Genomic DNA, 72,089 nt, shown 5'->3' on the forward strand with positions numbered 1-72,089 from the left:
CAACATTAGTATCACCGTTGTGGTTCATGTTCGTAGGTAGATTAGATCTCTCTCGAAAACCCTAAACCACGTAAAATATGCAAACCAAATTAGAGACGTCTAACTTGTTTTTGCAGGGTTTGGTGATGTGATATGGCCATAATGTGATGATGAATATGTATGAGATGATCATTATTGTATTGTGGCAACCGGCAGGAGCCTTATGGTTGTCTTTGATTTTCATGTTGAGTAGTATTTCAAAGTAGTTGTAATAGTTGCTACATGAGGTGAACAACCATGAAGACGGCGCCATGGACCTTGACGCTACGCCGACGATGATGGAGATCATGCCCGAAGATGATGGAGATCATGTCCGTGCTTTGGAGATGAAGATCAAAGGCGCAAAGACAAAAGGGCCATATCATATCACATATGAACTGCATGTGATGTTAATCCTTTATGCATCTTATTTTGCTTAGATTGCGACGGTAGCATTATAAGATGATCCCTCACATTAATATCAAGATAATAAAGTGTTCTCCCCTCGTATGCACCGTTGTACAGTTAAATCGTTTGAAGCATCTCGTGATGATCGGATGTGATAGACTCAACGTTCACATACAACGGGTGTAAGCCATGTTGCACACGCGGAATACTTGGGTTTGCTTGACGAGCCTAGCATGTACAGACATGGCCTCGGGACAACGGAAACCGAAAGGTTGAACACGAGTCATATGGATGATATGATCAACATGTTGATGTTCACCATTGAAGCTACATCATCTCACGTGATGATCGGTTTTGGTGTAGTGGATGTGGATCGTGTACCACTTAACAACTATGAGGGATGTTGTATTAAGTGGGAGTTCATTAGTAATTAGATTAAAACATGAACTAATTATCATAAACATAGTCTGAGTAGTATTTTGAATTAATTTTGTAGTGTTGGCATCCGTTTTCTACCATGCGTTAGTCTTGTAATTGAGATAGAAATACTGTTAAAATCTGATAAGAAACTTTACGGATTGGTACCGTATTGTTAAAGAATCAAGAATTGATTAAGTCCTATTGCAAACTTTTAGTGAACCTCATATTGTTGATTCAATAAGCTATGGTTTCAATTAGTACCTAAAGTTATCTTGTCTCCGTGAAACTTGAAAGTTCAAATATGTTTGAAAAGTAAGGAGCTGAAAATTTAGTTTTCAGAAATAATCAAGGTATGAGATATATGTGATATCTAAGACCTTATTGCAAGATGATAGAATACAATTTGGTGAGACTACATAAACTCATAAGTTTTATGGGAATGTATGAAGGTTGAAGACGCCAGGCGTCACAATCCTCCAACTATTGGGGCACTAATAATATTCGCATATCCATGAAGTTATCATTCTTAGTATGCACCGTTGCTAAGACTCGTCGTTTCGAAGCATCACGTGATGATCGGGTGTGATAGATTCTACGTGTGCATACAACGGGTGCAAGCCAGATTTGCACATGCGAATACCAAGGTTAAAACTTTACGAGCCTAGCATGTACAGACATGGTCTCAGAAAGTCATCATGATACAATGGATAAAATTATGAGTGAAATTGTTCATCATATTACAAAGTTACTAATAGTGAAATCTGAAACACTTGTCATATGATGATCAACTTCAAAGTAAGAACCTCAAGGTTATTGGTATTAGACCAACAAACCTAGAAGTTATTAATGTTGAAGTGTTTTTCTGAATAATGAGGAAAGCTAAAAGAGAAACTGCAAAAGATATTTTGGCAAAAAGAAAGAAAAGACTAGAAAGTCTAGCTCAGGTGTATATAAATGATATACATGTTATGGTTGTATTCCTAGTTAAGTCACACAATGAAATTCTTGGGTATTAGTACTATACTAGTTGAATGCCCGTGCGTTGCTACGGGCTATTAATTTTGTCATATAAAACATAAAATACATATAAAAATCCACTTCTATATATGAGTTATTGCCATGTAAGTATCCTTCTTTTGTGATGTAAGGCCCGATTTGTTTTTCTAAAAACATCCACTTAGTACCTCTGTCACGAAAATATCCCTCGCATACTAACTACATAATTATCATAATTTTTAAAATATGTGAAACATGAATCTATTTAAAAAAATTATGGCCCCAAAAAGATGAATCAATAAATAGACAAATAAATATCTAAATATATTTAATTGATGCAAATATTATGAAAGTTATATGTCGCATGGACAAATCAAATGTCTGAGAAAACCTACGCGACTCGGAAATGCACTTTGAACAATGTGCATATGCTGCCCCCACTGCAATTTTTTTTAATATCAATAAAAGATAAATAAATGTCACATGGAGAGTTCTTTTTAGCACATTTTTTTACCTAAGATGCAATTCGAGAGCAGAGCGTAACCGAACCGTCCCCGCGCCCCCCAGGGGGCGGCTCGGGTGAACCAAACCCTAGCTCAGCCGCCACCCCTCCTCCCCCTCCACCTCCTCTCGCCGCCGCCGGAGGACGCCGTTGGGCGAAGGTCGCGCGGCTGACGGTGGCGGTGGGCCTTCCTCCTCTCGCGGGGGTGGTGTTGGGCAGGGGCCCTCTCCCCATCGAGCGATTGGAGCTCCGGTCGGAGCGGCGTGGCGACCCTGGATGGCGCGGCGTTTCCAGCGGAGTTGGGCGCCGGGGCGGCGGACCCGGGATCCTCGGCGGTGCAGCGGCCGCGTGGGCGGCGCGGCGGCCGGTCCTGGGAGCTCATGTCTGTGGGCATCGGTGTTCGTCCTCGAGCCCCTGTGTCGGTGTTGGTCGGCGCCCCCTCTATGTGGCGTTCCGGCGGCGCCCACGGTGCTCTTCGGCGGTGCTCCGTCGGCTACAGGCTGTGCAGCCTGGTCTCTCATCTCCGCGAGGTGCGGTGGGTGGCGGTCGTGCTCGCGAAGCTCTCCGTTCTGGTTTGTTGGTGGTGGTGGCTGTTGCGCGGCGTCGGCGCGCGAGGTGGAGGATGGTGGTGGCTGCGATGCTACGGGTGGCGCGCGGCGGCTCTGCCGGCGTCGAGTTTGCCGCAGCGTTGTGTCGAGAGGCCACGTCGGAGCCTCTGGCGCCGATGGTCGTCGGCGCCATGGGCAGGTCCCGATGGATCTATTTGGGCCGCATGGCCGTTGTGGGCGATGTGGCGGCGTGACGTGGTGCTGGCCGTGGCGCCTGGGGCCGGCGTGGTAGTTGGAGCGGTGGCTCCGGTCTTTCGCCCCTGCCTGTTGCGTTCAAGTGCGGTGTCGACCTGGTTGGTCGTCGACCCGTGTGGAGCACAGCCTCGGGGCTGACATGTGGTGTTGTGTTGTAACGGTTTTTCAGACAATTTTTCTCATAAACGGGGCCAATTCTTTTCTCCTATATAGCAAAGCTTTTGCCTCATTTCAAAAAAAAATATTTGTTTTTCACGAAACGACTTTACGAGCACTCGTAGAATGTTGAGATGTATGTGCTACATTTTTTGTCGGAATTTTCTAAATCAGGAGCATATGCTGTATAGTGCAAAAACGGCTTGTCCTACACGACTGATATTCTAAATAAAATCCTAGCACTTATTCGATCAGCAACACTGAACTGGCCAAAAAAGGCAAGCCTTCGTCTTCCCCTAAATCACGCACTGTCCCATTTCCTTTCCGTTTCTGCTCAGATGTGCGGCCGCTCCAGCTCCCGCTGCGGTGCCCGTCCTGAATCTTGGCTTGGTCCTCTTCCATGTCCCCTCCCTCCATAGACCACTCCGGCGAATCCTCCGACAACTCACTGCGGACCTCGATGTCACCATGCCGTGCGCGCCGACGGCCGCCTCCGGTCGATCCCGCTGCCATATCCACGAGGCAGAGCAGCTGCGCTCCTCTCCCGGCTCCGGCCACCAGCGCCGGCCCTGCAGCGCGCTGCCGTCCTCTTCTCTGCGGCCATATGTTTATCTGATTGGTTGTGCCAGGCGGGGAAGGAGCAGGTTTTGGAAGGGGAAAAGCATGCGGCTGGTCTGGGATAATGTGAGTCAAGCATTTTGCTCCTTCAATTGTTGTAGTGTTTGTTTATATAGCTTGATTTACGAACTTTGGTACTGTACAACTTGAATTGTATGATGCTCTTGTAGTTAAAATTGCATCAGCACAATTTAATCTCCAGACATATTATCCATATGATTGAACAAAACACTTTTTTTTTTGCCCAGGACACTCTAATGGACAGGTTTTCAACTAACCGTTGCATCTGAAGTTATGAATTCTGACACAACTTAGGCAGTCTTGAACAACACTTGCTTACTCTTCTGGTACCAAGAACATGGTTTTGATTTTGGAGTGGAACACTTGCTTAATGAAAACAAGGTATGTTTTATATCTGCTAATTTTCCCTGTTTTGACTTATCATATTTCTTCTTTAGATGAATAATTTTCTGAGACATTTTTAACATAAGTAAATTATCAGTAAGAACAAAAATGTTGCGGGATAAGGAGCTGTGGCATGACAACAAAAATATTTAGTATATAGCAACACTTTAAAATTCCCACATATCAAATACTTTTACAACCATTATAACTTCAAATCTGCTCGAATCTGGTCCAGCGAGTTCAAGTGCTAAGAACTTCCTTGTAGACTATATTCAGCGTGGTTGTTACTAAGGACTCGGTTCTTTTTCTTTTCTTTGAATTATTGGTCTTGTCCTTTCCATTGTCCTTGATGGCGAGGATCTTGATGTTACTTTTAGCGGTTGCTCTGGACAACGCGACATACAGCTGGCCATGAGAGAATACCGGCTCCGGTAGGTACACGCCCACAGTCGGGATGGTCTGCCCTTGCGCCTTGTTGATCGTCATGGCAAAACTGAGCCTGATCGGGAACTGCTTTCTCTTGAATCTAAACGGGAACATGTCGTCGTCGGATGGGCATAGAGGTATCCGAGGAAGAAACACCCTCTCCCCTGCGTGCTGTCCCACGACGATCTCTGCGTCGATGGCGTTACTCTGGAACCCACGGACCACAAGCCTCGTGCCGTTACATAGCCCGTTAGCTGGGTCGATATTCCTCAACAATATAACTGGGCAATTTATCTTCAGTTTAAGCGCGTGCGGGGGAAGCCCATTAGGAGTTAGGTCATTCAGGAACTCTTGAGGATAGTAGCCGTGTGGATCGTCCTCGGCGCTATCGAAGCTATAGTAGATCGTCTCCTCGCCCTGAAAACGCTCAATCATGTGCATGTTTATTCCATCGACACTGTCGTTCCTTGTGGAGAGGATCGCTCGAGAAGTCATGTAATGAGGATTTTCCATGTTGTGGTCTAGGGCAGGAAACACGTGGTCGATCAGCTTCTTTATATCTGCTGTGTCATTGCCTGTAGACGACACACATATATCTTCGGGAAGCCGGATGTTTCCGTCATCGTCGGTTTCCTCGGTGCCGTTACCCACCCTCAGGAGGTAATCCGCGAACCATCGGTCGTTTTGCGCCCTCATGTTCTTGACGAGCTTTAGCTGGCGCATGCCCATCCAGAGTTTCGAGCTCCGCAGACTTGCGTCTATTATCTGACCTCGTGACCCTTTCCTCACTACAGGAAGCACCTGCCTGAAGTCCCCACCGAACACAATAGTCTTTCCCCCAAAAGGTCGGTCTGGGCATTCCATGATGTCTCGCATGCTTCTGTCTAACGCCTCAATTGCCTGCCGTTTTGTCATGGTTGCCTCGTCCCATAGAATGAGTGAAGCCATCCTCAGGAGCTTGGCTGTCCCACTCTGCTTAGTGAAGCTGCATGATTTTCCTTCTTCAAGGTTTAGTGGGATCTTGAACCTTGAGTGGGCTGTCCTGCCTCCTGGCATGATGGAAGCGGCGACTCCTGACGTCGCTGTGGCCAACGCGATCTTTCTCTCGCCTCGAACCCTAGCGAGCAGTGCCCTGTAAAGGTAGGTCTTCCCTGTGCCTCCTGGGCCATCCACGAAGAATACACCCCCATTTCCGCCATCAACCGCCGCTAGTATTTCGTCGTAGGCAAGCCTCTGCTCGTGGTTTAGTGATGTTGCTAGAGAAGCATCTTCCTTGTCTACTTGGATATTGGTTTCCTCAATGACCTCCCTGGCCTCGCCATCTGTGTTGTCATAGGTCTCGTCGATGTCTGGTAGAGGGAACGATTTTATGTCTTTGCCCATGGACTGCAACATGCCCCTGATATCAAGCAACACCTTTTGTTCCACTGTTTTTGGGCATGTGTGTTTGCGCCGATAGTCATCAGACATCGCCTCAAGGTGCCTATCCCAAAGGCCGCGCACATCTCCAGGCTCGCAGAATACCAAGATCGTTGCGAATAGCCTCCTTAGTGAGGCTGGCATGGCGAACTGCTCTGACTCAGTAAGACACTCGTCGAGCGTGTTGTCGGCCTCGATGAGACCCCTCCTCTCGGCGGCCTCACGAAAGCTATCACATAGCACACCGCCCACTGTTTTGAGATCTTCGAAGGACCTTGATCCTGGTACGTGATTTAGAAGCACCCTTAGAAAGTATCTGTCTCCCTCGGCAGGATGGGCTGATACAATTCGGCCTACTTGTTGACCCTTGTCCCTTTCTTTCCAGTACTTTGCTTTTTGCCATGTGAACCTTCTCGGAAAATCTTTGTAAAGAATATCTCTAGCCCACGCGTGCTTCTCATTAGCCACGAAATACTCCGTCAGCATGGATGGGTTTTGTCTGGCGGCGACGTCTTTTAGGTTGTCTCCCGCTTTGAACGTGACCATTTGCATATTTTCGAGATGAAGCGGCAGCGGTAGGACCGACGGGTGGTTCTCACAGAGCTTGAAGCCGAATATCCTCCACATGGCCTCTGGTGGAGTAACCCACCTTGCGTCAACGAATCTCTTGATCTCGTCTATGTTACCATCGGCATCAGGCTTCTCGATATTGAACGAAGTTTGATCGTGGCCCTTGTACACGTACTTATATAGGTACTTGACGGCCTTTATGCTGGAGCACACCTCCACGTTGATGTGGCAGTCAAACATCCGCAAGAGGTACGGGTTGTAAGGCACAACCCATCTATTTTCTAGCGTCTGGCCTCGGACCTTTGCACAATGGCCATCCTTCCGTCTCCGATAAATGGGATATGAGTCTTTCCCCTGTACGGTGGTCTCGTTGAAAGCCCGCGGGTACCTACACTTGCACGACCCATCTTGCATGCACACGTTTTTTGGCTTGAGGACACCACATGGGCCGTGCATCATATGCTTCACGACTATGGCGTATAGCTCCGGGTACTTATTCTTGTCCGGTAGCTCGGCGGATATGACGCGGTCGTACTGCTCTGGCACAATGAGCTTATATTTTGAATCCATGATCAACAGAAAATGGGCGTGTGGGAGGCCCCTCTTCTGGAACTCGACCACATAGACGTAGGCCTTCACAACGCCCAGGATATGCTTCTTGGTCAGCATCTCTTTCATCGTCTCCAGCTTGGACCTAAACACTCGGACCACAATGTCTGGTCGGTCCTGCGGGGTTTGTCCTGGAAGCAGTGCATCCTGTATCTCTTGCCAATTTGGGTTGCAGGTCATCGTTAGGAAGATGTCAGGCTTGCCATACGTTTGCACCAACGCCATGGCGTCCATATGCCTGCGTTTCATGTCTCGGAAGCCCCCCTGGAACTTCCACGGGAGAACAATCCTTGTCCCAACAGCGCTTGCACGAGTCTCTCCTGCTGTGATGCTATCCACAATTCCTTTATATAGATCGGCACGTATCTCTGGCTGGTGCTCCCTGACCCAATTCAACCTGCAACCCTCAATCTTTATGTACATGTCGACTGCAAACTGTTGGAAGAGACGCCCTCCATGTAATATGGGGTTGAATATAGCCGGACGCGTTTGTAGTCGGTAACAGTAGTAGTCCCTCACGGAGACGCATATATTTGCACCTCCATCTGCGTGAATGACAATTAAAAGAAGGTTAGGTGAAGTACAAAAAGGGTAGACAAAAAATGCAGAACTATCTTGAACAACCGAACCTTCATCCCCGCGTTTCTCTCTTGATAGCTGCGCAACGTGCCAAGGCGTATCACGTTTAGGGAGATTCGGATGCCAACCGAGCTCCCCCTTGGGGAAGAAGAGGGGGTACGAGAGCGGGTCATAGCATCCTTGTGTGGCCTGTATACTATGCCTCTCGTTGTTATTTCCGTATAGGGTAATGCTGCGCTTGAACCTATTTGCCAGGTCGCTGCCCTCGACCCAGATCGCAGCCACCTCGGATGACACCGGTAAATTGTATCTCCGTTGGTCTAGCTTCTTGTCGGTGTTCAGTTCTATACAGTAGTCCTGGAGGTTGTCCTTGTGGGCGCCCAAAGTCCTAAACTTCTCAGAGTAGGGGTTTCCTTTTAGTATGTCCACTACCTTCCGTACGACCTCTTGGTCCAAGTCTTTGGTGGCTTCCTTGCGATGTACCAGACTTGGATCATCGTCGTAGAAGTAAAGTTGTAGATGTTCCGGGCGAGAGTTTGGCCCGAATGAATGCATGTTGTGGTACAACTTGCCTTGAGCTCGGAATGTGTACACCCCGGACCTCATGTTCGTGCAGTCGTTGTCTAGGCTGACACCAAGAGTTGTGAATGAGAAGTGGCCGTTGAAGAATCGTATGCTCTCCCGAAAATGTCGAGAGTCCGCATCCGCGCTAGACCATAACCTCATTAGCTCTGGGATAGGCTCTGGTTCAGCTAGCTTTATAGTTCCGTTTCGACAACAAAAACCATCGGACTCACGCTCAAACTTCTTGGCATGGCAGTGTTCGCAGTTTGGTTCTTGCTTTAGGATGTGTGTGCTTTTTGGGAGGTTCGAGTACACAAAGTCAAAAGGATCGATAGATTCCGCGCCGGATGAGTGTTTTGGTGTATCAATGTCAATGCCATCAGCGTCGTAACCTACATATGCATAGAATGTCATATCAATATGTTCATATTAACTCGTATAACGGAGAGGACTGATGGAAAGGTTGACATAAATACCTTCACGGCTATATGTGTAGTACTCCTGATCCATGATGTCGTCAGGGGTGGCATTCTCATCCATGATACTGCTTAGGAAGGTCTCCATGTCATCTACAACATTCTCGATTCTGTAAGTATAACACTTTAATGCTCCAAGACGTAAGTACTAAATGTAGTAAAGAGGGTACGTTACCGTCAGTCCTGAGGGTATACGCTGGCGTGCTCGTTGAAGGGGAGTCTGGAGCTGCATTATTTTCCTCTATGGTGGGTAATTTGTGTGTGCTCGATGGCATGTTAATCGTTCGCAAAGTTGCTGCACTTGGACATGGCATCGCGATTGATTCAGCGCATGGGGTGTTCCTTCTAGCTTGAGCAGTTGATCTGCGCTGAGTTAGCAATGCCACCCTCTCCTCTTTAGTTTTGCTTTGCCTTGATGTGCGTCGTTTTGCATTCTCCTGCTGCTGTTCTTCCGTGGATTTATTTTTCCTGCTAGCTCTCATATGTATGTTCCTCTCATCAAGCGATTTGTTTTGCCGGGCTGCTCTTCTACGTTGATTAATCTCCTCGTTTTTATCTGCCGTCAAACTATTTCTCCGAGCTCTATTATTATTACGTCTTGCTTCATTTATAAACTCTGAAATATTTATATTTGGTTGATGTTTAATTGTTCATACTGTATATTTTTCTGAAATGTACGAGCATTGTAGAAAAAATAGAGTTTTACCTTTAATGCTGACTTCTGGCTGCTCTAGAGTTTGTATGTCACCGTTGCCCTTTTTCATCATGGATAACACGAGATCGATAGCCTTGCCATGTTCATCATCATTGCTGAATGGCTGTGCTTCTGCATCTACGTCTTTGTTGGGTTGACACAATGGATAGTAGATGCCTGTTCATGAAACTATGTTAGTTTTATATACTGCATGTTGTTTATTTGAATATGTCGGTATTGTATGAAATTTAAAGTATTACCGTTAATCATAACTTCTGGGTGCTTTAACGGTTCTATGCCAGTGTGGTCGCTGTTCATCACGGATTTTTCTTTCCTCTGTTTTGTTGAGAACTCTTCGTTTCGACGATGTAGCAATGTTTGTCTTTCTCCTGGCGTCACAGGCTTTATTTGTCTCAAATTTATGGTAGATGTACCACCTTCTTGCTCTGTTGCGATGTATGTTGGGGTCACCATCGCAATTGATTCTTTGCTTGTCATAGTCTGCTTCTTGACCTCTTTAATTGCTTTGTTTTGCTGATAGGCCTCACGACGTTTTTTCAGTTTTTCCTGCTTTTGTTCATCTGTCATCCGTGCATAGCGCTCTTTATCCTTTTTCCGTCTTTCTTCCTTGACATCCATGACTTCAGATTGCGGCCAAAATGGCTTGCCTGCATTAGCATTTTGTGAAATGGCTGAGCAGTTATGAAGCAGTGCTTATTTTGATAGTAATGGATCAGTGGAGACCAGTTACTACATTTTATTTCATGGATGTTTATATCTTGCTGCAGTAAATCTATGGCAGATGCTATCCAGGATCATACAACTTAATAGCGTAACATTACAAGTAACCAACTATTAATGCGGCAAGAAAATCCAAGTAAGTACCATCCTTCTACAGCCCCAAATTTTTTCTTCTTGGCATTCTGGAATGCTTGTCGTGGTTAAATATCTGATTACTACACGATACAAACTTTCATCTGAGTTCATATTGTTAACCTATACAGAAATTTGAATTGTAGTAGAATTTTGAAACTTCAAAAGTAGTATAGAATCCTGAGAAGAACAAAGATGCTGAAATTGAAAGTCTGAAACGTATATCCCCTTTATGCTGATGGTTAATGATGTCGCTATGGAAGGAGATAAATAATATACCTGATAGCTTGTTTTTTTGTGTGAGCCGATACTTGGACGTGCAACGCAGCTAACTTGAACCAAAGCTAGATATAGCAATCACAAGTGGAAAGCTAGCTGTATCAGAAAGGGACGTGCAAAGCTGACTTGCCTAGCAGTTTAATTGAACCAGAGCAGGGACGTGAACAGGTTCTTTATAGCACAGAACAAGGTCTGCACTTTTGAAATCTATGTCTGATTAGGATTCCTCTAGCTAAGTAGGAGTAGGACTCGTACTGTACTCGTTTTGTAACAACGTGTGCACTTTCCATATTTAACTTGGCTTTCCAGATTGAACTGGGTTTTGTAATAATCGTTTGCACTTTTGTGCTTCCACGTCTGTATCTTTTTTATGTATTGATTGAACTCAATTTTGTTTTGATTTTCCAGAGCGCTCTGTCATGTGCCTGTCTGTGGGCCTAACGTTTTCTGCGTGTGGCTTCTGTGGGAAAACAAGAGGCGTAGGTTGGATCGGAGAAGTATTACAATCGAGTTTGATACTTGTCTTTTTGTCGAACACGGTCAATTTTTTTTTGATCGGGAAAGTTTTTTTATCGGGAATCATATGACATGTCGTGTTGCTCAGGGACTCCCTCGATTTCCTTTTTTGGATCGGAAAGGTTTCGTGAACGAAGGAACGACCGGTTTGGGAGCCTCCCTTTTTACGAACGTACGAACGACCGGTTTGGGAGTCCTGGTTTTTTCGATGGACGAAAATTAAACCGGTTTTTTTGACCTACCAACACCACCGATTCGTAACTTATTAGTAGAGATTGGTTGGTATGAAGTGTCATACAAAACAACGCAATACAAGAATACAATGGCCTAAGTGACTGACAAGGAATATGATAGGAATGCACGTCTGGAACAAAATAAAGTGTTATTATGTTCGTCGTTAGCATTCTATCTAGCCCTTAGAATTTATAATAAAGAACTTAATAATTGTTATTTTGCTCTGGTCAAATCAAAACAATGAGTTGTTCAAATTATGACATTACTCCATGTACGATGGATGAGTTATTATAAATCATAATGGTGAAACACACATACATAACACTGACGCTAAAATGCCATAAGGCAAATGATTTGAATTCCACTTATTTGTGGAACCGCCGTTTATGTCATGTTAGAAAGGAACGCATGAAGGAACTCCATGCAAATGGATTTTTGGAGTCATTTGATTTTTGAATCATTTGGCGCTTGCAAATCTTTTCTAAAGAGAATGATTAAAATGTCGTTCATAGGCCAAAAGTTGAACGGGCAACTAACTTAGTGAAAAATACATGATGATGTATGTGGTTCACTGGGCATAGTTGTGTGCGGGAAGATTCTTCTACTTCATGAAAACTTTCAACAATGAATTGAGTATATATATGTGGATATATTCAATAAGGAAAAAGTTTGAAACATTTGAATGGATTCAAATAAATTTCAGCATGAAGTGAAAATCATCGTAATAGAAAAGTCAAATATCTATGATTGGATCATAGTGGAAATATTTGAATTACTAGTTTTAGTGAACATCTAAGAGAGTTATGAAATTGTTCTACAACTCACGTTTCTTGGAGTATCATAGTGATGATGAAGTATCCAAAAGACATATCCAAACCTTGTTGGATCAATGATGAGATAAAATATTGATGCCATTATATTTTGTGGATTATGCTTTAGTGACTACCGCTTTTACACTTAATAGAGCATCATCATGATCCGTTGAAATGACACCATACGAGTTATGGTATGGGTATGAATCCTAATAGTCTTTTCTTAAAATTTTGGTATGCATAGCATAAGTAAATAAGTTTACAACCAAAATCGGATGAATGTCTTTGTTGGTTATCCCAGAGAATTGATTGGGAATTCTTCCCACTATGTAGACAAAGACAAAAGTGTTTGTCAATGTTTCTTATTTCCAAGAAATTGTTTCTAGCGAAGTATTTGAGTGGGAGGACAATAGAACTTGATAAGGTTTATGAACCTGAGCATAATGATCAGAGTAGCGCAGCATCGGAATTGGTTTCGGAAGCGGCCACAACGATCATGGCTCCCATGACTACAAAGTGTTTTAGCCATGGAGATCGAAGTACATATTGAACCTTGTAGGTATGGTTTACTTTGTGATCAAATAAATGATTTGTGGACAAAGGATTGATTTTGAACAATGATAAACCAACTACAAACAAAGAAGTTATGATGGGCCACGACTCGTTAAAATGGCTATACGCCATGAAATCCAAGATAGATGAATACTTTTTGAAAGTAAATGAATCTATAAAATTGATGGACTTGGATGAAATATCCTTGAAGAAGCTTGACTTGTCGAAAAGTTGTTTACGACAAAGTTCAAATAGTTGACTACAACAAGATTAGATCTTCCGTAGCAATGCTTATAGTCTATGTGGATTATTCTAGTAATCACTACATATTTCTGTTATGAGATATGTTAGTAGGATGGCAAAATACATTACTTATCAGAAGTGTGTATTAAAGGTGTATACAAGATACAACCAAGAGTTTTGCTGGTCCGTGGAATACTAGATAGGTATACGAACTTCAATTGGATGAAGTGAGTATCACGGAGTTGAATCTTCACCAGATGAAATAGTCAAAGAGTTTTTGATTTCATCAGAGACGATGAAGAGGCTTGCATTTGCAAGAAATTAAGTGGGAGCGCTGAGACATATTTATAATACTTATGTAGATGACATATAGTTGGTTATAAATGATGTAATTATATACTTGATTAAAAGGTTTCATTGAGAAATTAATTTCAATGAAAGGATATGGACTGAAACATATCTAGTGTCAAGATCTATGAAGATAGATTGAAACACAAAATAAGTTTAAGTCAAAGTACATAGAATGGATATTGAAATAATTCAATATAGAAATATTAAGAAAATGTTCTTGTCATGTGAAGTTTTAACAAGACTTGAGTGTATCTGACACTCAATGAGTAAAAACACATGAGTGATTATAGATCACGAATAATATGTACACAATCAGATATCATGTGCTATAAAGTGTTATGAGCATATACCAGAATGATTCATATGATGATCATTGGACGACAGTAAGAATATCCTTGAGTACTTTAGAAGAACTAAGGATATATATATATTTTTGTATGAAGAAATGACAAACAAATCGCTGTAAGGTGTTACACCGATATTGGTTTTATCACATATAAAATATAATTTCAATCTCAAATTAGACTAAGTGTTGTTTAAAATGTAGCACAATGAGCTAGAAGTTGTCTATGCTAGATTTAGAAGAGTTCTAAATATTGTGACGGAATCTACAAAAGAAGGCAGAGTATGTCATTGTTTTGACAATGACAAAGGATGTTAAGTCAAGAGGTTCTTTGAGAACTTGGTGTATTTCCGACAGAGTCAGAACTTTGAAGCTATATTGTGTGTGACAATATTAGTGACATATTTCAGACCGCGGAATTAAGGTTCCACCAAACATATTTAATGCCGACTCATTTGGAAATGAGTGATGCGATTGAGACGCAAATGAATTACAAAATACATACGTTTCTGAGCGTGTCAGATCCGTTGACTAAAAACCTCTCCCGTGAGCAATACATGATAAAGCACCGGAAGGCCAAGGTGTTATATCTTTACAAATGTAAACTAGATTATTGACTCTAGTGCAAGTGGGAGACTGAAGGAGATATGCCCTAGAGGCAATAATAAAGTCGTTATTATTTATATCTCTATGTTTATGATAAATGTTTATATATCATGCTATAATTGTATTAACCGAAACATTAGTACATGTGTGATATATAGACAACAAAGAAGTCCCTAGTATGCCTCTTAAACTAGCTTGTTGATTAATGGATGATTAGTTTCATAATCATGAACATTGGATGTTATTAATAACAAGGTTATATCATTGTATGAATGATGTAATGGACACACCCAATTAAGCGTAGCATAAGATCTCGTCATTAAGTTATTTGCTATAAGCTTTCGATACATAGTTACCTAATCCTTATGACCATGAGATCATGTAAATCACTTATACCGGAAAGGTACTTTGATTACACCAAACGCCACTGCGTAAATGGGTGGTTATAAAGGTGGGATTAAGTATCCGGAAAGTATGAGTTGAGGCATATGGATCAACAGTGGGATTTGTCCATCCCGATGACGGATAGATATACTCTGGGCCCTCTCGGTGGAATGTCGTCTAATGTCTTGCAAGCATATGAATAAGTTCATAAGAGACCACATACCACGGTACGAGTAAAGAGTACTTGTCAGGAGACGAGGTTGAACAAGGTATAGAGTGATACCGATGATCGAACCTCGGACAAGTAAAATATCGCGTGACAAAGGGAATTGGTATCGTATGTGAATGGTTCATTCGATCACTGAAGTCATCGTTGAATATGTGGGAGCCATTATGGATCTCCTTATCCCGCTATTGGTTATTGGTCGGAGTGAGTACTCAACCATGTCCGCATAGTTCGCGAACCGTAGGGTGACACACTTAAGGTTTGATGTTGAAATGGTAGAACTTGAATATGGAATGGAGTTCGAATATTTGTTCGGAGTCCCGGATGAGATCCCGGACATCACGAGGAGTTCCGGAATGGTCCGGAGAATAAGATTCATATATAGGAAGTCATATTCCAAGTTTGGAAATGATCCGGTGCATTTATGGCAGGTTCTAGAAGGTTCTAGAAAATTCCGGAAGAATGGCACTTTGGAAAGTGGAGTCCCGAAGAGACTCCACTAGCATGGCCGGCCAGCCCTAAAGGGAAGAGTCCTAGGTGGGCTCCACCTAAAGGTGGCCGGCCACCCCACCTCAAGGAAAGGTGGGAGTCCCACCTTGGGTAGGACTCCCTCCTTGAGTAGGTTTCCCACATATGGGAGGTTTTAGTGTTGGGGTCTTATTCGAAGACTTGGACTAGAACTCTTGGGGCTTCCACCTATATAATGAGGGGCATAGAGAGGGGGCTGACCACTTCAAGCCTCAGCCTTGGCCGCACCCCTTAGAGGGCCGGCGCCCAACCCCCCTCTCTCCCCAAACCCTAGCGGTCTCTCTCCTCCACCACATCCCGCACGCTTAAGCGAAGCTCCGCCGGATTTCTCCACCACCACCGACACCACGCCGTCGTGCTGTCGGATTCAAGAAGAGCTACTACTTCCGCTGCCCGCTGGAACGGGGAGGTGGACGTCGTCTTCATCAACAACCGAACGTGTGACCGAGTACGGAGGTGCTGCCCGTTCGTGGCGCCGGAAGCGATCGTGATCAAGATCTTCTACGCGCTTTTGCAAGCGGCAAGTGATCGTCTACCGCAGCAATAAGAGCCTACTCTTATAGGCTTTGGAATCTCTTCAAGGGTTAGTCTTGATCATCCCCTCGTTGCTACCGTCTTCTAGATTGCATCTTGGCTTGGATTGCGTGTTCGCGGTAGGAAAATTTTTGTTTTCTATGCAACGTTATCCTACAAAGGGCCACCACACCATGCCTAGGCGCGGCCAGGGGGTGGCCCGCACCTAGGGGTGGTGTGGGCCCCTCATGGCCCACTTTAGGCTCTCCTTTTGGCTTCCTTCGGAATCTTGCAAAATAGGATCTTCTGGGTATTTTCTGGGCATTGATGTTCTTCGGAAATATGGTATCTTGACGGTTCTTTTTCCAGCAGAATTCTGACTCCGGTAGTTAATTCTCCAATAATCATCAAACATGCAAAAATAGATGAAATAACATAAGTATCACCTTTAAATATGAAATATATCAATGAATAACCGTAAATTATGATACAAAATAGTGATGCAATTTGGACGTATCACTCCTCTACAAACAATGAAGAACGGACTACATTCAACAAACAAATGACAATGCTAAAATTAAAAGGGTGGGAGGGTGGGTCGACGTCACGCCATACCTTCAAGCACCTTGTGCGGGGGTGGGGGCATCAGCGGCAGCGAATCGACCTCAGCTTTGTGACAACAAGGTCGATTTCAAATGGGCGAGCGGTGGCGATTTATCTGTGACATATCATTGGCGTCTGTGAATGGACCTCGACGCAGTGTTAGCGGCGGGGTTCAGCGCAGCGGGGTTGGCGGAGGTGAGGGGCAGAGGAAGCATCGACGGTGAGAGCGCACGAGAGAGGAACATGTTAGCAGTTGTGTTTCTCAAGCGACAAGTCGGTTTGCCGATCGATGGATTGAGCGAAAGCTTCAAATGTGTAGCGAGTAATACCGTTTTATCATGCACGAGGGCAATTTTTTTACCGCGCACTGATTTTGCACGCCTGCTGAAGCGCCGATTTCCACCTCCCGCGTGCTAAAAAGTTGATTTTAGCGGGGATAGGCTTGTTGAGCACCCGGTGGAGATTCTCTTACGCTTGTCTATTTTTCCATCAATTTCTCTTTTTTTCATTTATTACTACTATGATAAGTTACGTAATTTTTCTAAATACGGATGTATGATGTATCTACACACTATAAACATATTCAAATATAACCCTATTAAGATAAACTTGAGCAACTTATTTGGGATCGAGGGACTAGAAAAACGGTTTGACTGAAAACAAGAGAACAAAACACGTCAGATATGGACTTCACCGGAGGCCTCGTAGCAAAAATATATGTGCTATTGTTGCAGAATTAACCTCATGGGTGACATCGCTAGAGACCTACTATAAGATGTGCAGGGAAGTTCTTAGTGCAACAACTCACATCATGCAACATACAAAAATCTCAAGTCATATGGTTAAGGTGTTAAGCAAGGTTTGAATTCTTTTTTTCCTTCTTGGGTTGAGCAATAGTTATTATGAACATCACATATTTCTTTATAATATATAGACGGAGAGTTTTTAGCAAATCCCTTCATAGCAAGAGTTTTAAAAATATTTTATATTTTAAAATTTTATGGGTTTTTGGTAAGGTAAGAGAAGTGTTACAACCAAGCCAACTTAGAGTGTACATCCCCAAGCTTAGATGATTACAAGGTATATATGCCACAAACTAAAAATAAAACTAATGTCTATTTCAAACAAGAATAAAATCTTAAGGGCTACGCTCCCACGCGAGAAAAGTACTTGAGAAGCTCCAATAGCACGGGATCACTGTAGCACTGATACGTCTCCGACGTATCGATAATTTCTTATGTTCCATGCTTGTTTTATGACATTACCTACATGTTTTGTTCACACTTTACATCGTTTTGATGTGTTTTCCGGAACTAACCTATTGACGAGATGCCGAAGTGCCAGTTCCTGTTTTCTGCTGTTTTTGGTTTCAGAAATCCTAGTAAGGAAATATTCTCGGAATTGGACGAAATCAACGCCCAGCATCTTATAATTGGACGAAGCTTCCAGAACACCCGAGAGCCACCAGAGGGGAGCCCTGGGGGCCCCACACACCAGCCTGGCACGGCCCAGGGGGGCGCGCTCCCTATGGTGTCACCGCCTCGTCAGCCCTCCGACTCCGTCTCTTCGCCTATTTAAATGTCCCTGACCTAAATCTTCGATACGGAAAAGCCACGGTATGAGAAACCTTCCAGAGCCGCCGCCATCGTGAAGCCAAGATCTGGGGGACAGGAGTCTCTGTTCCGGCACGCCGCCGGGACGGGGAAGTGCCCCCGGAAGGCTTCTCCATCGACACCACCGCCATCTCCATCACCGCTGCTGTCTCCCATGAGGAGGGAGTAGTTCTCCATCGAGGCTAAGGGCTATACCGGTAGCTATGTGGTTAATCTCTCTCCTATGTACTTCAATACAATGATCTCATGAGCTACCTTACATGATTGAGATTCATATGAGTTTTGTATCACTATTCATCTATGTGCTACTCTAGTGATGTTATTAAAGTAGTCTATTCCTCCTCCATGATGTAATGTTGACAGTGTGTGCATCATGAAGTACTTGGTATATGCTATGATTGTGATCTCTTGTAGATTATGAAGTTAACTATTACTATGATGGTATTGATGTGATCTATTCCTCCTTTCATAGTCTGTCGGTGACGGTGTGCATGCTATGTTAGTACTTGGTATAGTTGTGTTGATCTATCATGCACTCTAAGGTTATTTAAACATGAATATCGAATATTGTGGAGCTTGTTAACTCCGGCATTGAGGGTTCTAGTAGCCCTACGCAATTAGTGGTGTTCATCATCCAACAAGAGAGTGTAGAGTATAGCATTTATCTATTTATTCTGTTATGTGATCAATGTTGAGAGTGTCCACTAGTGAAAGTATAATCCCTAGGCCTTGTTCCCAAATACTGCAATCATCACTTGTTTACTGTTCTACTGCATCTGTACTGCCTGCAATATTACCACCATCAACCACACGCCAGTTGTAGCATCAAGCTATTTTCTGGTGCCGTTACTACTGCTCATATACATTCATACCACTTGCATCTCACTATCTCTTCGCCGAACTAGTGCACCTATACATCTGAAAAGTGTATTAGGTGTGTTGGGGACACAAGAGACTTCTTGCATTGTGATCGCAGGGTTGCTTGAGAGGGATATCTTTGACCTCTTCCTCCCTGAGTTCGATAAACCTTGGGTGATCCACTTAAGGGAAAACTTGCTGCTGTTCTACAAACCTCTGCTCTTGGAGGCCCAACATTTTCTACAGGAAAAGGAGTGTGCGTAGACATCAAGCTATTTTCTGGCACCGTTGCCGGGGAGGAAAGGTAAAAGGTACTCACACTCCGGATCTCGGCTACTAAGCTATTTTCCGGCGCCGTTGTAAGTGCTCGAAGCTATTTCCTTTAGATCCTGCAATTGCATCTTTTTGTTTCTTGTTTTACACTAGTTTGGCATAATGGAAAGCAACAGTGAGCTTTTAAAATTATTTCCTGAGTTAAGACATGGATGTTTTGATGTGAAAATTAAAAAACCCATGGAACATATTAGTATGAATACTTTGAACACCATTGTTGCTAATGATATGGAAAATTCTAAGCTTGGGGACGCTGGTTTTGATGAGCATGATATTTTTGGTCCCCCAAGCATTGAGGAGAAAATTTACTTTGATGATACTTTGCCTCCTATTTATGATGATTATAATGATAGTAGTCTTTTGGTACCGCCTGTTATGGAGGATAAATTTGATTATGATTACAATATGCCTCCTATATTTGATGATGAGAATAATAATGATAGCTACTTTGTTGAATTTGCTCCCACTACAACTAATAAAATTGATTATGCTTATGTTGGGAGTAGTAATAATTTTATGCATGTGACTCATGATAAGAATGTTTCACTTGATAGTTATATTGTTGAGTTTGCTCATGATGCCACTAGATATTATTATGAGAGAGGAAAATATGGTTGTGGAAATTTTCATGTTACTAAAACACCTCTCTATGTGCTGAAATTTTTGAAGCTACACTTGTTCTATCTTCCTATGCTTGTTACTTTGCTCTTCATGAACTTGTTTATTTACAAGATTCCTATGCATAGGAAGCATGTTAGACTTAAATTTGTTTTGAATTTGCCTCTTGATGCTCTCTTTTGCTTCAAATACTATTTCTTGCGAGTGCATCATTAAAATTGCTGAGCCCATCTTAATGGCTATAAAGAAAGCACTTCTTGGGAGATAACCCATGTGTTTATTTTACTACAGCAATTTTGTTTTATATTTGTGTCTTGGAAGTTGATACTACTGTAGCAACATCTCCTAATCTTAATTTTGTTGCATTGTTGTGCCAAGTAAAGTCTTTGATAAAAAGGTTGATACTAGATTTGGATTACTGCGCAGAAACAGATTTCTGTCTGTCACGAATCTGGGTTGAATTCTCTGTAGGTAACTCAGAAAATTCTGCCAATTTACGTAAGCGATCCTCAGATATGTACGCAACTTTCATTCAATTTGAGCATTTTCATTTGAGCAAGTCTGGTGCCTCTTAGAAATTCGTCTTTACGGACTGTTCTGTTTTGATAGATTCTGCCTTTTATTTCGCATTGCCTCTTTTGCTATGTTGGATGGATTTCTTTGTTCCATTAACTTTCAGAAGCTTTGTGCAATGTCCATAAGTGTTAAGAATGATTGTGTCACCTCTGAACATGTGAATTTTTATTATGCACTAACCCTCTAATGAGTTTGTTTTGAGTTTGGTGTGGAGGAAGTTTTCAAGGGTCAAGAGAGGAGGATGATACAATATGATCAAGAAGAGTGAAAGCTCTAAGCTTGGGGATGCCCCGGTGGTTCATCCCTGCATATTTCAAGAAGACTCAAGCATCTAAGCTTGGGGATGCCCAAGGCATCCCCTTCTTCATCAACAACTTATCAGGTTTCTTCTCTTGAAACTATATTTTTATTCGGTCACATCTTATGTACTTTACTTGGAGCGTCTGTTTGTTTTTATTTTTGTTTTGTTTGAATAAATTCATGCTTGTGTGGGAGAGAGACACGCTCCGCTGGTTCATATGAACACATGTGTTCTTAGCTTTACTTTTAATGTTCATGGCGAAGGTTGAAACTGCTTCGTTAAATTGTTATATGGTTGGAAATAGAAAATGCTACATGTGGTAATTGGTATGATGTCTTGAATAAGTTGATACTTGGAAATTGTTGTGCTCATGATTAAGCTCTTGCATCATATACTTTGCACCTATTAGTGAAGAAATACATAGAGCTTGCTAAAATTTGATTTGCATGATTGGTCTCTCTAAGGTCTAGATATTTTCTAGTAAGGGTCGAACAACAAGGAAGACGGTGTAGAGTCTTATAATTCTTGCAATATGTTCTTATGTAAGTTTTGCTGTACTAGTTCATACCTGTGTTTGCTTCAAACAACCTTGCTAGCCTAAGCCTTGTATTGAGAGGGATTACTTCTCATGCATCCAAAATCCTTGAGCCAAAAACTATGCCACTTGTGTCCACCATACCTACCTACTACATGGTATTTCTCCGCCATTCCAAAGTAAATTGCTTGAGTGCTACCTTTAAACAATTCAAAATTTATCATCCCTTATTTGTGTCAATGTTTTATAGCTCATGAGGAAGTATGTGGTGTTTATCTTTCAATCTTGTTGGGCAACTTTCACCAATGGACTAGTGGCTTCATCCGCTTATCCAATAATTATGCAAAAAGAGCTGGCAATGGGATTCCCAGTCCCAAATTAATTAAACTTCATAATTTTACAAAAATAGACACTCCTCCATGGTATGTGATTGTTGGACGGCACCCGAGGATTCGGTTAGCCATGGCTTGAGAAAGCAACGGTGGGGAGGAGTGTCATCTAAATAAAACTAAAATAAAAAGGCACTCCTTCATGGTATGAGATTGTTGGCAGGCACCCGAGGATTCGGTTAGCCATGGTTTGTGAAAGTAAAGGTTGGGAGGAGTGCCCCCCAAAAATAAAAATGTTTCATGGGAGCCGCTTTTTAAAGGTTTGTCTGGCAAGGGGGTTAGAGTACCCGCTACCATTCGTTGACAACAACAAACACCTCTCAAAATTTACCTTATTGCTCTCTTTATGTTTTCAAAATAAAAGCTCTAGCACAAATATAGCAATCGATGCTTCCCTCTGCGAAGGGCCTTTCTTTTACTTTTATGTTGAGTCAGTTCACCTATTTCTCTCCATCTCAAGAAGCAAACACTTGTGTGAACTGTGCATTGATTCCTACATACTTGCATATTGCACTTGTTATATTACTTTATGTTGACAATATCCATGAGATATACATGTTACAAGTTGAAAGCAACTGCTGAAACTTATATCTTCCTTTGTGTTGCTTCAATGCCTTTACTATGAATCTATTGCTTGATGAGTTAACTCTTATGCAAGACTTATTGATGCTTGTCTTGAAAGTACTATTCATGAAAAGTCTTTGCTATATGATTCAGTTGTTTAATCATTGTCTTTATCATTGCTTTGAATCGCTGCATTCATCTCATATGCTTTACAATAGTATGATCATGATTATGTTGGTAGCATGTCACTTCAGAAATTATCTTTGTTATCGTTTACCTACTCGGGACGAGTAGGAACTAAGCTTGGGGATGCTGATACGTCTCCGACGTATCGATAATTTCTTATGTTCCATGATTGTTTTATGACATTACCTACATGTTTTGTTCACACTTTATATCGTTTTGATGCGTTTTCTGGAACTAACCTATTGACGAGATGCCGAAGTGCCAGTTCCTGTTTTCTGCTGTTTTTGGTTTCAGAAATCCTAGTAAGGAAATATTCTCGGAATTGGACGAAATCAACGCCCAGCATCTTATAATTGGACGAAGCTTCTAGAACACCCGAAAGCCACCAGAGGGGAGCCCTGGGGGCCCCACACACCATCCTGGCGCGGCCCAGGGGGCGCGCCCCCTTATGGTGTCACCGCCTCGTCAACCCTCCGACTCCGCCTATTCGCCTATTTAAAGGTCCCTGACCTAAATCTTCGATACGGAAAAGCCACGGTACGAGAAACCTTCCAGAGCCGCCGCCATCGCGAAGCCAAGATCTGGGGGACAGGAGTCTCTGTTCCGGCACGCCGCCGGGACGGGGAAGTGCCCCCGGAAGGCTTCCCCATCGACACCACCGCCATCTCCATCACCGCTGCTATCTCCCATGAGGAGGGAGTAGTTCTCCATCGAGGCTAAGGGCTATACCGGTAGCTATGTGGTTAATCTCTCTCCTATGTACTTCAATACAATGATCTCATGAGCTTCCTTACATGATTGAGATTCATATGAGTTTTGTATCACTATTCATCTATGTGCTACTCTAGTGATTTTATTAAATTAGTCTATTCCTCCTCCATGATGTAATGTTGACAGTGTGTGCATCATGAAGTACTTGGTATATGCTATGATTCTGATCTCTTGTAGATTATGAAGTTAACTATTACTATGATGGTATTGATGTGATCTATTCCTCCTTTCATAGTCTGTCGGTGACGGTGTGCATGCTATGTTAGTACTTGGTATAGTTGTGTTGATCTATCATGCACTCTAAGGTTATTTAAACATGAATATCGAATATTGTGGAGCTTGTTAACTCCGGCATTGAGGGTTCTAGTAGCCCTACGCAATTAGTGGTGTTCATCATCCAACAAGAGAGTGTAGAGTATAGCATTTATCTATTTATTCTGTTATGTGATCAATGTTGAGAGTGTCCACTAGTGAAAGTATAATCCTTAGGCCTTGTTCCCAAATACTGCAATCATCACTTGTTTACTGTTCTACTGCATCTGTACTGCCTGCAATATTACCACCATCAACCACACGCCAGTTGTAGCATCAAGCTATTTTCTGGTGCCGTTACTACTGCTCATATACATTCATACCACTTGCATCTCACCATCTCTTCGCCGAACTAGTGCACCTATACATCTGACAAGTGTATTAGGTGTGTTGGGGACACAAGAGACTTCTTGCATTGTGATCGCAGGGTTGCTTGAGAGGGATATCTTTGACCTCTTCCTCCCTGAGTTCGATAAACCTTGGGTGATCAACTTAAGGGAAAACTTGCTGCTGTTCTACAAACCTCTGCTCTTGGAGGCCCAACACTGTCTACAAGAAAAGGAGTGTGCGTAGACATCAAGCACCACTTAATGTGAATGTATGGGTATTCGAACTGCAGTAGCAAGAAGGAAAATATATTTACTCTCTCCAACTAGAGTGTCATAATTCTAGTTGTCTCTGCACTAAACAAAACAAAATAACTATGGGGTTTAACTTGATGCTTGAAAGTAAAAAAAACATGAAATATAAGTATCACAATCTTCCAATATTCAGGAGGACATAATGGATGTTTAACTCTTATGAAAAAACAAAATATGAAATATAAGTGTCGCAAATCCTCTAATATTTAGGAGGACAAAATAGATGTTTAACTCTTATGGAAACAATAGACCTGGTTCATAGTTTCGCTTGATCCCTCTCTCTCAACAATGATAGTGATCATGTTGTAAGATGATAAAAGTTACACACAATTGTCATGCTTTAATGGTTAACGTTTATAATGGATACACATGTGCTAAAAGGCATAGTTAAGAAGAAGTACCCATATGTATGTTGCGTCACTTCAGCATGTGGTTTCTATCACTCCGCCATGTCATACTCCTTTCCTTTTTTAAACCTAGATAAAGGATGTTGGTGGTACCATTTTTATAGACATCATACTCCTTTATCTACATACTACCTCCATCCCAAAGGTTAAGGTTTATGTTTTTTTTTAAGTCAAATCAAGTTAAGTTTGATCAAACTTTTAGAAGAATGTATCAACAAATATAATATTTTGTAGATAACATATGAAAATATATTTCATTATATATATATATATATCTAATGATATTGATTTTTTATTTTGCATGTTAATGATTTTTGGTAAAAACTTAGTCAAACTTGACATAGTTTGACTTCGTAAAAATAATATAAGCCTTAAGCTTTGGGATGATGGTAGTACATCATACTGTTTTGTCACTCGGCTACACCCTTTATAAACATACATTGTACTCCTTTATATAAAAGCACACTACATCAACAAAAGTTGTGTTTGATGTCGCATGCCACATCTCTCTCATCTACTTGCATTCAGTGTTGTAAAATACCCCGTGATGTGGGAAAACAAGGCATTACCACTAGCATTACTGTGAAAACCGGAACTTTACTTTCCGACCCTCCTGTGTTACTCGTCAATCCCAAGATCAATGTTGACGATACAACGAAATGTATATCATTACAAACGTACAAAAAATAATATTACAAAGTTTGAATAGCCACATAGTGTGGCATTCATTACAATCAGAAATCACATCGCATAACTAAAACGCGAAGCAACTCCATCTCAGCCACACGCAGTTGATGTAGTCCATGAGGCATCACTCTTCAATGTCGTTGTAGTTATCGTAGGTCTTCCTTGTCTTTGTAGTACTCTGGATATCAACAAAAGTATTTCCATGAGTACATAGAGTACTCAACACACCCCCTCGATGTAAGACCTAATATATCTACATGAGGCTTCAACGAAAGGCTGTTTGGTTCTTTTGCATAAAAGCTAATTTTATTTGCAATATATTTGATAAAGGTGTTTTAGACGAAAACATGTTTTATAATGAGTGTAATATTTCTCATCAATGTAATTGTCCTTGACAACTCACATATTTAATAGGATTTGGATTCCAGGGAAAGAAGGAAAGGATAGAGGCAAAGAGGGAAATAGCAATACAGGTTCATGTATGTCAAGAAAGATTCATGTGCCCTCCATGACCATGGACACGACTATTAGAATAGTTTTAACTCTACAGAGGTTGTACACTTTGCCTACATGACACAATCCCGTCTTGTTGCCCACCAACCGTCGCTGATTTAATACACACCAATTGGTGTACCGGCAGAGGGATCGTGACAAGGTCTTTTAGCTAGATCCCCCAAAGATGTGACATGCCCACCGGGTATGGCGCACGGTACTGAGAGTATGTCCCCAAACCAGTCCCCCCATCTATGCCGAAGGTTCTCCCGTAGGCAGCCACCTCATCTGTGGCACGACGACATCAACACCTAAGGCTGACTAACTATATTATTAACTACCGCATTTTTCCAAAAACTTGAAACATAAATATATATTTTTTGTTTTTTTTACCGAAAGGAGTGATGTCCACGAGCACCAAATCTCTATTCGTTGGATATAAGAGTCAATCAACTACACTTTGATGATTTTTTCAGGGGATTTATTTTTCTTTTTTGAGAACGGCTACACGTGTCTTGTTTATGGCATCGTTGCAGTTTGCAGGCTTGTGCATTCCCAGAATGAAACCAGCCCATCGCATATGGCTGACAGGCCCATCGGAGCCCAGCTAGCTCCTACAGTATATGTACATGGCTGGCTGCCCCTTCTCCCTTCCCGTCCCCTCTCCTCCTTCACCCCGCGCCTTCTCGCCTCCTAAAATCAGCCACCGCCACCTCGCCGGGAATCGAGAAATTCCCCCCCGGCCACTGTCACGGCACACCTCGCCAGAACCCTACCTCAAGTATCCTCTACAATCCGTTCAGCCGCACCGCCTCGCTGCTCTCCGGAGCTCTTTCCCGCCACGCCCCCAAGCAGCCCCGCGGCCAAGAACCCTTCTTGGTCGGCGGGAATGGCGAAAAAGAAGTTCGACCCGAACATGGCGTCTTCCCCAGCCAAGAGCAAGGATCCCTGCCAGTTCGAGAGCACGGCGTCCTCCCCGCCACGTGCAGTCCCTGCCCTGGCCGAGAGCATGGCGTCGGCCCTGGCCAAGAACGTCGTGCCGTCCTCGTCCAAGGACCATGCGCCGTCCTCGTCCAAGAACAAGGACCCCGTCCTGGCCAAGAGCAAGGCCCTCATCGCGCCGTCCTCGTCCAAGAACAAGGACCCCGTCCTGGGGGCCAAGAGCAAGGCCCTCGTCGCGCCGTCCTCGTCCAAGAACAAGGACCCCGTCCTGGTCAAGAACAAGGACATCATCGCGCCATCCTCGTCCAAGAACAAGCACCCCGTCCTGGCCGACGAGAACAAGGCCCTCATCCCGTTCAGGAACGCCGCCAAAAACAAGTCGTCCCTCTCGGCAAAGAACACGGCCCCCGCACCAGTCAAGAACACGGAGTCCGCCCTGGACGAGAACACAGCGTCCTCCATGGATAAGAACGCAGCACCCAAGTGGTGGCGGTGGCAGTGGAAGAGACTCCTCAACGCCTTCTTGCAACAGCTGCACGGCACAGCCAGAGAGAAAGAGGCGCCCGCTGAAGAGGTGAGGAACCACTGGCTCTGTTCACTTATGTAACACAAGGCTCATTCAAGTGGAACACTAACATTTGAGTTAGCATTGAATAGGGAAATATGGGAACTGAGATGGTATGTCATGACAAATGTGATGACTAATGTTTGTCTGTCGAATTTTGCATCCGATCGAGACATGAATAGTTGGGAAATGAGTGCAAGGCTTGCATTTTGCCAAGCCCACGAGGAGCCTTGCTTATGGTGCCTCAGTCATTCCTTTATGATCAGTAGTCACATCCTTATGTCTGCTTTTGTGTTTCATTCTAGTATGTTATGGTGTCAAGATAAATTCGACCTTCCATATTTTGCTTAATTTTGGCTGCCCGTATCAGCAATGCTTTAGTAATGGAGAACGTGCAAAGAAATGAAGAATGATCTGCCTAGCATTATCTCTGCAGGTTGAGGTTGACGCCGTTGCTTTAATTGATTGATCTTTATGGAGTGGAATAATTAAAACATTGAAATCTCCTTTATGTTTTTGGATTATGTTCAGGAAGAGAAGGAGAAGAGGAAGGAGCAAAGCAATCAGATTTACCTGGAGGATACAAATAAGATCGAGCGGCAGGCTTCGCCTCAACTTCCAGAGGTATATGTTTTATAAGTTGTCAAGGCGAAAAAAAATGCTACATACAATTGCTTTGGTAACGTTATACTCCCTGATTTTGGTAATGACATGGGGAATGTGGTCAGTAATGTTTGTCTGTGTAGAATATTGTGTCATACCGTGACATATGAATGGGCGAGAAATGAGCGCAAGGTTATTTAGTCTTTGAATTAATTTCTTACTAATTTGTAACATGTCGATGTTCAAGATTATTTTTTGCATATATTGTCAATTCACACTTTTTATATTCTGAAATGCTTTATTTCCATCTCAACTTTGTTTGCAAATGTTCCGTGGAACAATGCCTCGGATGTGTTAATGTTTAGTTAACTGATCTTTATGAAGTGGAAGCACTATAATGTTCAAAATTCCTCTACATTTTTTGAATATGTTCAGGAGAGCAAATGCCAGAACCATGCTTATATTTATGCTAAGAACGTCCAGCATAGGAATGTGCATGATCATGATGAAACCGGAGCAGACCACGGTGTACTGCAGGACCTTCAACCATCAAGTAAGTGAAGCTGCTTGATTGGTAGCTCTGGGAGTATTTCTGGGAGTAACTGTTAAATGAAGTAGGATGTTAAAGAAAAAAATCATACACTGTAGATTTCTGGTAGCTCTGGGAGTATTTCTGGGAGTAACTTGCGAATTGTACACTTGTAGATTGTTGAGGACAATCCGAAATTTGGCCGGTATTTGAGAAGTGCTATTCACAAGCACTATGTTGAGCTTATGTCAAGATGCACACCTGGTAAGGGGGTGTGCACCATTTGCTACTTTGAGGATGGCGGACGCCATCAGATGCCTCAGTCAAGTGTAAGTTTTAGCCAATGAAATGTTGTCTCGTGTTTAACTTTATGGTGTTGTTGATTTGTGTCCATATATCGTCCGTTCATTTTGATTTTCAATCTGCAGCTGAGTGGGCACATTGAACGCAAGCATGGCTTATCGGCTGGTGTGCAGTGCAACAACTGCGCCGCCATATTTCGTTCGGAGCACCACCGAGACCTGCATGGCAAGCACTGCAATGCCTAGTTCTAAGTTTTGCCTGTTGGGAAGATCCGCAGTGGCTGTAGACTGAAACCAGAAGGACCCTGGAAGAGTTGCAAAGACTGTAATCTGCACTTCTTTGTGTAATCTGCACTCCTGTGGATATGGTAGCATGGATTCTTTTTGAAGTCCTCATTTTCCAGTCTGAGGTTTTAGGAGGCATCTTCAAGTATAGCCTTATTGGGATTGAAGAACTACACAGTGTGCTGATAAAAAGATATGAGATACAGTATGTTCTTCTAGGATGATGTGTGAGAACAATGTCAACCACAGATTGTGAGCCCAGGGCGCTCAGGTTGTTGAGAAAATGATTTTGTTGGCGGATGATATGTTGGAACTACTGTAGAACTTATTGTGTCCATTTCGATTGAGTTGCTCGAAAATTACAAATGGGGAAGATGGTGACAAGCGTCGTCTTGGTCATCTTGACAAGGAAGCATGGCATGTGTAGCTTACTAGCTTCACTTATTTGTTATGAGTTATGCAGGCATAATATCATAGCCTCAGTTTTTAGTGTAGGTTTGACTGTTTCTCGGAAAAGTTTTGAGCATAAGTAATTCTGGTAAAGTTCAGCTTGGGAACCCAAACTTGGATGAAAGTCTTTCATATTTAGCTGAACATGTTCACCATCTTGTAGTTTTGAGTTTTGACAAAAGGACTGAAGTCCTTACATTGCAACAGAGCTAATGGAAGATGTACCATACAGATATAGAGGATCAGAAGGTACCTAATGCATTGAGGGATACAGTTGTTGTTGCAAGCTTTACTGCCTGTGAAAAAGAACAACTAGTTTATGATGACAAGTTGAGCGTAAGAGGTTCTTTTAGATCAATAGGACATTACACCACAATCTCATTTTCAGTGAAGTTTATGTGGTTTTCGAAACTACAGGGTTCACAAGCTAAAGCCGGAGTTGTGGTATGGGAGATTTTGTTGAGGCATGGACTAAGAATCTCTGTTGCCAAAGGTAAATAAGTATTTTCTGTGGGGAAGATTAGCAGTATCCGGTGATCATGGTAGCATGTTTTGAGGACAATAATATACCAAATTATATTTCATTGTGAAGGCAAGTTTGGAGATTCTCAGTTTCTAGCATTGCTTGATGTCCATTAAAACAGCCTTTTGCCAAGTTTTGAACTAAAAATGTTGAGAATGGAATAAGAAGATTTATAGTAGGTAAAGATTTTGTTAAGGCAGTGAGTAAGAGTCCCTGTTGCCAAAGGTAAATAATTATTTTCTATGGGAAATATTAGCAGCTATAGATTTTATAAGGGGCACTATCCTAATGTATTAGAGCAATCTTGGCGATCCTCTAAAACCATGGGGATACAGCTAAGAGGAAAGGTGGGGGACACGACCATGTAGTGATTTAAATACTAATAATTGGTTGAGGAATCGCAGGAGTTGATGTCAATTTTGCGCCAGACTGTGAGGCACTGAACCAACAGAAAACTATTCATCTGCGAGGTTGGGTTCAGAAACACGGCGTGTTGATGGTGATAAGCATCAGCTTGGTCATGGTGACAAGGAAGCATGACCACTATAGCTTTACTTGCTGATTATTAGTTTTACAGGCGTATCATGTGATTAGAGTTTATTATAGTTTTACTGCTTCTAGGAATAGTGAGGATGGTTAATTCTGTTTATGGTAAGTTTGGGAATCCAAATTCAGATGGAAGCCTATCATTTCTAGTTGAACATGTTCACGAGGTTGCAGTTTTGAGATTTGACAATAGGACTGATGTTCTTACATTGCAACTGAATTCGTACCAAGGATAACTTTGTGGAAAGGTGATGGCATGGTAATGTAGGTTGTCCTTTTTTGCTTCAGAATCAGAAGATGCAGTGTCAAATGGCGCGATATGTGGTAGCATGGGATTCTGTTTAAATCATCTACATTCCAGCCTGAAATCCCAGGAGGGGCCTTCTCCCCGGTTTCACTTGGAATGTGACTGTTCATTTGAAGATCAAGTGCTCATCGATTTTTTTAGTACTCAAAACCTGAATTTGTACCAAGGATAACTTTGTGGAAAGGTGGTGGTATGGTAATCGGAAGATGCAAACCAGTCATGTCTTTGAGAATTTGTTCAGGCACTGGGTGAACGGTTTCAGCAATAAAACTCGAAAGCTGGTAGTGGCTATGGAAGTGGAATATCTGATATACGTCTTATATATTGTCAGAATATTTTTCTAATTATTCTCTCACTGTCATTCATTCTATTTTCAGATTGATTCGTGATTTGTCTGGGTTTCAAAAGATGAAAAGATGGTAAAGCTGGGCTCCAGTGGCAAGGAGCAGACTTGGAATTGGAGAAGCAGAATTTTTAGAGTTCCCAGATCCCTGCCTCGTTTTGTTTATTAATCAATGTTTTACATCTAACATGAACCTTGTCACATCTTTTGTAGGTCGTCTGTTTGATGCCTTCATGTTGCTGCGAACCGGACCTTGTTATTTTTATGACAAGAAAACAAGAAAATATGTTGAGGAAGCCATTTGGATTTGCTCCAGAGATTTCAGTGTTAGCCTTGCAAGGGCAATTTCTTCCCCGAAAAAGCGGCTACTAGGAAGAGAAATGTTTATTTGCTCCAGATTTCAGAAGTATTATCTTACTGTAATGATACTTGGGATTCTCTTACTGTAAATATATTTGACCCTGGACGCCTTCTTTGTTGTACAACTTGTGCATAAATTTGAGGAAGAGCCATCAATTCTGGAGGTAAGACTAATGATGGCAAATCAACCTCTATCTTTTGGACATGATAAATGCAGACAAAGTGCACATAATTTTCAAGGGATACAGGAACATCGCCTAAATACATGAAAAGATCTACTGTCAAGGAAATACGAACGTTGGTATTGAATCTTGACGGCGAAAAGTCATGGACAGATTTGTTTCTTGAAGAGAACTGGGTCATCTCGCAGCTTGTCTCTCCACCCTCCAGTGGACATGATCTTGCTAAACTCTACAAATTTGATGAATTTCAAAACAACAGCAACGAATAAACCTGTTAGCCATTGTCAAAACATAAGCTATTTCCAGCTTAGTAACAGCTGACCTCATCAAAACCGACACAAGCTTTCTGGCATGTGGCATTAATTCGTCAAGAGTGGTCATATAGGTGCAATAGATTAACAAAAATCTTTCTACTTTTAAATTCTCTCCAGTAGAATATAAATAAGCAAAGCCACATGTGCATTGCACTAACAAGTTTACAGCATAACTTCTCAATTTCAACCGAGGGACAAACATCCCATGTGTTTAACAGATTATAGTGCCCCTACAGATCAGGTAAGCACAGATAATTAATATAAGAAGCAAATATAAGTGGCTCGCAGGCACTCTCCTTACAAGAACTCAAACATGAAACTTGTACTGAGTCACTCAAACAAAGGAAGGTTCATCCTTTACAGTCTTGTAAGACTTGGTGTTATCCATACGGGTGTAGGCCAATTGGACCAAAGCTGAGGGGACACAAGTTCCTCACAAGTGCTATTTGCCAAGTCAAAGATTCCAATATCACGATGGTTATCCTTACATCCATAAAGATATATCTCATCATCATCTGTAAAGTAAACACAGTTTGCCTTCAACTGCAGATACTCTTGAGCACTTAGACATAGTGTTTGGTTGTGCCCAAGAAGGAACACGTGATCATCCAAGCTATTTATTCCCACAAGCTTTTTAGCCCTGGTGTCAACTTTATATATCTTGATATTCGTGGTATTAATCACATATGATGGAGGGCCAGCATCTTCACTGCCCTCCCGGGTTCTCCAGATTTGCAGTAGATCGCCGCACGGAGCCTGGACAATGTACTTATTCGAGCAGTATTCTACCATGTCTAAAATTAACTCCGTTGTGACCATAGGGCCTCTGAGATCGAAGGCGTAAATTTTTCCTTTCAATGTCACTGCATATAACAGACCATCCTTGTAGATGCAGTCCTGAAAATCAGAGTGCGGTGGCAGCCAGGTCCATTTGTTATCCCCTAACCTAGCAAATGAAAGCTGCCAGTATGGACTGTGGATAAGCGCCACAATATGTCCTCCTGCAGATGCATCATAAAATACGAATGCCTTATTATGGAGGTAGTTCCGCAGCGTGGCGAGAGCTAGGGATCTGGGTTCGTCATTAAAGTACTCAGCTGTGTGGGGTGAATAATGGTACATACATAAGGCACCTGCTTCATTGAAAATGGGAGTCACATGCTCGATGGTGATCACCGACGGTAGAGCGATCTGTTCACAGGTGATTGGATTGAGAAGATGCATCTCAGACCTCTCATCAGCAGTAACCAGCCAGCCATTTGAGGAGCCAATCACATACCTAGTGCGAATAGGAGGCTCCGGGAGAGTCAACTTGTATGACCTCTTCTCCGCGAGGCTGTAGAGGAACGCAACACTCTCTCCAGCAGATTTCGAGGTGTAGAAGAGGCACGGCGTCTGGGGCCGCTTGTACAGCCCAAGACTGCATAGGCTGGTATGTATGGAGCGCCAGGAGGAGCAGATGGAGCTGGCACGCATTAGGTCTGGGATCTCGAGAAGAGCAAATATATCCATGAGGACATCCTGCGGCAACTCTGGCAATTTGCCCACTTCAATCTCCAAGTGTGCTGGATGAATATGTTTTCGCTCGAGGGATTTCTTCATTAAACTGGGAGGAAGACCTAGCAGCTTGCGCAAAACTCTCAAGAGCAGAGAGCAGAGATTCCATGGGTGCCATAAGCCAAATATCCTGGCTACGCTACAGGTCTCCATTGGAGCAAAACCGCCTCCACGTGAAGACGACGAATCCCTTCAGCACTACTTGGAAAGTTGCAACCTTTTCTAATTGATACTCGAGAGGTCAGAGGGCCTGGGCATACATATGGGGAGGCGGAGCAACCCGAGGGCTCAGTACCAGTTCGAGTAGGTTTTGTCAATCTGAGTCCAAATTCCGAAAACGTCACTGTGTATCGCCTGAATTCTTCATTGGATCATTGTGGGTTCGGAGTTTGAATCGAACTGGTAGATTCAACAGCTCCGAGTATTCAGTCCTCCCTCTTCTACAAGCGGATTCCGATTCTGAAAGATTGGGGGGGGATTACCCGCGGTGGATCGGATCAGTCCAGTACAGGGCGTGACATAGAGTTTCAGAAGATGTAGGATGGAGAAGAACTATACTCGCAATGGTACAGTGACGATGGCATCATCAAGCACAGTCTCAACTCTCAAGGCAACTTTCTGGGTGGATTGTGCCATTGTGTGGACGACGATTGCATCTGGAACACTTACATTGTGTTTGGATGCACAAAATCTGGGCTTGGAATCGGAATTGAAAATTAGATAGGCCCAATTCGGCTGTTTGGGTGGACACAGAATTTAGGTTTGGAAACTTGACCCAATTCCACGCCCAGCCCCACGCGCGTCCATTGTGTGTAGCGAGATTTCAAGGGGGCGACCTCGGAAACTGCCTTGAATCATCTAGCGAACCGGTATCCTTCTTCTCGTAGAACTCGCAAGCGAGACCTCTCGAGGCTAGGTCCTAGATCGCGGGCAGGACTGGAATGGCGGCGGGAAGTTGAACACCCGCGGCGGCTGACTGGGCAGCGAAAAATTCATATGTGTTTATAACAAGTTAACAACTATGCTATGCACTCAGCCTGTGTAGAAATTTTCTATGGCTTTCTTATGCTTCTATTAAACAACTAGTTGTACCAATTCTCATAGATTTCTTTCCTAAAGAATTCAAGAAATAGGTTATAGCAATCCTCAATTTTTCATATTCTTCCACTTTTCGATCCTATGAATCAAACATGCATGTGTGTGATATGGGGTACACAAACATATGCCACACTGTAGCACCATAGACAATGTGCCGAACACATATCTGCGCGCCCACATTAGCGGTAGGTATACCGTGTTTAGCTATGCCCGGGAGCCAAAACGCCATGTCCTGAAAAATAGCGCATGGAACTGCTGCCAAAGTAGCACTGCTATGCAAATCATGCTGCCCTTGCTCGCGCTTGTGTATACAAAACACCTTTGTAATGTCGCGCTCGTATGCAAAATGATGTGTTTCCTGTTCAACTAATATTTCCTTTTCTCAAGCAAAATTGGACAGGTTATTCATCTTATTTATTTTTTTGCATTTTATTTATTAACAAAACAAGTGAGTGATGTATGTTATTTACTGTATGTGAAAATAAAGGTAAAAATAGGTTGTACTGAAACGTAATAAAAGTTGTGAAATAAACTGGGATTGTAAAAAATAAGGGAGCCCCAGAAGTCAATTGGAAGGCCATAATGTCAGGTATGCAGATCTGATGTAGAAGGTGCTGTTCATAGACACCCGGCTAGCGAAAAAGGTCAGGAACTTCAACACGAGACCATCGACAGGATGGCGAGGTGGTCCGGGGAGAGAGTTCAAATACTAGATCCCTCAACCCACCTACCTGACTAGAGGAGGCTCAAGTAGATGCTCAAGCGGCTCGACCCACCCACAAACAGAAATTCAGCAGTAAGCTAGTGTAATTTTCTGGGACACACAAACACGTGTTCTGAATCTCGCTGGTCACTGACTACAGGTGGACTGTGCAAGAACTCACACCCACACATCAACTGACACAAATATTACCAGGTACATATAGTAGTAAGCAAGGAAACAGTACCAATATCCATGTCCCAACAGCTTCCTTGCATCCAGCAAATACACGTGCAATAGTGAATTACTGTCAGTTTGCTACAAATAGTACCAAATAGATTTGTTCCAGAGGTCACAGAAGTAAGTTAGCATGCATGGTCCTCCGAGGATACGGATGCAACATACTTAGCCTGCATTTGCCACGCCCTAGATGTTCAGGTGCAAAACACAAAACTATATAGAGTTCCACCATGAAATAAATTCCCTCCTGCTGTCTTCACAAAGGTTAAGTCTTAACAGAGTCAATTACCAGGGCCACCCTGCTGTAGAAAAGCGCCAGGAACAGAAGCTGGATCGAGCTCATACAAGTCCTGAAGTCTGCCACCTTTCTCCTTTGTCAGACGAAACGATGGAATTCGATGAGAAAATCTCAGGTTCTCTTTCATAGGTATTTTCAGTACCCCCTTAGTTATGTCAGGCTTGAACACAGCAACGTGGCCATCAAATTTAGTCAGAAAAGAAAACAGTGTGCTTCGTTTACTGCACTTGACGATCTCCCCAATAGCATATTCAAAACAATTATTAGTGTGGTTGTTGCTGGAAGGAACCCGATCAGGTGACCAGTTCTTGTAGATGGCCCAAACCTCACCCATCTTCGGAAGAATATTAACCTGCTAGTTTGTATCAATTTGGCTATTTTCTACCAAATGAGAGAAGGTATGAGTTCCACCATACTTTGTTTTCCAGCTTCGTATTTTAAATTTGCCACAGCTCACAGGTACATCCTGCCCCAACAACAGCTTATCTTGCACCTGTTGACAGCAGGACTCAAGCCAGGTCAAATGCACTTCAAACGGTTGTGTCTCAACTTTGTTCACCCAGCCATAGACGTTAGGGAATGTATCTGTGTCATTGTAGAGAGCCCAAATTTGGCCACTTTCAAACTTCTCACACGAGCGGTCTTTTTCAAAGTTGTGGAATTCAGATTCTGGATATGTATAATAAACATCTACTGAAGGCATGCAAGATTCGAGACTAACCAAAGGAAATGTTCCCAGATCACTTGGAAGAGACGCTATATCCAGTTCCAGTAATCCTTCTGGAACGCCTACCCGTTCATTTCCATTTGTTCTATAGAAGGGGATACTGTGAGAAAATCGGAGTAGCTCACTTGATGGTATCGAAAAAAATGGGTTGTCCTTAGCTTGTGTAAATAGACTAACAAAGCCATCAACCCTCATTAGCAGTGAAACAATGACATCAGCACTAGTTGAGCCAACTGAGAGGACTTCCACAATATCATATCCATAGGACCGATGGTTATCTGCATCAGAGCTCCATTGCATGCTCCATCCTTTGTAAAGAGCCCATACCTCACCCTTGTTAGGATTTATTTCATATGAGTTCCCGTTTTTGCCTTTTGTCGATGAAACTCTGTGAGACAAGTACATGGATGGATCTTGTAATACTTTTGTTTCTCCTCCTAAGCAAAAGTTTCCACAAGATACTGGCAATTCTTTATTAGTCCAGTTGGCCTCTTGTTCATTCCTTGAGTTATGCTCCAGCCACGTCAGCTGAACTCTAAGGTTGGAAGTATCAATATGCTTTACCAAAGCATAAATTCTCGGCATGTCATCAAGGTTGTCATAAAGAGCCCAGATTTGATCAACTGCAACCTTGTTAACATCTCTGAACTTGCCAAAATCAAAGAAGTCAGGATAATGGTAGGTAATCACATGACTGCCAAGGTTCTGATGAGAACTACCTCTTGCTTCCTTGTAACTTTGCTGATTGGTTTCATGTCTTGCAATTCCTCCATCTTGGCTATCCACTCTGCTGAAGGCATGATTCTCAGCAGCAGCGGCGGTGGCAATATCATCAGTTATTTGCTCATAAGAACTAGATGGGGTGTCATGCTTCCGTTGCCTCTTATTATTATAGGAGTCTGTGACGTCATAGCAGTCAGAGCCATTATCTTGCATTCTCTTACCTAATCTCTGAACACTGGAGGACCCTGCAATATTTGGCCCTGGAGGTGCATCTTCACTTCTCAAGTTCTGTGTAGAAATGAAGTTTGGATCAGGACGATCTAATGTCAAATTGCTAACTGATTCCTTGTCTGCGACAGGCGATTTAGGTTGTTTTGTTGCTGAAAACAGAACTACATCGATTTTTGCTTCTGAACAGTTACCTTCCTCATTACCGCCTGCCCTGTCATCCCATTTTCTATGGTCATCAAGTGGAGCAGCATTCATTGTAGGTTCCGGGTCAATGTTCCTCTCTGCAGAATACATGTTAGTATACTGGGCGTGCTGATTAGTGCCTCCATGTAGTTGACCTGAAAACTTTCCATGTAAAACTTGAGCATTATTCCCTGAATCAGATAGGAAACTCGAGGGCACAGCTTGCTCATGCAGCTTGAATGCAAAGAACAATTTACCACAGTCATCGCAGTGGACTAGAAAGTTCCGTTTGTAGTACACAAATCGCTTCCGACAATGTGGGCACATGGTCCAAAACACCGGTACAAAAGCAGGTGGTTGTTTGCGTCCCACGTGACTTCTATTTGCACCAGTCTTACTTGATAGATGTGTAGCATTATTTATCACATGTTTGCAAGCATTCTGCCTTTTGATGTCATACAAAGAACGCTTCGTATGATCACATAATATCTCACTAGCTTCTGAGACCAACTTCAGAGCAACTTCAGCACCAGAGAGAGTGTTTTTATCAGGCTTGAGCCAATTGGCAAGTTTGTCATATTGCTTTCTTATGACTGTGTCATCTGCTGTCGCGTCCACTTGTAGAATACTATACCAGTCTAAGTCTTCATTGATTTTTGCCACTGCTGCACAATGCACTTCACAGACAGTTAACAGCCGGTGTATGTGCTCAAGCTCTAGATTAAGTCTTTGAGCTTTAAGTGCAACCCTTCTGGACCCAACAAAGTCTTTATTTTCCAGCTTTTTTGCAGCAATTTCTATGGCCCTCAAAGCCTCTTCTCTGTTGCACTCCATCAAATTATCTACGAAACTGCCACAAAAGCTTTCACATATATTACTAGCAGACTGACATTAATATGCTCCAAACTAACATGTTTCTGATAACAAACTAGTAAGAGCACAGGTGAACATTGATGTCTTTATGTAACACCAATATGGAAAGAAAAATTGCGGTGCATTACACCCTGCATATATAGAAAAGAATAAGCAACTATTAGTAATAGAACTATAAAACTGACTAAATTTTATTATGACTTCATAATCCCCTGTTACTTAAATTCCACAACAAGGATTGTATCACATTGCAGATGAAGTAACATAACACATATATGTCAGCATGCATGTTAGGATGAATGGAATAGAACTGTAGATGATTTAGCACATGTAAATTTACTGCTAGTAGAAATTTAACAAGATACGATAGACCTAAGCACAATGCATGCTCAGCAATTCAGTTGCCCACACTTGTAACAACAGGTAGATACGATTATATTGAAGCAGAAATAACCACAAGGTAATCAATCTATAACTGTTCTCACAATTAATTGTATTTTATGAGGGTTTCATATCCATAGGAAAGGCCTATCACAACCCTCCTCTTTCTTCTTGTTTTGGTTCTCTTTTCTGTTGGGTTTCATATCTAGCCTACCCCAACTTGCTTGGGAAAAAGGCTTTGATGTTGTTGTTGTAATTGTATTTCATGAGGATTTTACCCAAATTCCTTTATGATTTAAAACTACCATAGCTAATGCTCTCAACCAGTGACCAACATGTATGCACCTTATTTTGGCTAACCAAGTACCGGATCTCCCTGAAGGCAGTGTTAAGTAGGACGAGTTGCATGATGAACACACAAGTATAGAATATGCCTACAAAAGCTAAAAATATATCAATCATGATGCATGCAGATCTTAAATACAATGCATAAGCATAAATAACAATGAGAAGAAAATTGGACAAATTTAGAGGGAGCAAGTGAACAAAAAAGAAAGAAACCAAATCACTGGAATCTGACAAAGCAGGCTTCTTAGCAGTTACTTGTTTTGTGCAGGTGAGCAGTTGCTTTTAGACACTCTTTGGAAAATTGGGTTGTATGGACTCTGGAGTACCCCCTCCTGGTGATTGTATGTTCTCTGGAGTACCCCCACCTGGTGAAATAATCAGTCTTGTCTCATCACTCTCCACTTACATACAAAGCAAATGATATGCTAAGTCCACTGTTACTTAACCTTGTGGATGGGAACATGATGCGGACCAAACATATAATTTGATGTGTATATTTTGGTGTCGTCTTTCACGGTAGATGAACAGTAGTGATGTTTAAATATGATATATTCAATTGCCACGACACACACAAAACATAATGGGGTTTATCTCTTCCACTTAGTGAAAACTGAATTTGGATTATAAAAATGTCGCGCATGGCTCAATACACATGCCTTTACGTTTTGCCATCTACTGTGGTTAAAATAACACAAATAAATAAAACCGAATTAAATTATAACCTTTGGATTCTGCTGTGGATAGTATAGTAGCATGTGGTAGGAATTAGTCCAGCATACTACTATCACATTCATGAATCAACAGGATGGAAACTGGAACCACACCCATGCTTAGAGTAAATTTAATAACCACCTTAGTTTCAGGTTTAGAACAGATTATGCTAAAACCACCTCCAACACAATAGGTTAGCTTAGATTGAAAAAGAAGCTTTTGGAGTTTCCTAACAAGACTTAGTTGAATATGTTACTTTCCTTGACATCGTCCCCGAGATAATTGCGTGCATGTACAATTGTAGTGTTTTAACTTGTGCATACATAGATCTTAATGACAAAAGTGAATGTGGAAAATATATCCCTCCGTTTCTACAGAACCATAGTGCCAGCAAGGTAATCAATGTAGCTATGCATGATGATTGGGGGACCATTCCAAGCCCCAAATTCTATACAAAAAATTGTAGTCCCCTCACACCTTATGTACATTGTATGGAGGATATCATCAGAAAAGAAAATCAAAAATAGCAGGCGGTATATACCAAATAAATAAAGGAAATACACAATAGGACCTTACTGTTTTCCTGTCAAATAAACAGGTGGTGCTGAAGAACTTGCTAATCCATTTAAGTAATTGCGAAATTGATTACAGAAAAATAACCACAAACAATTGATATGTATTTCTCTGCTCAGTGTGCGAGAGACACAAGAGAAATGGCATGTATACGAGAAAGGCAAGTGTTTGAAGAACTGCCTTGACCATCAGACCATAAAACTAGCAGTTCAGCGTAGTATTACCATCTTTGCATTCCTGTAGCATGCAAACCACCCTACTTAATTAAGCAACCTAATCCTGAACGAGGAAGCTCACGCGGAACGCATTGGAGAACCGAGCAGATAATCATGGCAGCACCCATCGACCCAGATTAGACGCAATTCAAAAGGCAAGAAGAGGAATAGCAAAATTGAAATGCAGCACATGTAAGGTGGGGGAAGCAGAGGATGGGTAGTAGAGATAACCTGAGCTTGGACTGGGAGTGGAGTGGCCGGAAGCCGGCGATCCTAGCGCAGCGGCGAGGTAGCGGGAGCGATCGACGGGGTGGGGTGGGTTGGGGTTTGGTTGGGGGCAGTGGAGAGCGGCGACTGGCGTGTTGTACTCTGCGGGTAGTACGGCGGGGAGTGGGAGCGTCAGAAAACAGGGGGCTCGTCTAATCTAACTTTACAAGCGGCCGCCGCGAGTATCCACAATGGATAGAGAAAGTGAGGGTAGAAGGGTAATGTATGATACATTTGTCGAGTACTAAGTATTCAAAAGGTGTCACACCCGAAATCTGTTTCACTTTCCATTTTATTGCCTCCTCGCATTTTATTTTTCTCGCCTTCTATTTCTCCCACCCATCGCTCACCTATTCACGCCCATCTCACCGACGGGCACAGTTCGCGGCTGGGAATGTCGGTGACGTCAGTGAAGTCGAAGGGGCCGCTAAAGCCGAAGGCGGTGAGGCCCTACACCAAGCCACGCACAAGGTCAGCGCCGAAGGATAAGCCAATGGATGTGACGCCGGAGGTGTGGGAGAGGAACTGCATCCGGTGGGAATACGCGACAGCGGAGCGCTGAGAGTGGTTGCAAAAGTCGGAGCTAAAATGGATATGGCGCTCCATGCATCCGCTAGCCAAGGGTTCATCCCGGGCATTGTCGTAGGAGGGAGCTCCTTGTCAATGAGTTCGTCCTCGTCCCTCCACTCGAGGGGCTCATCCCCGTCTACCCCGGGCTACTTCCAGGAAGGGTGTGGCTCCACGCACAAGATTCTCCCGCAACTACTCCACCCCCATCCCCCCTCCGACTTCAGCAAGTTCAATCTGGACTGTTTTCGCCGAGCAGCACCAATTGTCGTCATGTTGTGGCCGGCGGGGTTGTGCAAGGGGCAAACCTCGACCTCAATAGTCCATACGACGACCTGGTGGCACCCCCGCCGGCTCAAAGGAGGGGCGCTCTCGCTCGGTATTCCTGGCGAGCTTGGCGCTGGCAACATGTTCAACGGTTGGTGGATTCGACACCTATGAGGAGGAGAAAGAACCCATCGCTCCCGCCGTTGATGGGATGGAGAGGAAGAAGGCCAAGGGCGGAGGAAGCCGAGGACTAACATGGAAGTCATTGGAGGACATGTGCTTGTGCGATTCTTGGAAGGTCGTGTGCATGGATGATGGATACCATCACTCGCGCCAATCAAATAAGCGCGGCTATTGGAAGAGGATCAAGGCCGAATTTGATGAACTCCGCTACATCAACAAGGAGTGCAGCAATATGCACATGGGATCAAACCCAAATTGTGATATCGCATAGGTGAAGCATCATCCAAGCCGTGGTGAACAAATACCAATGCTACCTTGAGGGCATTCGCAAGCGACATGTGAGTGAAAAGAATGTGACATATCACTTGATCATGACCGACGACTTGTTCAAGCGGCTCAACAAACACATTGCGTTCACCTTGATGCATTGCTTCTCGAAGCTCCAATACTGCAAAAATGGAGGATCTTTCGGAGGTTGCTCAAAGAGAAAGGCAAAAAAGAGCCGGCCAAGGTGGCGGCGGCCGCATCAGAGGGACACCTCACTGGGAACAAGACGCCAAAGGCGACTGTTGTTGCGATGACACGGTTAAAGAGGGTGCAATGGAAGGTTGACAAATACCTCGTCGAAGTCATGTCGCGAAAAGGCGTCCCGATCGCCCAACTCGACAATGCTGCCTCAGGGCGTATGGGAGAGATGCTCAGTGCACAATGCCCGTACCGGCCCTTACATTTTGTAGCGTCAGCGTGTGTGTGGATTCTGCTAAGTGCCAAGGGTCAGGCACCTCCCGATCAGGTGATAGATTTCTCCTCGCTAATCAGTTACCACCGCCGGAGGTGCATCGTGCTCCGATCGGAAAGGAAAGGTCGATAAAGCTGCGTCGCGAAGGGAAAGGAGGGTGCGAAAAAACGCACTTGCCAACTCTCTAACATTTTCTGCTGTATTAATTTCAGCTGCGTTGCTTCCAGAAAAGGCATAGTCATTTGCAAAGCAACCCCTAACACCAACTAATGTTAGTACTCCGATTGTAGGGCGAGGTACTTTTAACGAATAATAATAATAAGGGCTGTGCTACATCGAGGTCGACCTCGATTCCTGCTAAAACAAGGTCAGTCCGACCAGGTGAACTTTCCTTTTCTGGCCCATCGTGGGGACCACGCACTTTCCTTTTTCGGCCCACCGTGGGGACCCCGTAGCATACGATCATCTCCCACGTGAAAGCCACTTTTTTGGGGACCACATCATAAAGCTACATCTACATCGGATCCCATCTTCTTCTTACCTGGTACATGTGCGCTGGATCCCCATCTTCTTCTCCAGCACGCCAAGAACAAGGATGAACCAGGCAAGAACAGTCACATCCAGATTCTTCTCTCCTCTCGTCCAGTTCCTGCCACCAGCTAAACCTGCTACATCGATTCAACCTACTTGACGAATAGATCTGCATACTTGCTTGTTTCAGATCTGCTACATACATATAGGGAGAGATCTGCTACATTGAGAGGAGGGATCTGCTACATCTGACGACTAGCAGGTCCAGGAAAATCACCTCCAACCCATCCCCCTGCTACATCGTCTAACCCTCTGCAAAATCAGTTGCCTGGAGGTACTATCTTGCCCAGATTCAGTTACATGCACCTTTCCACTTGCTACATCTAGTGAAAAAATATGGCAGCATCAAGTCTTTAGACAGCTATAGCTGCCACTGAATGTATGTTACATGTAACTACTTTTGTCTGAAATAACTTACTGCTATGTTACATGTGCCACTAATTTAACTGTAGGACAAACAAAAAGTAACAAGTCTAAAGAAAAGAGCATAGAACACAAAGATAGCATGTAGAACACAGGATATAACACAAAAAGATGGAACACAAAAAGTAGATAGCATGTAACTGGTAGAACACAAAGGTAGGACAACCATGCAGAACACAAGAAAAAGCATGTAACTGGTAGAACAACTAGGTAGAACACAAAGTTAGGGCAGAGCTACAAAGAACACTAGACTGCAGCTGGTATGTTACATGCTCATACTGGTTATCAGTTCATACTGGTTTGCCATTAGTAAAAGTAGTACTGCATGAAATTTGCCCATACTGGTTGCCATGTCAGTCACATGATCTCTCCTGGTATTGCCTTGGTTTTCTGCGGAACATATTTACAACTTGCACCTGTAAAACAGGGAAAAAAATAAAAAAGGAGAATGTTATTTAACTGAAGATGGTAAAAAACAGATGTAAATTTACTTTAAAAAATGTTGTGCAACCAAAAAATCTTAATGATTCATGTCATTGATTCCATGCAGATATTTGTTTTTTGAAGAAGAATGCCAAGGGCTCGCGGATTTGAATACTGGTTTGGTGGCATTGATCTCAATGCAACTCCTGAAGCTAGTACATCAACTGATCAACATGCTGGGCAGCCGCCAGAAGTCGGAGGCCATCGTGTCGATCCCCAAGGAGATGAAGCAGGTCCTTCAAACAATGATCAGCAAGCTGATTCGCGTGCACGGACTGGTGTTACACTTTCCAGTGAGGAAAGCGATGGTGAAGCTGAGGTTGAGTCAACGCCTGAAGGATATGTTCCAAAGGTTCCATTTGTTGGCATGATGTTTGACACACCTGAACTAGCTTTGCAGCACTACAACAGATATGCTCACCACATTGGTTTTTCAGTGAAGATAGAATCATCTAGGAGATGTGCTAAAGATGGTGAGCTAGATAAATTTGTAAGCCTAGAGAAGAAGAAGCAGTCCCAGTTAAGCAGAGGAACCGTAAGCTAACTGTGTTGACCGACTGCAAAGCAAAGCTTCGAGTAAAACGTGATGGTGCTAGATGGAAAGTTACTCAGTTTGTTGAGGTGCATACACATGAGGTGATTGACAAGTTTGCGCTTAAGAAGTACTTGAGATCACACAACAAGATCCCTGCAGAAGAGAAAAAGTTCATTGACTTGTTGCATGAAGTCAACCTTACTTCAGGAAGAATCATGGAAATCATGGGGGAGCTATATGGGAGCAAGCAGAATGTCCCATACAACAGCAAAACAGTTAGTAACTACACTGCAAAACTAGGGAACTATGACAGGATTAAAGATATCCCAGAGCTGCTAGAGTACTTTGAAGAAATCAAGAAAGATGATCCCAGATTTTTCTACAGGTTCAAGCTAGATGCAGAAAATAAAGTGGAGAACCTGTTCTGGGTGGATAGCAAAGCAAGAGATGTCTACCCCCTGTACAATGATTGTATTTCTTTTGATACAACATTCATGACAAACCAGTACAGCATGCCATGTGCTCCTTTCATTGGAATAAATAGATATGGTCAATCCATCCAGCTTGGTTGTGGTTTTGTGAGGAATGAATCTTCTGTGAACTTTGTGTGGTTGTTTGAGCGGTTTTTAGAGGCAATGGATGGACTACATCCATTGAACATCATTACAGATCAAGATGCAGCTATCAGAACTGCTATCCTCATTGTGTTCATTGGCATCATAGGTTCTGCAGGTGGCATATAATGCAAAAAGTACAGGAAAAACTTGGTACTTTTGTTGCTCAGAGAGAAGACTTACGTTTAGAGTTCAATGATGTGATTGACTACAGCATGACACCGGAAGAGTTTGAACAGCGGTGGGCAAATATGGTGGAAACGCATGGGGTTGCAGATAACACACATTTTCTTGACCTCTATGATTTGCGTGAGTATTTTGTGCCAGCATATTTCCGCCACCGGTTTTTCCCATTCCTTCAAACTACATCTAGAAGTGAAGGGTTTAATGCTGTTCTTAAGCAGTATGTTCATCCACATGATAGCCTTGTTCGTTTCTTCAAGCAGTACATGAAACTACAGGAAATAATTGATGTAACAGAAGATGCTCATGAGTTTGATGGTGATGAGAAGACAGTCAGGCTTTGGGGGGACTTTCCCATGGAGAAGCAGATCCTTCAGACATACACCATGCCCATCTACCACCGCTTTCAGCTTGAGCTTCGAAAGATTACATCCTATAATGTTTTTGACATTGGTGTTACTGAACAAGGGAGCATTCATGAGGTTTTCCCAATACAAGGATCCGTGCGCGGGTACGGTAGGAGGAGTTATCGTGTCGATGCTGATGTAGCTAATGGAATCTACAATTGTGAATGTTGCAAAATTAACAGGGATGGTATCTTGTGCTGCCATGCATTGAAAGTTATGACACATCTAGGGATGGTTACAAAATACCCAGAGCACTACATCCTACCCAGGTGGTGTCTACCCCCTCCCGACATAGTTGCACCGCGGGATGAGAGGCAAGAAAAGCCTGTTGGCCAGAAGCTATCTAGAAAAGATATGAGATTGCTTAGATATGGTAACCTCTGCAGTGATTTTGCTAAGCTTGCTGTTGGTTTAGCGGCCTCAGAAAAAACTAATGAAATAGCTGAACGGCACATGAGAGCAATGGAGAAAGAGATGGCAGATTTGAAAAAGGCTAATGCTGATGCACTCAAAAAAAGGAAGAGCGCCAAGCATGCAGTAAACACCAACACTGCTAATGATTCACAAGAAAGTGTACCTATGGAAGAAGATGCTGCTACTGTGGAGAATCGGAAAGCTAGGAACCCACCAATGTCAGCGACAAAAGGGCGCCCAGGTTCAAAAAGAAAGAAAGGTGGTCTACAGTTACAGAAACCAAAACAAGGTCTTTGTGGTGTGTGCAAGCAACCAGGTCACGATGCTCGTACTACTATCACATTCATGAATCAACAGGATGGAAACTGGAACCACACCCATGCCTAGAGTAAATTTAATAACCACCTTAGTTTCAGGTTTAGAACAGATTATGCTAAAACCACCTCCAACACAATAGGTTAGCTTAGATTGAAAAAGAAGCTTTTGGAGTTTCCTAACAAGACTTAGTTGAATATGTTACTTTCCTTGACATCGTCCCCGAGATAATTGCGTGCATGTACAATTGTAGTGTTTTAACTTGTGCATACATAGATCTTAATGACAAAAGTGAATGTGGAAAATATATCCCTCCGTTTCTACAGAACCATAGTGCCAGCAAGGTAATCAATGTAGCTATGCATGATGATTGGGGGACCATTCCAAGCCCCAAATTCTATACAAAAAATTGTAGTCCCCTCACACCTTATGTACATTGTATGGAGGATATCATCAGAAAAGAAAATCAAAAATAGCAGGCGGTATATACCAAATAAATAAAGGAAATACACAATAGGACCTTACTGTTTTCCTGTCAAATAAACAGGTGGTGCTGAAGAACTTGCTAATCCATTTAAGTAATTGCGAAATTGATTACAGAAAAATAACCACAAACAATTGATATGTATTTCTCTGCTCAGTGTGCGAGAGACACAAGAGAAATGGCATGTATACGAGAAAGGCAAGTGTTTGAAGAACTGCCTTGACCATCAGACCATAAAACTAGCAGTTCAGCGTAGTATTACCATCTTTGCATTCCTGTAGCATGCAAACCACCCTACTTAATTAAGCAACCTAATCCTGAACGAGGAAGCTCACGCGGAACGCATTGGAGAACCGAGCAGATAATCATGGCAGCACCCATCGACCCAGATTAGACGCAATCCAAAAGGCAAGAAGAGGAATAGCAAAATTGGAATGCAGCACATGTAAGGTGGGGGAAGCAGAGGATGGGTAGTAGAGATAACCTGAGCTTGGACTGGGAGTGGAGTGGCCGGAAGCCGGCGATCCTAGCGCAGCGGCGAGGTAGCGGGAGCGATCGACGGGGTGGGGTGGGTTGGGGTTTGGTTGGGGGCAGTGGAGAGCGGCGACTGGCGTGTTGTACTCTGCGGGTAGTACGGCGGGGAGTGGGAGCGTCAGAAAACAGGGGGCTCGTCTAATCTAACTTTACAAGCGGCCACCGCGAGTATCCACAATGGATAGAGAAAGTGAGGGTAGAAGGGTAATGTATGATACATTTGTCGAGTACTAAGTATTCAAAAGGTGTCACACCCGAAATCTGTTTCACTTTCCATTTTATTGCCTCCTCGCATTTTATTTTTCTCGCCTTCTGTTTCTCCCACCCATCGCTCACCTATTCACGCCCATCTCACCGACGGGCACAGTTCGCGGCTGGGAATGTCGGTGACGTCAGTGAAGTCGAAGGGGCCGCTAAAGCCAAAGGCGGTGAGGCCCTACACCAAGCCACGCACAAGGTCAGCGCCGAAGGATAAGCCAATGGATGTGACGCCGGAGGTGTGGGAGAGGAACTGCATCCGGTGGGAATACGCGACAGCGGAGCGCTGAGAGTGGTTGCAAAAGTCGGAGCTAAAATGGATATGGCGCTCCATGCATCCGCTAGCCAAGGGTTCATCCCGGGCATTGTCGTAGGAGGGAGCTCCTTGTCAATGAGTTCGTCCTCGTCCCTCCACTCGAGGGGCTCATCCCCGTCTACCCCGGGCTACTTCCAGGAAGGGTGTGGCTCCACGCACAAGATTCTCCCGCAACTACTCCACCCCCATCCCCCCTCCGACTTCAGCAAGTTCAATCTGGACTGTTTTCGCCGAGCAGCACCAATTGTCGTCATGTTGTGGCCGGCGGGGTTGTGCAAGGGGCAAACCTCGACCTCAATAGTCCATACGACGACCTGGTGGCACCCCCGCCGGCTCAAAGGAGGGGCGCTCTCGCTCGGTATTCCTGGCGAGCTTGGCGCTGGCAACATGTTCAACGGTTGGTGGATTCGACACCTATGAGGAGGAGAAAGAACCCATCGCTCCCGCCGTTGATGGGATGGAGAGGAAGAAGGCCAAGGGCGGAGGAAGCCGAGGACTAACATGGAAGTCATTGGAGGACATGTGCTTGTGCGATTCTTGGAAGGTCGTGTGCATGGATGATGGATACCATCACTCGCGCCAATCAAATAAGCGCGGCTATTGGAAGAGGATCAAGGCCGAATTTGATGAACTCCGCTACATCAACAAGGAGTGCAGCAATATGCACATGGGATCAAACCCAAATTGTGATATCGCATAGGTGAAGCATCATCCAAGCCGTGGTGAACAAATACCAATGCTACCTTGAGGGCATTCGCAAGCGACATGTGAGTGAAAAGAATGTGACATATCACTTGATCATGACCGACGACTTGTTCAAGCGGCTCAACAAACACATTGCGTTCACCTTGATGCATTGCTTCTCGAAGCTCCAATACTGCAAAAATGGAGGATCTTTCGGAGGTTGCTCAAAGAGAAAGGCAAAAAAGAGCCGGCCAAGGTGGCGGCGGCCGCATCAGAGGGACACCTCACTGGGAACAAGACGCCAAAGGCGACTGTTGTTGCGATGACACGGTTAAAGAGGGTGCAATGGAAGGTTGACAAATACCTCGTCGAAGTCATGTCGCGAAAAGGCGTCCCCGGTACGCCCAACTCGACAATGCTGCCTCAGGGCGTATGGGAGAGATGCTCAGTGCACAATGCCCGTACCGGCCCTTACATTTTGTAGCGTCAGCGTGTGTGTGGATTCTGCTAAGTGCCAAGGGTCAGGCACCTCCCGATCAGGTGATAGATTTCTCCTCGCTAATCAGTTACCACCGCCGGAGGTGCATCGTGCTCCGATCGGAAAGGAAAGGTCGATAAAGCTGCGTCGCGAAGGGAAAGGAGGGTGCGAAAAAACGCACTTGCCAACTCTCTAACATTTTCTGCTGTATTAATTTCAGCTGCGTTGCTTCCAGAAAAGGCATAGTCATTTGCAAAGCAACCCCTAACACCAACTAATGTTAGTACTCCGATTGTAGGGCGAGGTACTTTTAACGAATAATAATAATAAGGGCTGTGCTACATCGAGGTCGACCTCGATTCCTGCTAAAACAAGGTCAGTCCGACCAGGTGAACTTTCCTTTTCTGGCCCATCGTGGGGACCACGCACTTTCCTTTTTCGGCCCACCGTGGGGACCCCGTAGCATACGATCATCTCCCACGTGAAAGCCACTTTTTTGGGGACCACATCATAAAGCTACATCTACATCGGATCCCATCTTCTTCTTACCTGGTACATGTGCGCTGGATCCCCATCTTCTTCTCCAGCACGCCAAGAACAAGGATGAACCAGGCAAGAACAGTCACATCCAGATTCTTCTCTCCTCTCGTCCAGTTCCTGCCACCAGCTAAACCTGCTACATCGATTCAACCTACTTGACGAATAGATCTGCATACTTGCTTGTTTCAGATCTGCTACATACATATAGGGAGAGATCTGCTACATTGAGAGGAGGGATCTGCTACATCTGACGACTAGCAGGTCCAGGGAAATCACCTCCAACCCATCCCCTGCTACATCGTCTAACCCTCTGCAAAATCAGTTGCCTGGAGGTACTATCTTGCCCAGATTCAGTTACATGCACCTTTCCACTTGCTACATCTAGTGAAAAAATATGGCAGCATCAAGTCTTTAGACAGCTATAGCTGCCACTGAATGTATGTTACATGTAACTACTTTTGTCTGAAATAACTTACTGCTATGTTACATGTGCCACTAATTTAACTGTAGGACAAACAAAAAGTAACAAGTCTAAAGAAAAGAGCATAGAACACAAAGATAGCATGTAGAACACAGGATATAACACAAAAAGATGGAACACAAAAAGTAGATAGCATGTAACTGGTAGAACACAAAGGTAGGACAACCATGCAGAACACAAGAAAAAGCATGTAACTGGTAGAACAACTAGGTAGAACACAAAGTTAGGGCAGAGCTACAAAGAACACTAGACTGCAGCTGGTATGTTACATGCTCATACTGGTTATCAGTTCATACTGGTTTGCCATTAGTAAAAGTAGTACTGCATGAAATTTGCCCATACTGGTTGCCATGTCAGTCACATGATCTTTCCTGGTATTGCCTTGGTTTTCTGCGGAACATATTTACAACTTGCACCTGTAAAACAGGGAAAAAATAAAAAAAGGAGAATGTTATTTAACTGAAGATGGTAAAAAACAGATGTAAATTTACTTTAAAAAATGTTGTGCAACCAAAAAATCTTAATGATTCATGTCATTGATTCCATGCAGATATTTGTTTTTTGAAGAAGAATGCCAAGGGCTCGCGGATTTGAATACTGGTTTGGTGGCATTGATCTCAATGCAACTCCTGAAGCTAGTACATCAACTGATCAACATGTTGGGCAGCCGCCAGAAGTCGGAGGCCATCGTGTCGATCCCCAAGGAGATGAAGCAGGTCCTTCAAACAATGATCAGCAAGCTGATTCGCGTGCACGGACTGGTGTTACACTTTCCAGTGAGGAAAGCGATGGTGAAGCTGAGGTTGAGTCAACGCCTGAAGGATATGTTCCAAAGGTTCCATTTGTTGGCATGATGTTTGACACACCTGAACTAGCTTTGCAGCACTACAACAGATATGCTCACCACATTGGTTTTTCAGTGAAGATAGAATCATCTAGGAGATGTGCTAAAGATGGTGAGCTAGATAAATTTGTAAGCCTAGAGAAGAAGAAGCAGTCCCAGTTAAGCAGAGGAACCGTAAGCTAACTGTGTTGACCGACTGCAAAGCAAAGCTTCGAGTAAAACGTGATGGTGCTAGATGGAAAGTTACTCAGTTTGTTGAGGTGCATACACATGAGGTGATTGACAAGTTTGCGCTTAAGAAGTACTTGAGATCACACAACAAGATCCCTGCAGAAGAGAAAAAGTTCATTGACTTGTTGCATGAAGTCAACCTTACTTCAGGAAGAATCATGGAAATCATGGGGGAGCTATATGGGAGCAAGCAGAATGTCCCATACAACAGCAAAACAGTTAGTAACTACACTGCAAAACTAGGGAACTATGACAGGATTAAAGATATCCCAGAGCTGCTAGAGTACTTTGAAGAAATCAAGAAAGATGATCCCAGATTTTTCTACAGGTTCAAGCTAGATGCAGAAAATAAAGTGGAGAACCTGTTCTGGGTGGATAGCAAAGCAAGAGATGTCTACCCCCTGTACAATGATTGTATTTCTTTTGATACAACATTCATGACAAACCAGTACAAGCATGCCATGTGCTCCTTTCATTGGAATAAATAGATATGGTCAATCCATCCAGCTTGGTTGTGGTTTTGTGAGGAATGAATCTTCTGTGAACTTTGTGTGGTTGTTTGAGCGGTTTTTAGAGGCAATGGATGGACTACATCCATTGAACATCATTACAGATCAAGATGCAGCTATCAGAACTGCTATCCTCATTGTGTTCATTGGCATCATAGGTTCTGCAGGTGGCATATAATGCAAAAAGTACAGGAAAAACTTGGTACTTTTGTTGCTCAGAGAGAAGACTTGCGTTTAGAGTTCAATGATGTGATTGACTACAGCATGACACCGGAAGAGTTTGAACAGCGGTGGGCAAATATGGTGGAAACGCATGGGGTTGCAGATAACACACATTTTCTTGACCTCTATGATTTGTGTGAGTATTTTGTGCCAGCATATTTCCGCCACCGGTTTTTCCCATTCCTTCAAACTACATCTAGAAGTGAAGGGTTTAATGCTGTTCTTAAGCAGTATGTTCATCCACATGATAGCCTTGTTCGTTTCTTCAAGCAGTACATGAAACTACAGGAAATAATTGATGTAACAGAAGATGCTCATGAGTTTGATGGTGATGAGAAGACAGTCAGGCTTTGGGGGGACTTTCCCATGGAGAAGCAGATCCTTCAGACATACACCATGCCCATCTACCACCGCTTTCAGCTTGAGCTTCGAAAGATTACATCCTATAATGTTTTTGACATTGGTGTTACTGAACAAGGGAGCATTCATGAGGTTTTCCCAATACAAGGATCCGTGCGCGGGTACGGTAGGAGGAGTTATCGTGTCGATGCTGATGTAGCTAATGGAATCTACAATTGTGAATGTTGCAAAATTAACAGGGATGGTATCTTGTGCTGCCATGCATTGAAAGTTATGACACATCTAGGGATGGTTACAAAATACCCAGAGCACTACATCCTACCCAGGTGGTGTCTACCCCCTCCCGACATAGTTGCACCGCGGGATGAGAGGCAAGAAAAGCCTGTTGGCCAGAAGCTATCTAGAAAAGATATGAGATTGCTTAGATATGGTAACCTCTGCAGTGATTTTGCTAAGCTTGCTGTTGGTTTAGCGGCCTCAGAAAAAACTAATGAAATAGCTGAACGGCACATGAGAGCAATGGAGAAAGAGATGGCAGATTTGAAAAAGGCTAATGCTGATGCACTCAAAAAAAGGAAGAGCGCCAAGCATGCAGTAAACACCAACACTGCTAATGATTCACAAGAAAGTGTACCTATGGAAGAAGATGCTGCTACTGTGGAGAATCGGAAAGCTAGGAACCCACCAATGTCAGCGACAAAAGGGCGCCCAGGTTCAAAAAGAAAGAAAGGTGGTCTACAGTTACAGAAACCAAAACAAGGTCTTTGTGGTGTGTGCAAGCAACCAGGTCACGATGCTCGTATGTGCGAGGTGCGACTAGCAAACCCAGAGAAGTACAGTTTGTTGGGCCTTTTTCATTGATTTGAAAAAAAAGAAGGAAAATATATAAGAAGTGAAGGACATTGTGTTTGATTTAAAAATTATGTGGCTCATGTTACCTTGTCGAACAAATTTGTACGAGACCTTTTTGCGAATATTTAAATGATTTTTGAGACAGTATGTTTTCTGATGCGAAAAAACGTATCTTATGATTGTCAACTTATAATTTATTGCATTTGCTGAATTCTTTTCGATAGAGTAATAATAAAGTAACTATGTAAAGTCAGTATTGAAACATATGTAACATTAAAAAACTGAAGAAAAAAAGAGCATGGTTCGAGATATGAATTACCACTTGACACATTTGCTAGACAAATAACTGCCAATTTGCTTTCTTCGTGAAACGTAACCATTTGTCTGTGTACAACTTCCTTATGTTTGGAATGTCTTTCTGCGAGTACGTTGCTGGGGTCCTGCTTGGGCATGCTTCAAGATTCTTCAGTGTGAAAAAACCACAGTCATACCTGGAAGATGAAACACAGATAGTGTGTTCAGTCAGACTGTTAGAAACAGCAGAAATGAAAAACCTACAGTAAAATGAAGTTACATTGTTCCAAAAAAAATATAAAAAATGCGTTATACACTTGAATTTAAAAGAATTATGAAGCTTACCCATTGTTTTGGCGCGGGCTATCAATTATCTCTATAGACCAGTCCATGATCTTTATCTTTGAGTTGGAGTACTGTCTGGTCCAGTTAGTCTTTATGCCAGCAATTAGCAAGTGGCAAGCGTGCATGTTTACTGGCCCGGAATTGTTTCCTAGTGAATCATATATCTCGAACCTCTGAGCTTTGATGTTCATGTTAACAAGCCAGTAATGGCCTGATGCATCCTTTGGTGTTCCAGGAAAAGCTTGAAGTGTAGGGAAACAAACCTGTAATGTAACAAAATATAGATGTGGAATTGTGATGAGGAATCAGAAAAGATAGAAAAAAATTCTAGTAATAAAAAGGTTTGATCAGGAAAATGATTAGTAATAAAAAAATTAGGTTAGCACTTACAATGTCTTTGTGATCCAATCTGTTTGATGGACTGTTTTCGAAACATCGGGTTACTTCCTTGAGATTATCACGTCCCTCAATTAGGTATGACTGTTTGAACAGATAAAAAGTAAAACCAATTACTATTGACTTGACAAAAAGAGAAAGAACAATTAGGTGCACATGTGTTCCACTAATTTCAAGTTCTATCTGATTATCCAAAAAAACAGAAAAGAGAACAAATTGGACATAACTTACAGCTATACGCAGAGGCATAATGACCTTTTTGGGGTTTTGATTTTCCCTTTTGATGATGTTGATTCCAATTTCTGCAACAGTGTTGTACAACTTGTTCCTTGGCCTAACAGATTCAGCAAGGTCACCGAGACTAACATATATGTCATCCAGGTCTATAACTATTTCCTTGTTGAAAGGGTCCCTTGGTGCATGTTTCCATCCATGCTGGCAGACCATGCTATACACCTCGTCAACAGACTTGTTGACATAAAATGTTCTACTAGCTTGTGAGTTGACAAAAGGCGATTTCGCATACTGTCCTGGCTTGGAAATCCTCTTTTCATACTCATGAGGCACTGGTGTAATGCTAGATGCTGGTTGTTTCGACTTTGGATTCATGCGATCTTGAGCTACATCTTCCTTCCTGGCTTCAGTTCCATCAATCTTGTTCTGTTTGTTTTCAGTTCCTTCGCTTAGGTCATTGACATCTGGAGGAGTGTCGAGATCAAATAGTGGAGGATCTGCAGCCCGTCTGATTGCTTCTTCCCTTTTTTCCGATTCAGATCTTTCGAAGTCAAGCTTTCTATTCATAGGATCATGTGCAGCGGATTGGGGCACATCTGTCGTCAGTGTCCTTGGTACTGAATTTTCCTCCTCTGATTTGATAGCTGCAGCAACTTGTGACCTAGTCTGCCTGCGCGAATTGCTACTGCTTGGGCTGCCTCCCGATTCAGTTGCTTTTTTCTTTGGTGTTGTGCCTATTCCATCCTTCATAGGACTGTTTTTGAGCTCTTGACGCACAGCAGACCTAGTTCGGTACCTGCCTGGTGATGTTACATTGGTTTCCTCAACTTTGGTTCTCTTGTCTTTTTTGTCAACAAACCTTACATCTTTCCTTTTCTTTGGTATGATTTTAGGCTCCATTTGAGCAAGAATTTGTTGGCACTCAGGCCTGAGAATAGCATCATGCACAGTTTCCAGCCCATCCATTGAAGGTTCCATTTGTGGTATGTTCTTCATTAACTGAAACCTATCTAGAATAGGTGTGCCGATATCAATGAACTCGGGTTCTTCGAACAAAGGAAATTGAGGTTGTTTGTGTATCTCGGTGCCAACATACTTCAAGAACTCCTTCCTCCTATCTTCTTCTAGTTTGGATTCTGATTCTTCACTGCAAGTGCTGTCATCTGCTAACATGTTTGGTGTCTGTACCACATGTTCCTTCTCACTACAAGAAAAGTTGCCATGGCTGACGAAGTTGAAGTCGCGCCGTGGTTGCTGGTGTACCATGGCCGACGATTTTGGGTCTGTCCGTTGTGCATGTCAAAACGTTTTTTTTCTCGTTTTTGAGGCCACGTAGCCCGACGAAAACGGCCAAAACGTCGCGTATGGTAGCCCGGGACGTGGTGCATCTCGAAATCTCGGGTTCGCCGGCCGAGTCAACGCAAATCCGCACCGCCGAGGGATGTAGGGCCCAGATGGCAGCCTCTCTGGCATTGTTTTTTTTCTCGATCGCGCCATCTCGTTCAACGTTCTCCGATCGAGCCGTTTACGATGCAGGATCATGGGTCCCGCATGTCATCCTCTATGAACCAAAATTCTTTCTATTCTTGGATTTTTTTGACCCCCTGATTTCTGGCTACTTCCTTTTTCTTTTGATCCCTTGCCGCCTTGGAAACGTTGAGACCGCTGCTGCTAAATGGGACCCGCATGTCATCCTCTATGTGCAATCAACTTTCTTTTCTTGGAGTTTTTTTTGGCACCTCAAATTTGGTCACTTGCCTTTTTCTTTCGATCCCCTGCCACCTCTCAAACGGTGATACCGCTGCTGCTAACTGGGACCCGCATGTCATCCTCTATGTACTATAAAACTTTCTTTTCTTGAATTATTTTTGGCACCTCATATTTGGTCACTTACCTTTTTCTTTCGATCCCCTGCCGCCTCTCAAACGGTGATACCGCTGCTGCTAAATGGGACCCGCATGTCATCCTCTATGTACTATAAAACTTTCTTTTCTTGAATTATTTTTGGCTCCTCATATTTGGTCACTTACCTTTTTCTTTCGATCCCCTGCCGCCTCTCAAACGGTGATACCGCTGCTGCTAAATGGGACCCGCATGTCATCCTCTATGTACTATAAAACTTTCTTTTCTTGAATTATTTTTGGCTCCTCATATTTTTTCACTTGCCTTTTTTCTTTCGATCCCCTGCCGCCTCTCAAACGGTGATACCGCTGCTGCTAAATGGGACCCGCATGTCATCCTCTATGTACTATAAAACTTTCTTTTCTTGAATTATTTTTGGCTCCTGATATTTTTTCACTTGCCTTTTTCTTTCGATCTCATGCCACGTTTGAAACGTTGAGGAACCTGCAGGCTCATGGGACCCGCATGTCATCCTCTATGTACTATAAAAGTTCATTTTCTTGGTTTTTTTTCACCCTCTGATTTTTGGCAATTTCTTTTTTCTTTTGATCCCCTGCCGCCTCTCAAACGGTGATACATTCTTTGCTAAATGGGACCCGCATGTCATCCTCTATGTACTATAAAACTTTCTTTTCTTGAATTATTTTTGGCTCCTCATATTTGGTCACTTGCCTTTTTCTTTCGATCTCATGCCACGTTTGAAACGTTGAGGAACCTGCTGGCTCATGGGACCCGCATGTCATCCTCTATGTGCTATAAAAGTTTATTTTCTTTAATTTTTTTTCACCCTCTGATTTCTGGCTATTTCCTTTTTCTTTTGATCCCCTGCCGCCTTGGAAACGTTGGGTAAGCTGCTGACTCATGGGACCCGCATGTCATCCTCTATGTACAATCAACTTTCTTTTTCTTTTGATCTCAAGCCGCATTTGAAGCGTTGAGACCGCTGCTGCTAAATGGGACCCGCATCTCATCCTCTATGTACAATCAAGTTTCTTTTCTTGAATTATCTTTGGCTCCTGATATTTTGTCACTTGCCTTTTTCTTTCGATCTCATGCCACGTTTGAAACGTTGCGGAACCTGCTGGCTCATGGGACCCGCATGTCATCCTCTATGTGCTATAAAAAGTTTATTTTCTTGGATTTTTTTTCACCCTTTGATTTTTGGCTATTTCCTTTTTCTTTTGATCCCCTGCCGCCTTGGAAACGTTGAGTAAGCTGCTGACTCATGGGACCCGCATGTCATCCTCTATGTACAATCAAGTTTCTTTTCTTGAATTATTTTTGGATCCTGATATTTGGTCACTTGCCTTTTTCTTTCGATCTCATGCCACGTTTGAAACGTTGAGCAACCTGCTGGCTCATGGGACCCGCATGTCATCCTCTATGTGCTATAAAAGTTTATTTTCTTTATTTTTTTCACCCTCTTATTTTTGGCTATTTCCTTTTTCTTTTGATCCCCTGCCGCCTTGGAAACGTTGGGTAAGCTGCTGACTCATGGGACCCGCATGTCATCCTCTATGTACAATCAACTTTCTTTTTCTTTTGATCTCAAGCCGTATTTGAAACGTTGAGACCGCTGCTGCTAAATGGGACCCGCATGTCATCCTCTACGTACAATAAAATTTCTTTTCTTGGATTATCTTTGGCTCCTGATATTTTGTCACTTGCCTTTTTCTTTCGATCTCATGCCGCCTTTGAAACGTTGAGTAAGCTGCTGGCTCATGGGTCCCGCATGTCATCCTCTAAGAACAATAAAAGTTTTCTTTCTTGGAGTTATTTTTGACCCCTAATTTCTGGCTTTTTTCCTTTTTCTTTTGATCTCCTGCCCCCTTTGAAACGATGAGGACGCTGTTGGCAGGTCGGTCCCACATGTCATCCTCTATGAACATTAAAAGTTTCCTTTGATGGATTTATTTTGAACCCCTAATTAATTTCTGGATATTTCTTTTTTTTCTTTTGATCCCCTGCCGCCTTGGAATCGTTGAGGATGCTGCTGCCTCATGGGTCCCGCATGTCATCCTCTCAGAACGGTAAATGTTTCTTTTCTTGGATTTTGTTTACCAAACGATTTTTGACTTATTTTTTCTTTCGATATCCTGCCGCCTTTAAAACTTTGAGGGCGCTGCTGGCTCACGGGTCCCACATGTCAGCCTCTATGAACAATAAACGCTGAGGATGCTGCTGCCTCATGGGTCCTGCATGTCATCCTCTCAAAACGAAAATGTTTCTTTTCTTGGATTTTTTACCAACAGATTTTTGGTTTATTTTTTCTTTCCATCCCCTGCCGCCTTTAAAACATTGACGACGCTGCTGGCTCATGGGTCCACGATGTCAGCCTCCCCGTACAAGAAACATGTGATATCATGATTATTTTGCAGACAATAAACAGTGTATTGCGCTCTGAGCTATTTCAAACGGATAAATTAAATCTTTATTTTTACATAAACAAACTTATATGTTGAATCTCCTTGTTTTTTGTTTTTGCGAAGCATAGGACTTTCCTGTTTTTTAAGAAAAATCCGAATTTTCCTGCTTTGGAGTGGGCTGAAATTGTACGAGTCAAAACGCCCAGCAGGATAGTTCGAAGGCCCAGATGTCCAGATGGAGCCCAATTGAAATCTTTCTTTTCTTGGTTTTTTTCACCCCCTGATTTCTGGCTACTTCATTTTTCTTTTGGTCCTGTGCCGCCTTGGAAACGTTGAGACCGCTGCTGCAAAATGGGACCCGCATGTCATCTTCTATGTACAATAAAATTTCTTTTCTTGGATTATTTTTGGCTCCTGATATTTGGTCACTTGCCTTTTTCTTTCGATCCCGTGCAGCCTCTCAAACGGTGATACCGCTGCTGCTAAATAGGACCCGCATGTCATACTCTATGTACAATCAAGTTTCTTTTCTTGAATTATTTTTGGATCCTGATATTTGGTCACTTGCCTATTTCTTTCGATCTCATGCCACGTTCGAAACGTTGAGGAACCTGCAGGCTCATGGGACCCGCATGTCATCCTCTATGTACTACAAAAGTTCATTTTCTTGGTTTTTTTTTACCCTCTGATTTTTGGCTATTTCCTTTTTCTTTTGATCCCCTGCCGCCTTTCAAAGTTGAGGACTCTGCTGCCTCATAGGTCCCACATGTCAGCCTGTATGAACGATAAAGCTTTCCTTTCTTGGAGTTTTTTTACCCCCTAATTTCGGGCTACTTTCTTTTTCTTTTGATCTCAAGCCGCATTTGAAACGTTGGGACAGCTGCTGCAAAATGGGACCCGCATGTCATCCTCTATGTACAATAAAAGTTTCTTTTTTTGGATTATGTTTCACCCTCTGATTTTTGGTCACTTGCCTTTTTCTTTCGATCTCATGCCGCCTTTGAAAACGTTGAGGAACCCGCATGTCATCCTCTATGTACTATAAAAGTTTCTTTTCTTGGATTTTTTTCACCCTCTGATTTTTGGCTATTTCTTTTTTCTTTTGATCCCCTGCCGCCTTGGAAACGTTGACTAATCTGCTGGCTCATGGGACCCGCATGCCATCCTCTATGTCCATCAACTTTCTTTTCTTGGAGTTTTTTTTACCCCCTAATTTTTGGCTACTTTCTTTTTCTTTTGATCTCAAGCCGCATTTGAAAACGTTGGGACCGCTGCTGCAAAATGGGACCCGCATGTAATTCTCCATGTACAATAAAAGTTTCTTTTCTTGGATTATTTTTCACCCTCATTTTTGGTCACTTGCCTTTTTCTTTTGATCCCCTACCGCCTTGGAAACGTTGAGTAAGCTGCTGACTCATGGGACCCGCATGTCATCCTCTATGTCCAATCAACTTTCTTTTTCTTTTGATCTCAAGCCGCATTTGAAACGTTGAGACCGCTGCTGCTAAATGGGACCCGCATGTCATCCTCTATGCACAATAAACTTTCTTTTCTTGGATTATCTTTGGCTCCTGATATTTTGTCACTTGCCTTTTTCTTTCGATCGCATGCCGCCTTTGAAACGTTGAGTAAGCTGCTGGCTCATGGGTCCCGCATGTCATCATCTACGAACAATAAAAGTTTCCTTTCTTGGAGTTATTTTTTACCCCTATTTTTTGGCTACTTCCTTTTTCTTTTGATCCCCTGCCGCCTTTGAAACGTTGAGGATTCTGCTGGCCCATGGGTCCCACATGTCAGCCTCTATGAACAATAAACCTTTCCTTTCTTGGAGTTATTTTGACCTATAATTTCTGGCTATTTCGCCTTTTTTAAAATCCTGTGTCGCCTCCGAAACGTTGAGGATGCTGCTGCCTCATGGGTCCCGCATGTCATCCTCTCAGAACGATAAATGTTTCTTTTTTTTGGATTTTTTTACCAACTGATTTTTTGTTTTTTTTCGATCCTCTGCCGTCTTTAAAACGTTGACGACGCTGCTGGCTCATGGGTACCCGAAGTCAGCCTACCCGTACAAGAAACATGTGATATCTTGATTATTTTGCAGACAATAAACAGTGTATTTCGCTCTGAGCTATTGCAAACGGAAAAAAAATCTATACTTTTAAATAAACAAACTTATATGTTGAATCTCCTTGTTTTTTGTTTTCGCGAAGCATAGGACTTTCCTGTTTTGGAGTGGGCTCAAATTGTACGAGTCCAAAAGCGTCCAGCAGGATAGTTCGAAAGCCCAGACGGCCAGATGCAGCCCAATTGAAATCTTTCTTTTCTTGGATTTTTTTAGCCCCTGATTTCTGGCTACTTCCTTTTTTTTTGGAAATGTTGAGAACGCTGCTGCAAAATAGGACCCGCATGTCATCCTCTATGTACAATAAAAAAATTTCTTGGATTATTATTTTTGGCCCCTGATATTTGGTCACTTGTCTTTTTCTTTCGATCTCATGCCACGTTTGAAACGTTGAGGAACCTGCTGGCTCATGGGACCCGCATGTCATCCTCTATGTGCTATAAAAGTTTATTTTCTTGGTTTTTTTTCACCCTCTGATTTTTGGCTATTTCCTTTTTCTTTTGATCCCCTGCCGCCTTGGAAACATCGAGTAAGCTGCTGCAAAATGGGACCCGCATGTCATCCTCAATGTACAATCAACTTTCTTTTCGTGGCTACTTTCTTTTTCTTTTGATCTCAAGCCGCATTTGAAACGTTGAGACCGCTGCTGCAAAATAGGACCACATGTCATCCTCAATGTAAAATAAAAGTTTCTTTTCTTGGATTATTTTCACCCTCTGATTTTTGGCTATTTCCTTTTTTGTTTCGATCCCCTGCTGCCTTGGAAACGTTGAGGATGCTGCTGCCTCATGGGTCCCACATGTTATCCACTATGAACAATAAAAGTTTCTTCTCTTCGATTTTTTCACCCTCTGCTTTTTGGCTATTTCCTTTTTCTTTTGATCCCATGCCGCCTTGGAAACGGTGAGGATGCTGCTACCTAATGGGACCCGCATGTCATATTCTATGTACAATAAAATTTTCTTTTTTTGGGTTATTTTTGGCTCCTGATATTTGGTGACTTGCCTTTTTCTTTCAATCTCATGCCGCCTCTCAAACGTTGAGTAAGCTGCTGGCTCATGGGACCCGCATGTCATTAACTATGTACAATAAATTTTCTTTTCTTGGATTATTTTTGGCTCCTGATATTTGGTCACTTGCATTTTTCTTTCATTCTCATGCCGTCTTTGAAACGTTCAGACCGCTGCTACAACATGGGACCCATATGACATCCTCTATGTACAATGAAAGTTTCTTTTCTTGCATTATTTTTCGCTCCTGATATTTGGTCACTTGCCTTTTTCTTTCGATCTCATGCCGTCTTTGAAACGTACACACATTGTAATTATAGTGCTGAAATAAAGTCAATCCTAAAACAGCCATGCATGGGTTATAATATGAAGGCAACACGAAATACAAAAGCAGGGCAGTGTTTAAATAAACTGATTCAAACTAGTACATACTAAAAACAGTGTACTACTTCTCAACACTTCAAGCATAATAAAAAAGTGTGTCAGTGTTTTTTTAAAGGTAACACCGAACGGGCAATGTTTAAAGCAGGCTTAAACCACATAGCCGCTTGTCGGACACTACCCCAACTATCTCTGGGAAGGCTGATAACTCCCACAGTCTCACCTTCATTGTGGGGACCCCGGACTAGCTGTCCCAAATACCCTGTTATGTATACAGTTCACGTTCCCATGATCAGTGTGCCGTGAACACATAACCGAACTGATATCAAATTACATCATCCTTTACAAAACGGAATAAGAAAATTACAATAAGGTCATATGACCAACCTTTACATTATAGCCTCGAAGGGCCTAATCTAATCATCAGAGTAGCGGAATCACTTCAGTAGCGCAGAGCCCAAGTCATCTGCCTTAACCCTACATGCAACTGACTGGGAAGACGTTCCTAGCTCGCATAGACATCGCCAACTCCTTCTTCATCCACCGTGTTCCTCCAAGTCTGGCCAAGTAAATAGCCAGGGACAAAGCCATGAGTACATTTGGAATTGTACTCGCAAACCATCAAGAAGGTACTTTGCAAGAGTGCAAGATGATAAGTGCTAATCTAAGATGACAAGAGGGAAGAGCTAATTTCTCTTGTGAAAAGCATGAAGAAGAGAAGTAGTTCATCTTGTGAATATAGCATCCCAACATCACAGTTGAAGGGGACACTAAGAGGGTTCTATGGCATCTCTATATCTTTGTTGAAGAAGATACTTCAAAAGAGTTCCACAACATAAAACACTAGGATGGGGTAACCTAATTTATTTGTCCTTCCCGACCATCTCCATATGGTCGTCACAACCTTTCCCGTACCCTTCCAGTACTTCAAAACAAGTTCTTTCCTTTCATTTGCCAAACCATTTTGTAAAAACAAAGCTCATCAGGCTAAGCAACATCCATTCCAACCGTCCATGACCGCGGACGCGGCTATTCGAATAGATTTTACTCTGCAGAGTTTGCGCACTTTCCCCACAAGAACCGATAAATCCGGCGAGATCATCCCCGGTTCGTCATACTAAAGTATGCGAGTCTCGGATAATCAGTCATAGCCTTTCGCCTGTCTCCCTTGTCATGAGTCCTTCCCTGCGGGCTTACCCCTTCCCGGCACCCCGGCAGCATACCTCCTTTTGAGCGTATCTCCGGCACCATGACAGAAGACCCTCAGTAATCGTCCGGCTGCAAGTTAATGCAGTGTATTGCCTCCTTCAGAGCGCAACCCGGTGTCAGAGGTCATCGTGACCCTCCTAGAGAGTGGCGAAGGTATCTCATGTCAAATTCAACAAACTACGGACTAAGCCCGTGCCCACTTTGGATATTGTGGTTGCGCTAGTTAATTGTCATGGGTGAGTACTTAGGCGCCAAAGTTTTCATAAAACCCAACCTTTTTCACATCCTCATCATTTTTACCAAATCCTTTCCTTTCATAAATCCTCACTTGGGGAAAACATCATGCCCAAGGTTTTATCAAAAACTTTTACAACAAGGTAAAACCTTGAGGGTTTTCCCAACCTAAAGTTTATGTGTGAACTAAGAAGTATAATAGCCCAAAAGTTGCCATTATACCATGAAGGGTGACAAAGACATCCATACTCACATTGAGCATAAATGGAGATAATCAAAAGTGGAGCAATTTTAATGAGGTTAACCCATATCTTTACTAGAATTAGAGGTGTCAAAAGGCGATGAACGTAATTCGCATACTTAGAGTAGGTATGCAAAGTAACAAGGAGAACCTTACATACTTGGTGGCAAGTATGTAAAGAAACAAAGTAATCGAAAACCCAAGGAACTCAAGGAGCCAAGAGACCAAAGGATGGCAAGATCTCAATCAAGAACATAGAGAACGATGGATCAAAGTAAATGGCTTGCCTTAGCTTATTTGTCCCTGTAATTCTTCAACTCTATCAATATAAGAATCCCAACAATATAAATAAAATCCTTGTCCAATTCCACTTCTTCTTCTTCTCCGGAATTGTTCGCATCTAGCGCCGGAAAATATAAAAGGAACACAGTCAATCACATTGCATCAACAAGACAACATTCAACAATCAACAACTAACCATGCAGCCAAGGTATAACATACTAAGGACTTATAGATACCACAAAACAACTTCAAGAGTTTTAATTTAGAAAACCCCATTTATTTACCTAGTAGAGGTATGAGTGCATCACAACTTAGCAATTGCCTCTCTCGGTTATCACCATGGTATAAACCAAACATCCCCTGGTAGATAACATCATAAAGAGGACAAGAGCATTAGTTTGGCATCAAACACATTCACAGTACATTTTCAAACATTTTGGGAAAAGTAGAAAACAGTTTTCCTAACTTAGTTGTCTCACACAACACAACATCCAAAATAGGAAGCAAACCATATTCCACATCATTTGAAAACTTAAGCAAAACAATAGGGCTAATGTTAAGTTGCAGAGGTTTTGTTTTGCAAACATAAAACAAAGGTTGTCCATTTCTAATAAAAAGAGTTGGTCAAGGGTTTTAAATAAACCAACAAGTTTTGGTCCAACAATGCATGTCACACATATACCTTACTAACAGTAACGAATATGCATGAACAGAGACTAATAATATTTTTCCTAGATGGCCAGTACTAATACAAGACTAACCCAGTTGGAATCACCCAAAAATATTAAACCTACAATTTTAGGAATTTCTTTGAATCTGACTGTACAGAAAACAAGATCTGTAAGCCATAAATCGTAGAAACATCCTAAAAATATGAGACCACTGGAATTTGAAAGATATTTAAACATAGATGCACACACAATTGGATTTGGGTTCAAATTATTTCTGAAACTCTCACAAATAGATTGACAAGATTACTGCATGTCTATACCATTTGCTTTACCTCTGGAGTTACAGAACAGATAAATGTTTGAAACTTGTTTGAGAAGATTAAGAAAACATTCAGTAGTCCTACAGAACTGGAATCACTCAATTTGGTTCAAATATGGATTTTTGGTGATTTAAAAGCTAACAGCCATGTCTGCAGAACACACAGAACAAGTTTAATTCACCACAAATCGTACATCAATCACAAAAATATGAGGTCAGCTGCATCGGAAAGGTATTGAAAAGCTGGTTCTTACCCAATTTGTTTTATTCAAAAATTCGTTCCCAAGATCCTGGTTTAATTCGACAAAGTTAGATCTGACCAGATCTTGACCTGTGAACCATTTCAGTTTCAGGAGGTCAATCGAAGTGAAACCACCGCCAAAATGAAGGTATTGAAGAGGGCTTTCACCTACAGTTGAGTTTGCTCAAAAAGGTTTCGTAAAACGGAACAAATCTAACAAACAGTGAATCTGCATGTTTACAGAACTTTATTTACCACGGACAATACGTAACGAATTTGAGGATGAGACCAACTCCAAGTTGTAGATCTTTTCCGTATCTATCTGCGGAACTTTGAATCACTCGATTTGGATCTGCGCACGAGATTTGGTGGATTTTACAAGTTCGTACCAGAATCTGAAACAGCAAGATAGCAGAAATTACTGCAAGGATTTGGACGAACTTTGCTCAAGAACTTCAGATCTGAGGATAGCTCAAGCTTCTCCATGCTTGGACCAACATGCACCTGCATCAAGATCCAATCTTAGCAATGGAGGAAGGGGAAGAGGAGAGAAAACCATCTAGGGTTGGGGAGAAGAAGGAGAGGGAGGCTCTCATGGTGAGGAGGAGCTTGAGGGAGGAGGGAGCTTCATCTTGGAGTTCTTTCCATGGCCATGGCCGGCCATGGGAGCTAGGTGGAGCTGCATTTTCGTGGGGGGGGGAGTAGGAGAAGAGTGTGAGGGAGTAGATAAGGTGGAGGAGTGAGTGGAGAGAAGAAAAATGAGAGCAAGAGGAGTGGAGGTGGCCGGCCAAGGGCCATTTATAGAGGGAGAGGGGGTTGGCTGCCTCCTTTTTGATTGGCTAGGATGGGTGGCTGCCCATTTAATTGTTGGGGTAGTTGAGAGGCAAGTCTTGCAAGAGAAGAAAGTGAGGAGGAAAGTGGCTGGCCGAAATTGCCATGCCAACATAATTGGCCGGCTCCATTCTTGCCAAATACAAGTGAACAATGTGAGGGAGAGGCACAACATCCATGTGAATAGATATGTGCATGATATTGAGGAGAAAATGTCAAAGAGTGACTTTGATGATGATAAAAATAGGAGTAGATACATATAGATAAAAAAGGAGTATGAAGGTGACATGTGCCATGAGAATAATCTCCACCACTTTGGTTGAGACCAACTTATGATGAAGATAGTTCCCAAGGTATATTTGATGATTAGTAGCTTTTATAAGAATTCAATTTTGGAAGGATTGGGATTGACCACATGCAACAATGCGTGAGCAGGTCAAGGTATATGGGATGGTGATGGGGGTTTAGACAATTATAGAGCAAGACTAAGAGACATGGTGAGTGAAGTAACCATGTACTCACAAGGATGAATATGGTGGCAGAAATCACCAATTCATGAGGTCAGGGTGATGATGGAAAAGAATAGAGGATTGAGATGGGTATGATGAGATATAACTTGTTCTTCAAATAAGAGGTAAATTGGGAGTGATTTTGAAAATATCAAATGATCATCCATTTGATCAAAAATTGGAGGATGGAGGGGATACAATGTGGTGGATCAGAGATGTGCATAAGATGTGCAAGAGTTGCCATTTGAAAAAGAGTTTAATTGAAAGGTATGGGACACACCTCAATTGTCTAGAGACAATTGGGAAAGAACCCAAGTGGAAATGGAATTTTGAAAAGGTTGAGAGAAAACTAGTTGGAACATAGGAGTTCAAAATATTCTACTTGCTTTCTCAAGTTAGGTAGAGTTTTTCTCAAATGTAAAATAATCAAGAGGGAAACAAGAAATGGTATAGGTACCATAAACAAGCTTTTTTGTTAAAACAAAGCAAAATAGAAATAATGTTTTATAAATCAATACTTGGTAGAAATGGGATGAAAAACAAAACCCATTTCAGTTCCTTGTTTTCTTTGAAGAGAAATCTTGGAAAGTTTTAATAAAACTAGAAGTAGTTTTGTGATCAAAACTAGAGAAGGAAAACTGTAGGATTTTTGAGGAGGGAAACTAATTTAGGGAGGAGTGTTCTCAAGGGTAGATGGTGGCTACAAAATGTATCCATCATTCCCACTCTTGGTTTTGTGAAGATTAAACTTGAATAAAAACAAGAGGTAAAAGTGAAGGAAGTGATCTAGAGTTGAATCATTGGATAGGGTATAAGATCAAGTTGAATATATGTGATGCAAGGGTAGAATGAGACATGCAGGATGTGGAAATTATAGAGGGAGATGCACAGATGAGATCCATGCATTGAGATCACAAAGTTGTGAATTAAGGATGATTGAGCTATCTTGTACCACAAAGAGAAAATCAAGATGGCACACCCATGTTGTCATCAGGAGAGAGGTTTGATGTAGTAAGAAGGAAAACAATTCTTCCTAAGCCACACATGTGTTTTATTTGGTGAGTTGCTTGTTTAACCACTAGGGGTGTCGTTCTATGAGGTAGCTCAAGACAAAATTCAACAAGCAAATCAAGACAATTCATCTACCAACAGATCAAGGCAATTCATCATAGCAAACAGATCAAGGCAATTCTCCTTAATTAGTCTATAGAAAAAGTTTTTGTTCCCCCTGATTTTTGAAATAAGGACAACTAATCAAGGTTGAAAAAGTTGGGGTGTTACAGATCTTCCACCCTTAAAATAATCTCGTCCCGAGATTACTGAGTGTAGAACTAGAGGGGTTATAAAGTTTAACCAAAGTCAGACTCCATTCTTCTGTAGACGTGCCGTTGTAGAGAAAGTCGTTTGCTTCATCTTCTGGGAGACATGTTGGATTTCGGCCGATGGCGAGCTTCATGAAGAGGTTGACTACTCCATGCAGGTGTTGGATCTGTAGCTTCTTCACGATCCTGGCGGAGGTTCAAGACTGTGGGAGGGTTAGTGCACCCAACGGTGCTTGAGCAGGGCTGAAAACCTTTTTAGAGTTAGCTTGATTTTAGTGGAAGACGAAGTCTTCCACCCTTAAGATTTTTCATCGGGTTCTCGGAAAAACTCAGAGCTTCTGCCTTGTAGTTCTGTCTGGGGCTTCAGAAGAAGTCATCGGTCTTCCTTGTTCAGCTGAAGAATCTTCGGGGGCGACGTGCAGACCACCACTTCAAGAGGCACTCACATTGTTAACTGAACCATATGGGACGCGCGGCGAGTTAGAAAGTTGAAGAAACGCCTGGTTGGTACCCATATGAAGCAGCAACAGGGGTCGTCGAAGACAATCTTCAGCTTGAGGGTCAGTGCTGATTTCAGTAACAACTAAGAAGTTAGCGGGTAAACTACGCCTAAAGTCTTGAGTCTTGGAGTATCTTCAGAAGCTTCATTTGATGAGGACCTGATGAACCATGTGGTGTAGCTCGGCTTTGACGCTATTGTTCTCTCGACTTGTTAGACAGTGTGTTCGAGGGTAGTTTCAAAAAGATATCCTCGCGGTTAGCGCGAGTATACTCCAAGGTTAGACCAAGTTAGCATGTCTTCTCGTAGAGGTGCAGTCACTCTTGAAGGTAGGGCTTCTTCTTTCTTGGCGTAGTGGAGATGCTCCAGCTGATCTTGAAGGAAGTCAGCGTAGATAGGGGTCGGGTTAGTTTTCTTGACGGTTGAAAAACAACTTCCAACGGGTTTAGAGTTAGAGTCTTTCGTTAGTCTACCCAATTTAACTAATAGTTAGCAATACATCGGCGAGGCAAACTTTAATCCTATCATTGCATGTGACACCCATACAACCATAACCAGAGACACAATACCACTAACAGAGGCTACTGGTATTTTTCCTAGATGCACAGTAACAAAACAAGATCAACACAATTGGAATCATTCAAAAATATTTATTTTTCAATTTTTGAGACTCAAAATACTAACCAGAAACAGTGATCAAGTTTTATTTATTAAAAATCGCACAAAAATCCTAAAAATACAAGGTTAGTGGCGTCTGAAAGATAATTTCATACTGGTTCTAGTGCAATTGGAATCACATCAATCAGAGCTACCAAACTATTTTTTATTAGCAAAACAGTACACTGGCAGATTTCCATTTTTAATTTCTGTTTCACAAATTACAAACAATTAAAAAGGGCGGAAACGTCTAAATAGCAAGACATACATGCACACAGCAAACAGATACAAACATTCAAGGCAGCACACTAGGGAACCACAAGCAATCATCACACCAGACATGGTACTCTAAGTACCCAGAAATTCCTAATGCGCGGGGTAGCTCAATCAAAGCGATTGAGTTTGTCCTATCCATCCTATAGGTTTGGGGCTGGTCGCATATGTTGACGTCTTCATAACATTAGCATCAGCTTCAACTTGGATCCTTGTAGCAGTTGGTGGTGAAGGGGCCGGGTGTTGAGTCGTTGATGTTGAGGCGGAGGAGAAAGCTACGTAGAACTTCTAGTCTCGACATCCCGGAAACATGAGGTCTACGAAGAGGTAGCTGTTGAGGTGCTTCTGAAGTAGAGATCTTCTCGTGGCTGGCCTAAAAATAACTAGTCAAGAAATTGAGAACTTGATCCTTGACGACTGCGAAAGTGCGAGTCCAAAGAGGATCAAGGTCAGCTCTCTGACAGACTTTGGTGACAACCAAAGACATGATCCTTTATCCCTTTATGTGCACGGCTAAGTCGGCATCCAATCTTCAATAGCTGTCGTTGGAGATACACGAGTCTTCCCGAGGGATCGATCCATCTTTGAGTTTGAGTCTCCGGTCTGAGTTGGGGACATCGTCTAACATGTGAGTTTGAAGTGGATGAGACAATAGAGTAAGAATTTTCAAACATTTTAATAAAGCGGAGAGATAAGAATTTAGAAGCTTTGAAGAAATAAGAGGAGTAGAAGCTATGCTTCCTACTAAAGAAATAATTTGTTTCGTAAATAGTTTTTCCCAATTACTTGTCTCCTAACTAACGTCCATGCTAACTAAGGTCTCCTACAGTCAGGATGCTCTGATACCAGCTCTGTGGGGACCCCCGGACTAGCTGTCCGAAATACCCTGTTATGTATACAGTTCACGTTCCCATGATCAGTGTGCCGTGAACACATAACCGAACTGATATCAAATTACATCATCCTTTACAAAACGGAATAAGAAAATTACAATAAGGTCATATGACCAACCTTTACATTATAGCCTCGAAGGGCCTAATCTAATCATCAGAGTAGCGGAATCACTTCAGCAGCGCAGAGCCCAAGTCATCTGCCTTAACCCTACAGGCAACTGACTAGGAAGACGTTCCTAGCTCGCATAGACGTCGCCAACTCCTTCTTCATCCGCCGTGTTCCTCCAAGTCTGGCCAAGTAAATAGCCAGGGACAAAGCCATGAGTACATTTGGAATTGTACTCGCAAACCATCAAGAAGGTACTTTGCAAGAGTGCAAGATGATAAGTGCTAATCTAAGATGACAAGAGGGAAGAGCTAATTTCTCTTGTGAAAAGCATGAAGAAGAGAAGTAGTTCATCTTGTGAATATAGCATCCCAACATCACAGTTGAAGGGGACACTAAGAGGGTTTCTATGGCATCTCTATATCTTTGTTGAAGAAGATACTTCAAAAGAGTTCCACAACATAAAACACTAGGATGGGGTAACCCAATTTATTTGTCCTTCCCGACCATCTCCATATGGTCGTCACAACCTTTCCCGTACCCTTCCGGTACTTCAAAACAAGTTCTTTCCTTTCATTTGCCAAACCATTTTGTAAAAACAAAGCTCATCAGGCTAAGCAACAGCCATTCCAACCGTCCATGACCGTGGACGCGGCTATTCGAATAGATTTTACTCTGCAGAGTTTGCGCACTTTCCCCACAAGAACCGATAAATCCGCCGAGATCATCCCCGGTTCGTCATACTAAAGTATGCGAGTCTCGGATAATCAGTCATAGCCTTTCGCATGTCTCCCTTGTCATGAGTCCTTCCCTGCGGGCTTACCCCTTCCCGGCACCCCGGTAGCATACCTCC

At 42.7% G+C, this 72,089-nt stretch overlaps 4 protein-coding genes and 2 long non-coding RNA genes across 7 annotated transcripts; 1 reads left to right on the forward strand and 5 right to left on the reverse strand.

Annotated features, from left to right (window-relative positions):
* The first annotated feature begins 3,553 nt into the window (after positions 1–3,553).
* Positions 3,554–11,418, forward strand: LOC139830581 (uncharacterized). Of its 2 annotated transcripts, XR_011743228.1 has the most exons (4): positions 3,554–3,987; positions 4,170–4,323; positions 10,452–11,005; positions 11,224–11,418. It is a non-coding gene; the product is annotated as an uncharacterized lncRNA (long non-coding RNA). The 2 variants fall into 2 exon arrangements; XR_011743227.1 differs by lacking the exon at positions 11,224–11,418 and having other exon boundaries at positions 3,556–3,987; positions 10,452–11,215.
* On the reverse strand, positions 4,508–7,883 carry LOC127347566 (uncharacterized). Its single transcript, XM_071819005.1, has one exon. It carries the CDS (start codon positions 7,771–7,773, stop codon positions 4,567–4,569), a length of 3,207 nt encoding a protein of 1,068 aa, XP_071675106.1. The 5' UTR covers positions 7,774–7,883; the 3' UTR covers positions 4,508–4,566.
* On the reverse strand, positions 7,866–10,456 carry LOC139829946 (uncharacterized). The gene is made up of 6 exons (XM_071819609.1): positions 9,924–10,456; positions 9,676–9,840; positions 9,145–9,585; positions 8,970–9,062; positions 7,975–8,885; positions 7,866–7,895 (listed from the first exon to the last, which is right to left on the reverse strand). The coding sequence occupies exons 1-6, from the start codon at positions 10,300–10,302 to the stop codon at positions 7,866–7,868; spliced, it is 2,019 nt and encodes a 672-aa protein (XP_071675710.1). The 5' UTR covers positions 10,303–10,456.
* Positions 11,419–32,421: 21,003 nt separating the features above from the next.
* On the reverse strand, positions 32,422–33,970 carry LOC127348882 (F-box protein SKIP23-like). The gene has a single exon (XM_051374750.1). The coding sequence runs from the start codon at positions 33,968–33,970 to the stop codon at positions 32,618–32,620; it is 1,353 nt and encodes a 450-aa protein (XP_051230710.1). The 3' UTR covers positions 32,422–32,617.
* Positions 33,971–36,370: 2,400 nt separating this feature from the next.
* On the reverse strand, positions 36,371–41,561 carry LOC127295186 (uncharacterized). Its single transcript, XM_071819006.1, has 2 exons — positions 41,350–41,561; positions 36,371–39,021 (listed from the first exon to the last, which is right to left on the reverse strand). Exon 2 carries the CDS (start codon positions 38,849–38,851, stop codon positions 36,509–36,511), a length of 2,343 nt encoding a protein of 780 aa, XP_071675107.1. The 5' UTR covers positions 38,852–39,021; positions 41,350–41,561; the 3' UTR covers positions 36,371–36,508.
* Positions 41,562–64,321: 22,760 nt separating this feature from the next.
* On the reverse strand, positions 64,322–67,765 carry LOC139829869 (uncharacterized). Its single transcript, XR_007847596.2, has 5 exons — positions 66,588–67,765; positions 66,402–66,498; positions 66,160–66,314; positions 65,200–65,275; positions 64,322–65,033 (listed from the first exon to the last, which is right to left on the reverse strand). It is a non-coding gene; the product is annotated as an uncharacterized lncRNA (long non-coding RNA).
* Between the last annotated feature and the right edge of the window lie 4,324 nt (positions 67,766–72,089).

Source organism: Lolium perenne, chromosome 4, assembly GCF_019359855.2.
Source record: "Lolium perenne isolate Kyuss_39 chromosome 4, Kyuss_2.0, whole genome shotgun sequence".
Taxonomy (NCBI): domain Eukaryota; kingdom Viridiplantae; phylum Streptophyta; class Magnoliopsida; order Poales; family Poaceae; genus Lolium; species Lolium perenne.

Bases quoted from the DNA above. Each gene is read 5' to 3' on its own strand.
- LOC139829946 (XM_071819609.1), bottom strand. From the start codon at position 10,302: ATGGATGTCAAGGAAGAAAGACGGAAAAAGGATAAAGAGCGCTATGCA. The intron at 9,063-9,144 runs GTAACGTACCCT...AGAATGTTGTAG, and splicing joins GTATACCCTCAGGACTGACG to ATGACATGGAGACCTTCCTA. The intron at 7,896-7,974 runs GTTGTTCAAGAT...TCATTCACGCAG, and splicing joins AACGCGGGGATGAAGGTTCG to ATGGAGGTGCAAATATATGC.
- LOC127348882 (XM_051374750.1), bottom strand. From the start codon at position 33,970: ATGGAGACCTGTAGCGTAGCCAGGATATTTGGCTTATGGCACCCATGG.
- LOC127347566 (XM_071819005.1), bottom strand. From the start codon at position 7,773: ATGTACATAAAGATTGAGGGTTGCAGGTTGAATTGGGTCAGGGAGCAC.
- LOC127295186 (XM_071819006.1), bottom strand. From the start codon at position 38,851: ATGGAGTGCAACAGAGAAGAGGCTTTGAGGGCCATAGAAATTGCTGCA.